The sequence below is a fragment of the Populus alba genome, chromosome 14 (assembly GCF_005239225.2).
Source record: "Populus alba chromosome 14, ASM523922v2, whole genome shotgun sequence".
In the NCBI taxonomy this organism is placed as follows: domain Eukaryota; kingdom Viridiplantae; phylum Streptophyta; class Magnoliopsida; order Malpighiales; family Salicaceae; genus Populus; species Populus alba.
In genome coordinates, this window is record NC_133297.1 from 21,498,448 (window position 1) to 21,570,536 (window position 72,089).

The following is a 72,089-nucleotide window of genomic DNA, read 5'->3' on the forward strand; positions in this document are numbered from 1 at the left end:
TCCTTTTCCATTATTTCCATTGGATGGCCCTTAATCTAGATTCCGTTCATCATGTTCATCCATTTCTTTAAGTCAACATTTCTGGAATAGATTCCTCATCCAACCTACCCCCTCTTATTAATCTTTCTATCTAGCCCTCTCAAGTAAAAGGTCTAAGAGCCCTAGCCAAACCCTTATGGTTTTCTTCTCTTTTCAGTTTTGAAATTCACAATCTTATTAATGGTTGATAGTGTTTGGCTTGGGCTAAAATGCTATTTGCCTATCATTAAAATAGTACGACCCGCTCTTATATCTTGCGTTGATACCATAAGCATACCATAAATCTGATTCCTAACAGGTCTATTAATTACTCTAGCCTCCAACCATAATTAAGGATCGTGAAGAGGATGGGTGAAAACATCTTCTTCATATTTGACAACCTTGTTGGCACTATATGTCTCCTATATAAAAAAAAAACAAAACAAAACAACAAAAATAAGTCAAAATACAAAATTCATATTAATGATGCAAATGAATATGAATTTTAATTAAACTAATTATAAAAAAAAACTTACAATAAACACTTTCGCTCTATTCTCAACAAATATTTTCACTTCTTTTTCGCAATCCACCTTTCTTATATAAGTTTTCTAATATAACTCTGTTGGAGTTGGTTTGCACCCAAGTTGTTTTTTCTGCCAAATAAATAGTATGTAAAAAGGTCTCACAAATAAAGAATAAATTAAAAGCTGAAGAAAAATAATTAAATATACAACAATGAGCTCTTACGAGGTACCTTACATGATGTATAAATGTAAATACTCCCCCTATATAGTTGATCATCAAACCATAAGTTTCTTTGTTCATGTTTTGAGACCTTGATCATGATTGCTTTTAAAATCTATTTAATGCCACAAATTCTTGAAACGTTTTCCAATTATCCTTTATGATGTGCCTCATCTATGATTTTTTTCACAATGCTATATCATTAGAGTCAACTATGTTCATTGCATATTTGCAAGCATCATACCACAAATCATGTAACCTGGTATAAAAAATTATTAAGCAGAAATTATGTTAGGAAATAAAATATTATAAATTTATAATAATATAACATTTTGTTGTTTAATACTTACCTAATTGCACTTTGGTTTTTTCATATTTTCCTGATCACCCTCTCATTTTTCATATCCAGTAGATTTCCTTAAAAGTCAATTTATATATTAATTGGATTTTAAAATTAAATATAATATATATATATAAAAAAAAGGTATATGTATCTAACCTTAAACTTTCCCAACCAAGTATTTACCATATTAATCCTTTTATGATGATCTTGAAATTGACTCTATTAAAAAAATGGTTCTTCAAATGATGATTTCATTTTAGATGTGATCAAATAGGTCGTTTTAATATTGATAAAACTAAAACTCAATACATGAAAGTCATTTTTATTCTATGTAAAAATTAAAATAACTTGACACAAAAATATAACCATAACAATGAGATGAAAACATGACTTATATAGTGTGCATGAATTTCCATTTGCAATAAGTTTTCTTGTATAAAGGTCTTATGAAGAAGGGATTCCATCTCTTTTACGTGGATTGGATGAATCTTGGTCAATAACATCTATAGGAGGTGTTTCTTTAAGTACCTCTACATGATTAGCACCTAACTTAACTACATGTTCACGATTACAAACAATATTGTTTGATGAAGCAGCAACGCTCTTATTAAACTAAGAACTTCATTTTTCTTTGAAATATGGTAGCTAAAAGGAAACAATTAACACAAAATAAAAAATGTTCATCAAGATAATAATTTTAATAATTTAATAATAAAATCATAATAAAATCACAATCAAATAAATGATGCATATTCATCATTTCAATGCAATATCTCATTCATTTAATCACCAAAATCATCTCAAGCAATCCAAACATCAATCCAAAACAAACCAATAGTAGCCTAAGTTATATATCCCTTTAAATTTTTATTAAAAATATCTAGTAAAAATGTTTACTAGATAGGTTTGGTTGTTATAATGAAATGCAAGAGATGGCAAATTCATTCCAAAATCTAGCTTTGAACTTCTAACCATCCATATCACCCTTGTGCTATTTGAAAAATTATAGGAAGAACATACACATGAGTAATAGACATTCACTTCACAACATTTTTTTTTCTTTTTGAAGTCAATGATAATTGCAAGTAAGATGCATAAATTTTAAATGTGAATGAACATATTCTAAGAATAGAATCATAAGCATTTCAAATAGTTCAATGAAAAATGATGGCAAACAAGTTAAAAGCTAGAATTGTTATGTCAATTCCAAAAGGAAAAAGAAATCTTCAGCTTTTTTTATATCATATACTATGATATGTTTCTATGAGTAATTTCTTTTTTTACTCCAAACATGTAAATTTCATTATCAAATTGTTTAATTTTTTAAGCATGTGAATTAAGCTATAATTATGTGCTAAGAAACTAAATTAACTTCACAATCAAAAATTCAATTAATTAAACTATAATAAAGGATTAATTTGATTTGCATATTAAAAGGGAATGCAAATTCATAGTTGAAACAAAGAATAGAAACCTAAAAGATTTTGAAATGCATTTGAATCCTAACAAATGTGTATTGACTCTTAGCACAAGATATTAAACATGAGTTAGTAATAAAAAAAACAAGGCAAGAAACAAATAGCTAATCCAATTTTGCATACACAATAATACACTTCAACAATAGATTTTAGTCCTTTCCAAGATGTATAACACAAATAACAAGAAACACATAATCCAAAAAACCCACACATAAAATAATTATAAAAAATACTCAACAAACATTAACCCACAATTTTACTAAAAAAACAAACAAAAGAAACCAATCAATGAATAAAGATACATGAAAACATTAAGGAAAAAAAAAACCTAGTATCAAATCTCAAGACAACATATCCCCATCTCATCTCCACAACCCCTCATCCCACCCTTACTACCTCTTACAGTTGACCCATCAACCTCAATTCTAAACCAAAAAAAATTGAAACCATAATCTCTACCCTAGCCTTGAACCACCATTAACCCATTTCATCCAAAATTACTAGAGAAAGAGTAAGAGATATACCTATTAAAGATGAGAGACCGAGAGATAGAGATTGAGTGACCGATAAAGAGATAAAGAGATAAAGAGAAAGATTGGGTGATAAAGAGAAATATCAGGTTTTAATTGATTTTAACATCTCTAATAAAAATCTCATCAATAATTCTATATGTGATTTTAACTCCTCATCAATGCCGCCACAATTTCCTATGGAATTTTTTATTTTTAAAACATTTTTTATTCCATCGTAATTCCATTAGAAATAAGAACCTTAATTTTTGATGCTTTAGTCCATTGTTGATTTTGTCAAAATAATCAAAACCTTTTGTAATTGTTCAATGAAAACGACAAGTTTATCACCTATTTCATAAAAATATGAACCTTAATTTTTAAAGGATTAGTCCATCGCTAATTCCATCAAAATACCTAAAATCTTCTATAACGTTTTAAACGAAAATGACAAGTTCATCATCGATTAGTAAAAAATAAGAACCTTAATTTTTTATGGACTTATCCATCATTGATTCCATTAGAATACAATGTTCCATTGCTAAATACATAAATCATTAAGGAATTTTTTCTTCGATCAGTTTTTGCGATCCCCTTGCTAACTTAAACATACAATAACACCACCATCAAGCATATTCAATTCCACAATTGAGTTGATATATCCATGGATTTTGTTATAGGTTTGCCTAGGTCAAAAAATGAGAGAGATTTTATTTTTATAGTTGTCGATAGGTTTTATAAGATTGTACATTTTATATCTTGTTAGAAAATCGATGATGCAACTAACATAACAGATTTATTATTTAATGAGATAGTTTGACTCCATAGGGTACCTAGAAAAATTATGTTTGACCATGATGTTAAATTTCTTAGCTATATTTGAAAGGTTTTATAGGGGAATTAGAAATTAGATTGTTAATTTTTATTACTTGTTATCCACAAACAGATGATCAAATTAAAGTAATAAATAGAACTTTAACTGCATTGTTAAAAACTATCATTCAAAAAACAATTGAAAGATTGAGAAGTTTGTCTGCTATTTATTGAATTTGCTTATAATGAGAATGAGCATTTTACTATTGATTATTCTCCTTATGAGATTGAATATAGCTTTAATCCTTTGAGTTTTTTTTATTTAGTCTTGATGATAATAGAAAAGCACAAGTAATAAAGACCCTCCATGAAAATGTGAGGTGACAAATACAAAAAAAAAGAATGAACAATTTGCATTTAAAGCTAACAAAAGGAGAAATAAGGTCATTTTTAATGGGTGCATATGCAAAAAGAGAGATTTCATGAACAAAGAAGATTTGAGTTGATGCTTAGAGGATATGGAAAATTTCAAATCCTTAAAAGAATTAATGATAATGCCTATAAAATAGATCTATTAAGTGAGTATGATGTTAATGTTACTTTCAATGTTTTTTATCTTTTTTTGTTTGATGCATGTAACAATTCATGGACAAGTTCTTTTGAGAAAAGAGGGGATGATATGATCAAAACTACACCAAAAGATCCATTGCAAGTCTCAGATGATCTAATTATATGATCAAGGAAAAAGAAGCTCAAAGATGCATTCAATAGGCTTATTTAGAATATTTGGGCCAATATAGATATCAAGAAGATCAATAAGTGAAGATCAAACCTTAGTCAATTTAATTCATGCACAAGAGGGGCCTAATTCATCTACAACATGGGCTTAATCATTTCGCAATTATGGGCTAATTAATCTTAGCATTAGAGGCGATCTTGAGCCTATTATTTCTAATACATGTTTTCTCTAACAAGCATAATTCTTGATCTGACCATTGAATCGAGCTGAGATTTTACCTTTATAAATATGGATATTTAACTTGTATTTAGGTTTTTTTTCAAGAGGACAAAATTTGATTTCAACAATTATTTTTGTGTTTAAGAGGTTTTGCTCATACTTTTATTTCTTGCCTTTTTATAACCTCCTAAGGTAGGTGGTTACAAAACCACATGTGGTTTTTCCAAAAATATGTTATAGAGGATTCTTTTCTTCAATCTATTAAGGATCGTTTCTTTTTTCTTCTTTTTTGTTTTCCTTGTCTCTTGATGCCTAACAAACCATTGAGAGCTTCTAGAAAAGGGTTGGAAAGTTAGTGGCTGACATTTTATTGAGGGTGCATGTTCTATGAATTAAACCTGAGCAATGAGAGGTTATTTGATCAAAACAAATCATAAACATTATAGAGGGGGTGTTATTCTCCAACTAGGATCAAACCACACTTCATTTAGTGGTATGTAGCTTCTTTACCATCGATCCAAAGTTGGGTGTAACACTGTTGAATTTTTCTGAAACAATCAAGGTTGGCTTGGGACAAGAAGTTCAGGACTTCTATGTGGCAAGTGAGATACAAACGTCAAGTAAAGGCGACACCACCTTAGGGATGGGAACCTCCTCTATTGCACGATAGTGGTTGGAGGTCCTGAGACGATTAGAGATGTCATGTTCATTCGCGTGAATGTAGCAACGTGATCAGCCTATTTGGCTTAAGAAAGGGATGCAGAGTAACCTAAACGATGTCGTTTCAGCTAAACCTTACAAATTAGGATTTTTAATTTAGGATTTGACAAACTTCAATTTTATATTTATTCTTTTAATTTCATCCATAATTATCTCTTAAATTCTTAATTTCATGCAATTTCACCATGTCAAACTCAATTGCCAGCCCCAAAGTTAAGCACCTTTTACAAACTAGTCCTCATTTTTTTATTTGTTTAATTGGACCCCTAATTAACCATCAAACTTTCAATTTTATTCAATTTGGCCCCTGATTTCATTGATTGCAGTACCTGAAATCACATGCTTTTTGCAAATTGATCCTTAGTCTTTGATTTATTCAATTAAATATCTAATTACCCATCAAACTTTCATACTTATGATTCAACCCTTAATTAGCCAAATTAACTCTTAAAATGTACAATTTGACCCCTAAACTTTAATTAAAGCCTAAATTAACTTCAAGAATCCATTTTTCTTATAATTAAGACTGTCAACATAGTCAAATTTTCTAATTTCATATATTTTGACTCGTCACAACCAATCTTTAGCAATTTCCTGGGAGTTCGGATGTATTCTTCTTAACTAATAGGTATTTTTTTGTTTTTCTTCAGTCATTTTCAATTTTTCAGTATTTTCTCCTCTTTTAAAAAATTGTTTTTTGTTTATGTAGGGTCATAAAATGGGTAACAGCACCTAGAGTATTAACTCTTTATTATGCAACTTATGTAATTTTTCTGTTTAACAAACAACTCTTGAAAAAATAAGAGGCATAGCTTATTATTTATAGTGAAATCTTAAAAACCCTATAAATTAGTAAAATATTCAATTTCCCCCCTGAATAATATCTATATATTAATTCAAGATAATATTAAAAATTAACTCAATCAAATCCTTAATTTTTCTTGGACCAGAAAGATCATCCTTGTATTAATTATAATATAGTCTTTAATTTATAAAATATATTTTAATCAAGTCATAATTAAATCATCCCATTATAATTACTAAATATTCCTAATATGTATGACTTATTAAGTTCATAATATGTTGGCTCAAATATAAATCATAACTCTAATTAAATAAAATTAAATGAGTTAAACAATTGAATTTATTATCAATTATACAATTGATTAATTTATATTTGAAAATCAGATGCATCGTCTAGCAACGTGTCATGATCCCTCAAATATTAAAAAAGTCATTAGTGGTTTAACTTGACCTTTTAGTGGTCGGTTTCTCTATGTAATTATTTGTTTTTCATAAATAAGGTTCTGATTTAACATTAAAGCATGAAGTATATCTGTCATGTTAAATCATGTTTGTTCTCTACATAATAGTTATTAATTGTTTGAATAAAATTTGAAACCCTTTTCAAATCTCATTCCACCTTGACCAAGGATTTCTTGGTCAATAATATTTGAGAACAGATGAAATATTTTCTTTAATTCACCTATAGTAATGAATCCTCTTTTGTTCACTCAAATACCTTCATATAGTTCATGTTATACTCAATGTTTGCCCTTTTGTTATCTTGATTAAAATAACATGTAACAGAATCAAACCATAACTTTCTTTATATAAGATGATTTAGTGATCTCAAGTCTAAAAATTACTTACACAACCATCACGTGAGCCTTTTAATAAACATAGGTGATCTCTCCATATGGAATCCCCATGTGGGTCAGTTCAATATATATGTCTTATGACAAACACTTATATATTAGTTCAATTTATGAGAACAATTATTTCCTTTCACAAAGAAAAGAACATAATATGTATCAATCTCTATGGCTCTAACGAATAACCAGTATTTAAGAGCATCAATCAAGAACATTTTAAGAACAATACTTTGATGCAATCAGAATCTCATTATCACAATAACTTAATAATTTCTTTTGCAAAGTATTTTTGTCTCATTGACTTTATATGTACTCTAAATTCATTAATCTAATTTTATATGAATGTTAAAGATAAATTAAGCTTTTATTGATAATAAATATATATTTACATGAATATAATAATATCACATGTAACCAACTGATTGGCTATAGGACATGTTAAACTAACAATAAATACATCATAAATCCTTCAAACCAAAGGTTCACAATCTTTTAATTTTTAACATTTTTAGCATATATATTTTTAGAGTCTATCTCTTTTAATATATTATTGTATTTTCTCTCTCTACAAAGTTACTGACTTTACCATCGGAGAATCCATACGTTCATCAAAAAAGACCCTTTGCAGGTATCAACTACCAGTCATTTGGCTTAACAGACACCATATGCTACTACCATAGCTATCGGTTACTTAGTTATCAGGCACCACCTGCTACCCCCACAACTGTTGATCACCCTATTTTACTAGGCACCACTTGCTATTACAACAGCTACCGACTACCTTGACATACTAGGCACCACCTACTACTACTAATTACCAACCCTTTGGGCTTTCCATAGCATGTCATCAGACACCTTAACTAGGAAGAATGAATTAGATTAATTAAACTAAAAGATCAATCAATTATCCAACACATCAACCTCACTCCTAAGCATCTTGGATTTTAGGACTCATTACTTATAAAAAAATAATTTATCTTGAAAGACAGTACACTAGTGTTAATTGAGTTACAAGTTCATTGACGTATGTTTAACTTCCTTTTATTCATTTGAAAAATATCAAATTTGTAGTGTTAGAATAAGTTTAGTCTCAAAGACTACCTCCATTGAAACCAGTTAAGTATGGTTCAAATCTAGAAAACAACATTTTTTTTCTCTAAAAAAGGGATTTGAATTCACTTCTCACTACTTAAATTCACGCATGTATATGACAAGCAAATAGTTAGTAATTCATGATCCTATCACACTACAGGTGAAGATTCTGAGGAAGGAATCCAATTGGTTCAATGGTGTTGAATCCATAGTTGTTGTTGATCAGGTAAGACAATCTCTCCTTCCTGATCTCTTTTTTTTTCCTTTGAAATTTCTTATCATGGTTATTTATTGTGGATTTGTATTGGACAAGACCCGCTACCTAGTGGTGGTTCGATTCAACAAGGTTGATTATGCAAATGTATCTACAAACAACTATGCCTTGGATGAAATCAAAGTAAAATGAGTGTGATGTCTTTGAATTGTAATTTTTTTTTTCTTATAATTTGTCCAACTCCATAGCTTAAAGCTTTGTAAGTGTCATGAATGTGTATCATACTCCACCTAAGTGATTCTCTTGTTCCCTATTATATTTTTGTTACTGCATGTTAACCCTTATATTGCCCTAACTGGCTGCAATTTGTAACGAGTTTATGATTGACCACCATGAAGGCATAATTTATATCCTTGATTTCCAAAAGAGGGTAATGATGGGTTCTCGAATATCATACATGCAGCGGAAATAATAAAACAAAATTATTTAGGGGTCTCTATGATCCCATTAGATTGATCTAGAGTTGTTTAGAAATTTATTACTTGAAGATCTGATCACTTACACAACCATTTGACTTAACATTTCAGTGATCAATTTCTCAGTGTAATTAATATCATTTTATTAATAATTTTCTGATTTAACATTCAAGCATGAAATATGTCTGTTATGTTAAATCATATTTGTTTTTTATATAATAGTTATTGATCGTTTGAATAAACTTTGAAACTCTTTTCAAATCTCATTCCATCTTGGCTAAGGATTTCTTAGTAAAGACTATTTGAGAACAAATGAAACATTTTTCTTAATTTACCTATGATAATAAATCCTCTTTTGATCACTAAAGTACATTCATATACTTCATGTTATATCCAATCTTTGTCATTTCATTACCTCGATTAAGATAACATGTAACATGATGAAAGTGTAACATTCTCTTGCTGATCTCAAGTTTAAATATCACTTACACAACCATCACGTGAGCCTTTCCATAGATATAGGTAATCTTTTCATATGAAATTCTCATACGAGTTAGTTTAGCATATATGTCTTATGACAAGCATCTACATATTAGTTCTAGGTATCCCTTATACTTCAACTTATGAAAACAATTGCTTCTTTTCATAAGGAAAAGAACATAATATATATCAATATTTACTATTGTAATGAATGTCCAATATTTAAAAGAGCATTGATCTTGAATATTTTATGAACAATGCCTTAATACAATTGGAATCACATAATTATAACAACTTTGTCATAACCCAATTTTTGACCCTTTTATTTTAATTATTTTATTTACTGAAAATGATGAAAAAAATAATGATGAAAAACAAGTAAAAATAAAATAAATGAAGAATGAATTAAAATTTGGGTTAAAAGCAACATGATTGGAAGTATAGAGATTTAATTAAATTTTTGACTAGTTTAATTAATCAAATCAAGGATTTAATTGGAGAATTGATAAATTTTGAGACTTAATTGAGCTTGGAATTGATTTAATTAATCCAATCAAGGGTTTAATTGGAGAATTGACAAGTTTTAGACTTAATTGAGCTTGGAATTAACTTATTCAGGGACTTAATTGAAAACATATTAAAGTTTAGGGTCAAAATTGCAAAATTAAAATCCAAGGACTACATTGAAAATGGCGCGCATATGCAGGGGGCCAATTACAGTTTAAACCAGGGGCTTTAATTACAAAATGTTTAAAACTTCAAGGGGCAAAATCCAAATAACCATTAAACACCAAAAAACGATGCCGTTTCTAAACGCTGTTCATCTTCTTCAACGCCTCAGCCGCCCACCGCCACCATTACACTTACAATCAATGGTTAAAAAAAAAGCAAGAAGAAGAAGAAGGAGGGCAGAACCGAGGGGCTGAGAAGAGACGAAGAAAAGAAAAGAAAATGCAAGAAACAGAAAGAACGAGAGCAAGAAAACAGAGAGAGGGAGGGCGACCGAAACAAAAAACTGGGGGAGGAGAAAATAAAGAAGAAGAAGAAAAGAGAGAAGGGACAAGGGGGTGAAGGACGAATAACACAGGGGAAGAGTGAAAAACGAGGGAGACGATTAAGAACAGAGCCACCAGGCCTCCCCCCAAGATCTCCCCTCTATCCACCTAAGACTGGTGCGAGGGGAGGTCTAGACTTTCTCATTCTCCCTGTTCCTTTCTCACGAGCTTGTGTTTTTTTGTTAACTCGATTTTGCTGCTAAATAAACTGATCCAATTGTTGGTGCTTGCTTCTGGAAGTTGCAGGAGTTTATGATCAAAGACGAAAAACCATGGGAGGAGCAGTCCCAAAGAGTGATCAAGTCCTCGTTGCTCTCAGGCTCCTCTGGATCTCCGAATGGGCCTGAACAATATGTTGCAGTAATTAATGAACACAACGTTCTCTGCACCATGCTCTTTGGTGCCTATAAATTCCTGTCAGGTTGGTGCTCACAATCCAATCTTCTTGCAGCAGGCTTCCTGCGTCACCGGAGGTGTATATGTCAAGTCCCAACAGGTTTCCCTTGTCGACCATTGTCCTTTCATCTCCTTCGCACCAAAAGTAGCAGTGTAGAATTTGCTCCATTAGCGCAGCGTCTCAGCAACAACAGTGTAGCAGACCAGAAGAGGGGAAGAGCGAAAAAAAACCAGAATAACAAGAACGAAGAAGGGCGAAGAGAAAGGCGCTCAGCACCAAGTAAGTTACGCTTTCCCTTCTTGCATTTTAATTACATACTTCTGTAGCAGGCGTGCGAGAGCAATTCATCTGCACCTACTGGTAAACACTAAAAAAAAAAATGGCCAGCCAGGTCACTTGTAACCCGGCTAGGCCTGCTAGGTTCAACCCAACCACATGGGCTGAGCTGGGTCAAGCCTTCAAAAAAATAAAAATATAGAAAAAATATATGTATGCATGAATAAAAATAATGTAAATTTATTGGTTTATTCACCGATGCCAGAGTCGGGAATAAAATACTGGTTTAAATTTATATTATTTTTATTCGTTATATCTTATTTTATTTGGCAAGGAAAAATAAAAAATATGTGCATGCACGAAAAATAAATTTTATTTTATTGGTTTATTCACTGACGCCAGAGTCCGGAATAAAAATACTGATTTAATTATTTTTTTTGTTTTTTATTTAACTACATAAAAAAATAAAAAAAATATATGGGAATGTGTAATAAAATGAATTTATTTTATTTGTTTATTCACCAGTATTAGAGTCAGGAATAAAAAAAAATATTAATCTAAATTTATTTTATATCTACGTAATATTTACCAAACATTCACTAGAGCCAGAGTTAGGAATATCGTAAGTAAACCATCAGAGCATAAACCAATAAATGTTTAGCAATTTAAAACAAAACCAACAATGTAGTCTACCTCAGGCAGAACGTTTAAGTGGCGATAATATCTTCCCTTTTACGTAACCAATCCCGTACTATAGAATCTTTGTTGACCAGTTAGGGTTCCTAGTGACCATAATACTAGATGGCAACTCCTTAAATAAGACATTTTTCCTTAAAAGAACCAGATGCCAGAAATCTGTTCTTTTTCCATAATCAAGATTATTTTTAGTGTCGCCGCAGTGTCTAGGTGAGATAAAATAACATAATATATATCAATCTTTACTACTGTAATGAATGTCCAATATTTAAAAGAGCATTGAACTTGAATATTTTATAAACAATGCTTTGATACAATTGAAATCACATAATTATAACAACTTTATAATTTTCTTTGCAAAGTATTTTTGCTCATAAACTTTATCTTTCCTCTAGATTCATACATTAAATATTAGATTCATTAATCTAATATTATATGAATATTAAAGATAAATTAAAATTTTATTAATAATAAATATATATTTATATTAATATAATAATGTCACGTATAGCCAACCAATTGGCCACAAAACATATTAAAATAATAGGTAATCCAACCAATCAGTCACTTGGGAAAAATCTACAAATCTGGTAAATTTGTATTGTAGAGTTGATTTATACGTGGAGTTGTTCAAACAAGGCCCGGTAATAATTAAGAAATCATGACAGGAAACAACTCAATGATCAATACATTATATACCGGAGTCAGCAACAAATAGGATTATATTCTCCAGTTAAGAGAAAGTAAAGAATATCCATATCACAATATATGCCATACTAGAAGACCAGAAAAGCTTTGCTTTAAGTTATGTCAATACAATGACATAGGTTCAGGGAAGAAAATCAGAATCCAGTGTAGAATCCAGAAATGCAAATCAAAAGCTTACACAGGGATCGATACTATCACTTCAAATTTATTGCTCCAAGTGATAAGCTCCCTCGCAAGTTGTCGGCAGAGAGACTTTCGGAAATGTATGCAGTATTATGTGAAATGAAAATCCATTCAAAGGTACTGTCCAGCCCTTTGGGAAGAAAAAACACTTGTAGAATCCAAAGAACAAATTAGTTATATAGTGGTGAGTTGTGACGGGGGATTTACTGACACGTACAAAAAAAGATAATTAAATTTTGATTAGCAAAAAGTCTATACTATGATTTCCCAGCACATGACCTAAGCTAACCATTGCGTTTTCTAGACTAAGGTAATTATATTCATCTCCAGTTCCTAAAGTTCGTTTTCTTTTCTTTCTAAAGAACAACAATCATTTACTCTCGTGTTACTATAAAGAAATGCACAGGAAGTCATAGCGATGAACTTCTTCACACTTCACAATTCAAAAATTTTGAGAAGATAAATAGGTCAATAGCATCGAGAGGGAAAAAAGGCTTAGGCCAAATTTGTTTGGACATAGAGAGGGAGGAGAACAATTAAAATTAATTGTGAAGGATTGAATATAAATATTGCTTCTAGGCAGTACAAATGATAAAAATTTGCAATTGGTTGACAACTGAAAAATGTATGAACCATTAGTATTGATATTTACGGGCAGTAAGTGATTTCCTGCTCTACTTCATTATTTTTTTGAAGGGGTAATCAAATATTTTTGTATGGAGACATTTGAAGATGGGGCATGAATACAAAGCTATCAGCATGGAGATAAAGTATTCTACAGTAAATGGTAATCAGCAATGACCCGAAGAAGGGTCAAGGTTATGAAAAAAGGATGAATTATATAATAATAAAATGTAAGTTCTTAAATTCAAAACAAAGGAAGTAAGATAACTTTAGCGACGACTGGAGGAACTATACAATCAAAGAAGAAACTAACCTGCAGTGGCTGGAAAAATAAAACTATCTAAAGAACTCTTCCATCCATGCCATCAAGAAGACCTGACCACATCCCCTTTGCTGGTGGTAATTGGGCGACAAAAGCATTCCAAGGGGGGTAACCAACACCACTTCCACGGACACGGCCATCCATACGCAGAGACAAATACCTGTAGAACATAATGTACTCGGAAAAGTTAGGAATATTCCTAACGCAAGCTTTATATCAACTTCTACATATAAATAAAGGAAAAACATCATGTTAAGGATAACACACATATACAAAGATTTTTGTTTAGAAGATCAAAATATTTCACTATAATTGGAACCATGGACTCTCAACTCTAATCCCAGGTACGCCCGATCCTCATATCTCACAGGTTTTGTTTTGCCACAAACACACACATAGTACGTTATAAGTTGGAAAAAACAATCCTAAACCCAATAAGATGAGCTTATACAGTTAGGAATTGTTAAGGTGTAATTGATGCCACATCTTTAACACAAGAGAACTGATTTCTTACAGCATGCTTCATATTCTCACAACCATGTGAAATAGTGAAATGTAAAATTACAGAATTGATTTGCAAGAATTAATCCTTGCATTTTCCTGCACTAGAAAAAGGCAAGTAAATGGAAGAATACATACACAGGAGATTCAGGGGAGACGCCAGCCAGCTTCTTCTGTTCATCTAACCAGCTGTAATTTGTTATGTGTGGAATGAGAAGGAGTGAGCACAAAATTCGAGAAAAAAACAAAGAAACATTTTTCTGACACGATTTCTTACTTGGACCATTCAGAAACATAGATAGGAGCCAGCTGCCAGAGTCTCTTCCTCTTGGTGGTAAGCTCCTTCATCTCCTCACCCTCGTCAAACTCAAAACTAGGTAAATTCCCATTTGAAGCAAATGGAACCACAAGCACCCCTCTATCCAAAAGGCTCTGAGTGAAAGGCTCACTAAGTTTAAAAGATTCTAAAATGAAAGGTGCAGGGCCAGCACAGATTACAAGACGAGCAACACCCCTCAAAGAGCTCACAGAAATGATCTTCTTTTCATCCACACGGAGCTTAAGATTTGAAAGGTTTTCCTCTCTTGACAGCCTAGCCAGTTGTACATTTTTAGCTTTGTTCTCCCTGTAATATAGGAATGCGAAGATAGCTGCTGCTCCAATGTCTATGCCCAGACCTTTCAGTATCTCAGGTACTTCAGCTGCTCTTGATGGATTTGCTAGAGCAGCAATCAGTCGTGTGGTTGCTATTAATCCTCCCAAAGCACCACTTGCAATAAAAGCTAGGTAGAAAAACATCCGGACAGACCGAAATGGAGATAGAACTTCACTCCTTATCTTGGCTGTAGAGCTGAAGAACAAATGAAAGAATGATTACAAGGAACCCTCAATTGTAAAAAAAGACTCTGACAGCTGAAGCATTGAAATGGGGAAAAAAAAGTCAGAGAGGAACTGAGAATATTCTTTAACAAACTTAATTCCATGGACAAAAGCGTAAAAGTCAAGCACATTGCAATACATTCAGCTGTCTGTCTTCCTATGCGGATCAACCAGTCAATGTTTGTCAGCTTTCACCCTTCAACCATTTCATTTCATGGTCTAATTTTCCAATTCAAGATACAAAGTACAAAAAAAAAAAAAAAAAATTGAGAAGAGGAGAACCCACCTGACTTCAGTAGACGGAGAGGGTTTGTTTGCAGCAGAGCAGGTGATGGTGGTAGTGGAACAACTTTGCCTCTTGCAGCTTAGCATGTGTTGTGTTAAATTATGATCAATACAAGAGAACAGTGCACTGTTTCTGTGATTGCCAATTTGGTATTTGTAGTTGTTGTGGTGATTGAAGTTAAGGGGTCCAGCCATGTTGTAGGGAAAGAGACCCATGAAAGAAGCCATGGCTGGCGCTGGAAACTTTGCAAAATTTCCAACTCGCAGGGATTTTATTTGTTTGAACAAGAAATTAAATAAATCCTGTGATGCCGCCGCGGCGTTGTTGGATGATCGTTATAGCGCCACGCTTTCCCGTTTATTTCTTTTGTCCATGCGATTTTACATGGGCTGGATCATCCAGAGCGATAACTGAAATCCCTATTTTAGCGGTTGCTTTTCAAATAGTTTTTCATATCGAAAACATACAAAATTATTTTTGATATCAACACATCAAAACGATCTAAAAAGTACTCAATTTTAGCAAAAAAAAAAAAACAATTTGAAATTTTCCGAAAAACAGGTTCAACCTTAATGCCAAACACCCTCTAAATGTGGAGGAGGTGGACATATTAGCCAATTAAAAGAGCATTTGAAAACGCCCAGTCAATCTGTATTTTTTTAAAAAAAATTAAAAATATATTAAAAATTAATTCTTTTTATATTTTAAATCGTTTTAATACATTAATCTTAAAAATAAATTTTAAAAAATAAAAAAAAATATTATTGTAATATATTTTAAAATAAAAGGCACTTTAAAACATATTTTTAAAACCCGACCCAATAGTCGACACGGTCTAATGACGGGGTCACGGGTCAGATGGGTTGACCCGGGTTGATCCGGGTCAACCAAAAAATTAAAAAAAAAAAATAATCATCCCTAGATGTTGTGTTTGCATCACAACTAGCTTTAGATTCATATAACTCAAACTCAAGGCAGGTAATATCTGGCTTCCTTCATTCGGCAGATCCCAAATCTCACTTTCTTTGACAGACAGCCACTCCCTTTCAATTTTCTTCGAGCACATCAGGCTTCTGACTGCTCTTATAGCCAACGGAACTCCGCTACACTTGTTAACTATCGCTGCTCCAATGTTTTCCAAGTGACCATACTTCTCTGTCCTCTCTCCTTCTCATACCAAATGCAAGCTGCTTAAATAAAAGCCAGGAATCCTCATCCGACAATGTTTCCATATGTTGAATAGGATTTGTGGCCATTTTTTCAGCCATAGTTCCCAAACGAGTAGTCACAATAACTGCATTTCCTTTAGCTCCACAACTCAATGCATCTTTCGTAGCTTATTTCTCTCTTGGAGATCTGCATTTATTTGTCTTCATCGTTTTTGCCTTTTAAAAGGCCAAAACGATGTAGTTTAATGCTTCTGTAAAAAAAAAAAAAAGACTAGGTCTCAGCCGGGTTTGCCCGGGTCGCCCGGGTTCCGAGTCAACCCGTCGGGTCAAATGGATTTTGCCGGGCCAATTTCTAGGCGGGTTTTTACTTCGACCCGGACCGATCCCAGACCCGCCGGGCCGGTTCGGGTTTCAAAACTATGCTTTAAAAAACAATCATACTTCTAAACAGACCTAAAAAGCCACCTACTAATGATGTTTTTTCACCACAACAATTGGTTGGATTTGAAGAGTACAAATAAAATCCTTTATGTTTTTTTATTTAAAAATATATTAAAATAAAATTTTTGTTATTTTTTTAAAAAATTTTTGTAAGATTAACATATTAAAACTTCAAAAATGTAAAAAAAAATTAAGCAAAAAAAATTAAATTTTCAAGAAACATAGTCCGAAACGCAATTCCAAACGATGCATATGTTATTTTTTAAAAAAAAAATTTGCTTGGAAATACATCAAAATAACATCATTTTATTTTTTAAAAATTTATTTTTGATATTAGTACATTAAAACGATCCAAAAATACCAAAAAATAATAATTTAAAGCTAAAAAAAAAAATCAAAAATTTTTTAGAAGACTAAACTAGAAGAACTTAGCTTTTTTTTCTTCTTAAAGGCCCCCTTTGCAGTCTTAAGCATATTAAACAATTATGGTAATGTACTATCCAACTTTTTTGTGTGATAGTTCATAATGAATTGCAAAAAGTTTTGGGGTAATGATTGCAATATCAAGTCAACACTTAACTCATGATCCATGACAAAACTCAATTAGCCAATTTCTCAATCTTGTCAATTGTTTTCAAAATATGGGTGTTCATCGAAGAACCTTCTAACATGACGTTGATATTCATTTCTAACTTCTTCTTTAGTGTCCTCAGTAGAGGCATTTGGAATTGAATTTTAAAAAACATAAACATCTTTTCTTGCTTGAGAACAATTCTCACATTTTAATGTCAATCCAAGAAATTTGGTTTAGGCAATTTGTTAGCATCAAATATATTTTGTATATATATGTTACTACTCATTTTATCTATCAACCTATTAATGTAAAGATAGCAAATATTAGTTTCATGCGTACATATTTTAATTTCAAATTTAGATTAGGTCTTTAATCCTAATTTGGTCTCTCATTATTTTCTTGCAAATTAATAGTCTTCCTTATTAAGTCAGGAAATCTCACTTAGATTTTTTCTAATGGGTTAGAATTCATTTAATTTATCCAACATTGAGTGACTTAATAAATCAAAATAAATTAAATTAGATAGATAACTTAGTTTATTAATCACATCTTTATGTAACTTCTAGATCAATTAGGTGACAATTCTTTGTCTAAATATATCTTATATGTTTCACCTAACCTATGTCTCTAACCTCATATGATTATAAGTGATTCAGTCAAATCATATAGGTTAGTTAAATCATATAGGTTAGTTAAGTATAACTCAATTTTATAAAATTAAACATATTTGATTAACAGTAACCTTAAGTGACTTAATAAGTTATTCATGAATAAAACTTTTGTTTTATACATATAAGATTGAAAGGCAATTTTTCATGTTGTCAATATGTACTTAATATTTTATAAGGAGATTTAATAATTAAGGAGGTCTCATTCAAAACATAGCATAATATATATATATATATATATATAAACAATCACCACTAGCATACCATTCTAATTAGATTATTATGGACATATCGAAGTCAATACTCTTGATCTATTGAAGGGAATTAGATGGTTAAATCCTAGGTAGTTGTAGCAAGTCTTCTTAAATCCATCGTAAGCACTTTAGTTATAGCCTTCATTGCCATTTCTTTCAACACTAGACCGCAAAAAACCTAAATAGATTATTTTGTCTCCAACTATTTTTTCAATGCTAAATATATCTCATAAAAAAGACAACTCCACCCCCAATTGCATGCCTAACATGTTTTTTTGTCGATGATAAACATTAGGTTTGGCGGGATCTGGCACCCCTACCACACCCAAGTTACTTGGCCCTGACGCTATTGCCAGACCCACATAACCTAGGCCTGATGCCCCTGCCAGACCCAAGTAACTTGCCAAGTACTTATATTTTTTAATCAATTCAAATCAAATTTATGGCTTTTCTTTAATAGTATTAATATTTTTTTAAAAAAAAATTATTAATGATGATGATGATGATAAATAATAGTAATACAAATATTAACAATGATACTAATATTAATATTAACACTAATAACAATAGCAACAACAATAACAACAATACTAATACTAATTCTTTATTTTATCCTTCAAATCAAATCTATAGTTTTTCTTCGATAGTAATAATATTTTTTTTAGATTTATATAATAATAATAATAATAATAATATTTATAATATTAATAAAAATATTATTAAACATGTCTCACTTAAGTTCTTATAGTATTTAATTTGATTCTTAAAATCAAATATATGATTTTTCTTTAATTGCAATATTTTTTTTTCAAATTTAATAATAAGAATAAGAATAATACTAATAATCATAACAACAACGACAACAACAAGATCTATGTTTCTAGGGTATAACATCCCTTTCTAAATCCAAGAACCTTAAATCTATTAGGGCTTGCAAGCTTAAAAGCACTAGGCCTGGTGAGCTGGCTACTTTGCCAGACCCAAGTTACTTAAGTCTAATGCATTTTCTAAACTCAAGTAACTTGAGTTTGACTCTTTGCGGGACTCAAGTTTCTTAGGTCATGTGCCTCTGTGCCTCTGCAGAGGTCTCTGCCAAACTCAAGGCACTTGAATTTGGGTTTAGAGATGTCATACTTAAATTACTTAGGTTTGACACCCCTGCTATACCCTATTTCCAATCTTTTTTTTTGGTCTTTTTTCTTCACACTTGTTTTTTTTTTTGAAAAAAATATTATTTTTTATTATTTACAATTGGAGTATTTATCATTTACACATGATCTATTTATATTATTCCTTTTGTTCATGCATTATTCTTTTGTAATTTGTTTTTTTTTTATTTCTTCCTTTATTTATCTTTTTGAAAAATTATTATACAAAGACTAAGAAATAATATTTCAATGTAGCAATTGCAACATAATCCCATTTTTATACTATATTAAAAATGAGTTTAAGATCTTACATATTTTTATTAATACACATAATCTTTACTGTATTTTATTATATATAAGCATCAATTTTTTTTATTCACAATTATATTTTTTTACTCGTTATAAAAAAAAATTATTGATAACACCTATATATTAATTCATTTGTATTATAAAAAAAGTATTCGACCTACAATTAGGCGAATTGTTGTGTTAATATTTCTTTATATATTTATTGGCATAGACAATTATTTATTTATTTAATTAAATTCATGAATAAATTTTTTTATTTTTTAACAATAACTTTTTTTGTAAAAAATATATTTAAAAAACTTATATATCTGTTTTTTATATAAAAAGAAAAAATTAAACCCACAGCATAATATGAGCCATTACGATTGCTATATTATATATGTAAAAAATAAACCATATCAACAAACAAATCTCAAATCGGACCATCCATGAGCAAGCAAGTCGGTAAATTCATCACTTCCAAATCACGCGCTCAAACCAAGCGCGCGTGAAGCAGACAGACACCATCACTTCCCAAAAAAACCTTTTTTTTTTTTTCTCTGGCTACAGCAAAACTACAGAACACTACTCAACTAGCCAGTGCTAGTGCTAGTAGTCTCTCGCAATTAATAAAGCTCGCTTCTCCCCTACCACCTCTGTTTCAAGTTTCAACTCTCCCACTCTTCAAAACCCCCTTCTCTCTCCCCGTCTTCCATTCTTCTTCTTCTTCTTCTTCTTCTTCCCTAACACACACAGACTCCTGTACTTTCCTCACCGTACATTTATACAGCGCACGGGGAGCATCTGTGTAACTGTTTTTCTAGATCTCTACCGCATTTCATGGATCTGCAACCCCACACAACACGTACACCCACACTGACACTGTCTTGATTTCTCTCTCCTAAGGTTTTAGTTTGACTGACCGTTTGTTTACTCTCTCACTGCCCCAACTCTTGTTTTTAGGTTATGCTTGATACTCAATTCAACGGTGGCCTCAGCCGGAGCTCCTGGAACTTCCGCTGGATCTCCAGCAAGCTTCAAGGCCTTTGGTTTTGACAATGCTTTAGATTTTGGTTTGATAAGATGCATACCTTGACGACGTCGCTGCTTGTTCTTTGCTGGTCTAGCTTTGTTTTTGCTTGTTTAGGTAAACATCCTTTTCTTTTCTCACGCTTTTTTTGGTTGATATTTTCAGCTTGATTGAGTCAGAGAGTGCTGAAATTTGGGGTTATTAGCTGTAATTTTTCGTGCATTTTTAGGAATTCAAGGAAAGAGTCTTGCTTTTCTTCGTCAGTTTTCCTTCTAAGAGGTCAATGGGGTGTTAATATGAGAATTGCTGTTTAGCGCAAACTTTACCTGTTACTGACTTTGCAAAATGTGCTTGTTTCTCCTAATTAACTATCAAGTATCAAGAGATGCTATAAATTACCTGCTTCTCTGCCTTTGATTGGGGTGGACATGGTTGTGCATTAATGTTTCTGACTCTTTAGGTTAAATTGGTCTCACTGATTTGCTAATTGCATGGTTGTGAAGTGTACTGAATGAATGGAGATAATTTCTATACCTTCTGTATAGAGAATCGATATTTTTTTATGAAAAAAAATTAGCAGAGTTTTGGAAGCATGTGGGAAAATTGCAGAATTCGGACCTTCATCCATGCTATTCTGAAGGATGGGATTTTATATTTGACACGTGTGGATAGAGATTGCCAATGATTCTTTAAAATGTTAATTTGCCAAAAATTGAAAGAAAGCATATTTGGCAATCGTTTCTACAAATGGATGACCTAAGTCTTACTACAACATATCGATAAGATACTGATGCGAACCTTGTGATCATATGGTCACACAACCCACAACGAAATTGAAATCTAACCCAAGAAAGCTGAATACTGGGTTTGAAATCCTAATCCAGAGGTAACCTTATACCTAAGAATCAAAGGTATTGGAAAAAGAACTTGAACTTAGAGATAACCCCCGTACCTAAGAACTCAGAGTATGCGAATGACACTACAAAACCAATTAATCTTTGATAAGTTGATGTACAATCTTTGTCCCTGCAAAGAAAAGTTGTTTGCAACATGCAAAACAAAGAAAAAATCTAGTTTATTCAAATCATCATAGCTGCCGAAACTTGCAATTGTAAAAGTAATATTTAGCCCCCTTTAAATAACCCTAATAGATCCTTTTTGGGTTGCAAGTGAATGAGCTCTAGTTAGTGTTCAACTAACACAAGTTTAATATTGAAACAAACCCTAAAACAATGTCTAATGGGCCAAAACAAATCCAATTTAGAATAAAATCCAATGCTAATAATATTCAACATTAAAATAAATAAAAGAAACATCATAAAACAAAGTTCTCTTGCTTGAAATCTCCATGCATGGCAGAAACTCCCCGTTTGCTTTCCTTGGAGGCTTTGCCAAAACTTCATGCTCCAAATTAGCTAGAAAACTTTGTTTTTAATTGCTGGAATTTTCTCCCTTAAATTGCCTCCCCTTAGTCTTCTTGATGTGTTAGGAAATCCTGTAAAATAAGAAAAACAAGAACATAAGAATCCTAAACCTCCTTGCCACCATATACATTTCATAATGGATATAGAATCCTTACAAACTATGAATAATAGTTGCTGCCATAAATGTCTCATTGTTTGACAGAGAATCCTTGTAGAATAGGTAAGCCAATAGCCGCCACACATGTTTCCAAGAGCATTAAGAAATCTTTGTATTTGACTAGAATCCATAATACATAAGGAAACAATGTTTCTTCAATTTTTGCACATTCTTGGCAGATTTCAATCCCGACTCCAAACACGTCGTTCTCTCTTGTCCGGATGAACTAGCAGACCTACCACATATTGCTAGAAAGGTACAAATGTGTACTTTCCAATCCAATTGGAATCTCAACAAAATTCCTTTTGCTCCTATAACTCTAGATATAGTTCAAACAATAGATGGAGGTCCAGACATATAAATTTGACAAAATTCATTCAGTAACTTTGACCCTCTAAAACAATCCCTTTCCTAATCTTGATTGATCTGAAATTTTAACTCAATACAGAACATCATGTCTAAAAGCTCCTATAAAAATCTCAGCCGATCCAATAGTCAAGTTGAGAGTTATGCTCAATAGTGTAAAATTAGACAATATAAAGTTTTTCAATAGTGTAAAACTGGACAAACAATATATAATTTTACATCAAAATCCAAATTTGACTTTACTTGGATCGTATAAGATACGGTCTTCATTCCACATCTAGTAATGCTGATACATAAAGTAAAATATCATGGTGCTACAATGTATCACTCTTCCTAATACACATTGCTTGTGGCCTTCCATTCTTTCTTTTCTTTAATTTTCTTTTTTTTTGTGAAGGGACTGTCTGATAGTGTAGGATTTATACTCTCAGTATAACATGTCTCTTTGTCTTAAGTTTCTAGTCTTAACTAAATTATGAATCCCCAATTCTTTTTTTTAGGTCTCAAATTTAATACCAAAATCTCAATGCTTCTTACCATATAAAGGAGATGTATAATGACGAGGAACTACTCCAGATGAAGTGATCGAGATTCTTTTCATCTAAGGAAATCATCTCATTTTCTTTTTTGGACACAACTCTGTAGAGATTGAAATTGAAATATCACTCTCCAGATGCTTTTTTTAAAAGTACATTAACATTGGTTTTGCTTTTGGTCAATTCTAGATTGGTTTTGTATTAATTGACTTCAGATTTTAGGAAATCAAGCAATGGCTTTAACTCTTGCCTGTTTATTGTTGAGTCTTTTAAGAGGGTAACTGCTTTTGGGTTATTCACTGTTTAGCTGGTTAAATTGATCTAACTGGTTTGCTGATAGCATGGCTGTCAAGTTTACTGTATGTATTAAGAGATTAGCATGATCTCACTGATTTCTATACCTTCTTTCTGGAGAATTAAGAGATTGTTTTTAATGAGAAAGTAGAAAGAATTTGAGAAGCATGAGGGAAAATTTGCAGAATTTGGAAATGAGATTTCTGTTGAGTAAGATTGTACATTCATCCTGTGTTGAAAGATAGCTTAAATGCTAACACCATGTTTCCTTATAAATTGAAAACGATGCAATAAACCTCAGGAAATAGGCACAACGGATTATGTGTACTTGCTAAAATTGTAAGAAACCATATCTGAATTATGTGTATTTGCTAAAATTGAAAGAAACCATATATGGCATGTTATTTTGATGCTGATAAAGCATTCACTTGCTTAAGCAATTGATTAATGCTTAATCAATTGCTTAAGCAATTGATTACCTAAGTCTTTGAACTACTTTTGACAATGCTAATTAATTCAGTAATTATTTTAGGTACCACAATGTATCTCTTCTCCTACACCCTGTTACTGGTTTTCTCTTCACATGAAAGGAAATAGTCTAACATATCCACTGTATTTACAGTAGGATTTATACTGTAAGCATGATGTGCCTCCTTGTTTTAAGGATCTAATCTTCAATTATGAATCCCTGAATTTTAAAAATCTTGAATTTATTATGATAATCTCAATGCTTAGCATATAATTGAAATGCATAATGATGCGAAACTACTCCATAGAGAGTACACATTAAGTGGCCAAGTTTCTTTGCATCAAAAGAAATCATTTTTTTTTTTCCGAAGGAGCTCGGTAGAAATTGAAATATCATTCTTCATATGCTTCATTTTAACGAAATCAGTTTTATAGTCGATGTGGACAAATTATTTCCACTGTTTTATACTTTATTTTTAAACTCTTTTTAGTTTTATGATCTGCTAAATGGTGATGTTTATGCCTACTTTGGTTACTATTCACTTTATTATTGAGTAGGTTTTTTTGTTTCCTTCCTATAATTCATTAATTGTTTTTGTAGCCATGCGTCCTCACACATTGTTATAACATATTAGATATCAATTAGTCACATGATTTTTTTGGGTCAAATTCCCTGTATTATTTATCACAAGAGGTCTTGCAACTTTGCTTCGGTCAAGAAAACTAACTTATATGTTCTCCATTCTTTTCAGGACATCCATTACTTCATGTGTATTTGTCTCCTTTGCCACCAAGTTGGCGATTATCTGTGAAAGACATTTTTGTGCAACACGGTAAGGCCATAAAGTTTTAGTATCTGGGAAGGTCAATGTCTTCCTGTAATGGCAAAATTCATTGTTAATAAATTAAGACACTGTAGTGCAGGTCAAACTTTTTTTTGACTCTATGTCAATCTCCATCTATATGTGATAGCTGTGTATTATTGCTGACTATGGACAACATGCACTCTACTGCTTACAGGAATGTCAGCTGCAATGAGTTTGTCATTTGCTCGATCACGACCATCTCATAGTCATGTGGTTCAGCCTTCTTTGGGCCCTTCCCTCTCACCTGCACCTTCTCCAGCACATCAAGGTGCCCTGTATTCTCAATTTTTCAGCAACTTTCCTTGACACTGCTATTGGAATTTCACTAATTTCATCTCTTCTTATTTCAGATTTTCTCCCTGTTCCTCATAGTGCACCCTTACCAAGACGTCATGGTGGCCATCACAGTCATCATCGCCCTGTGAAACCTGCTGTGACTGCTCCATCCCCTTCAGAAGAGCAAAGTAACATCTGGCAGCTAGAGTTTCTAGTTCTTTGTAAGGTGCTTTTGAATTTATGTTGATAAAAGATTCTTTGGCAGGCTGTGACCAAATATGCACTGAGCCACTCACTACAGTTCCCTTTGGCTCACCTTGTGGCTGTGTTTTTCCTATGAAAGTCAGACTTCTCCTAGATGTGGCACCGTATGCAGTTTTTCCTGTTTTGAGAGAACTAGAGAGTGAAGTTGCAGCAGGCACGTATCTGGAAGAGAGTCAGGTGAAAATAATGGGTGCAGGTGCTGATAGTCAAAATCAGGGGAAAACTGTGGTGGATATCTACTTGGTTCCACTTGGAGAGAAGTTTGATAATACTACGGCAACACTTACATATGATAGATTTTGGAAAAAGAAAGTGCCTTTAAATATAACTCTTTTTGGTAATTATGAAGTAATATACATTAGTTATCCAGGTAATAATCTCGATTCTCTTGTAAATCTTTTTGGCTTTACATATATTACTTCAATGGTCGTGACCTACCTCCTGAGATTATATTAGGGATTCCTTCTTCATCACCATATCCAAACTACATGGGGAGTGGTCCAAGTGGGAGTACCAGGGATCTCCCCATCACTGCTAATTTTGTAAACAAGAACCAGAGGATGAATCTTAGAACCATCGTCATCATTACTCTGTCAGCATTTGTGGTTTTAGTGGTTTTCATTGGAGCAATTGCCATTGTCATAAGATGGAGAAAATCTGGAAGACCATCAAGTGCTGTTGGTCCGGCATTCACGTCCTCTATAAATAAAAGATCTGGTATGCCCCTTTACATTCATTTTGTTCTACTTGTAAAGGTTTATTTGGTGAAAGTGTCATGTAATGTTTATGCTGTTACATCTCCCCTTTTGAATGCCAATCCTGTTATTTCACAGCTTCTACTGTAGTTTATAATAGAGAATACAAGTGGGAAAGTTTACAGAAATGTATACTATCAAAATCTTTTATGTCACTTCACATGTCTCTTTTGGAATAGAGCAAGCAGTTTTTGTAGTCGTGCTTTATTGGCTTTATTTTGTATGATCTCTAAATAATTGTTACTAAACAAGACAAGTCCATGCCCAAGTTAAATACTTGATTGCTACATGTGGTGCAGGCATTGGGTCTTTCTTGTCAAGTAGCATTGCAAGCTCAACACCAATGTCCCTCATGTCCAACATGGCTTCGTGTATGCTCTCTGTCAAAACATTTACATTCACTGAGCTTGAGAAGGCAACAGACAAGTTCAGTTCAAAGAGAATTTTAGGTGAAGGAGGATTTGGACGTGTTTTTGATGGGAGTATGGAAGATGGAACTGAAGTTGCTGTTAAGCTGCTTACGAGGAACAATCAGAATGGAGACCGTGAATTTATTGCTGAAGTTGAAATGCTGAGTCGGTTGCATCACCGCAACCTCGTGAAACTCATTGGCATATGTATTGAAGGGCGCACACGCTGCTTGGTGTATGAACTTGTTCGGAATGGCAGTGTAGAATCACACTTGCATGGTATTTTCCTCATCACCTTTGTCTGTCTTTTTATTGGATCAACTTTTTTTCTTTCAATTTTTGAAACATCTGTGTTTAATTGTGCCATGTGGATTCTATAATTTGTCCTGGATACCTCCTAATGATATTGAGCTTTTCATTCAGCAATATTCATTCAATTGTCTTGCAAGTTATTTTCCCTGAAACAAGAAGGTAAAATGAAGTTTCTTGTTCCATGCCCCATTTATTGACACGTTTCAGGTGTTGACAATAATAAGGGACCTCTTGACTGGGATGCACGGTTGAAGATTGCCCTTGGAGCAGCTAGGGGATTGGCTTATCTTCATGAAGATTCTAATCCTCGTGTAATTCATCGAGATTTTAAGGCTAGTAATGTTTTACTAGAAGAGGACTTCACCCCGAAGGTCTCTGATTTTGGCTTGGCGAGGGAAGCAACGGAAGGAAGTCGTCATATTTCTACCAGGGTGATGGGAACTTTTGGGTAATTACACTTTGCCTTGTCAGTGTTTAGTAAGATTTCATTGAAACATGACCCATCACCAGTCACGTTGAACTGTATTTATTTTACTGTTTCTTTTGGGGAGTGGTGGATTTCTTACTGTCCATGAGAATCTGTATGAGTTTGATGATGGCTGATGTTTCTCTTACTTTTTTCTTTACATTATAAGGATGCAATTATTCAAATATTACTTCAGTCCCCCATCTCACTTTCTGAGGTTTTGGTTTGTAGGTACGTTGCCCCTGAATATGCAATGACAGGGCATCTACTTGTAAAGAGTGATGTTTATAGTTATGGGGTTGTGCTGCTTGAGCTTCTATCTGGAAGAAAACCCGTGGATATGTCGCAACCCCCGGGACAGGAAAATCTAGTGACTTGGGCACGCCCACTGCTAACTAGTAGAGAAGGATTGGAGCAGTTGGTGGATCCTTCCCTGGCAGGAAGCTATGACTTTGATGATATGGCTAAAGTGGCAGCCATTGCTTCCATGTGTGTTCACTCAGAGGTGGCTAACAGGCCATTCATGGGTGAAGTTGTGCAGGCTCTGAAGCTGATATATAATGACACAGATGAGACTTGCGGAGACTACTGCAGTCAGAAGGAGTCTTCTGTTCTGGAATCTGACTTTAAAGGCGATCTCGTTCCTTTGGACAGTAGCTGGTGGAATGCCGGTGGGATCTCCCCTCAGTTAACTTATGGGAGAGCCTCTTCTTTCATTACGATGCAGTACAGTTCAGGTCCACTTGAAGAGATGGAAAACAGACCGTTTTCAGCTTCAAGTTTAGACGGGGATCGGTTGTCTTTGCCGTTACATGGGAACCGGTCTGGTCCCTTGAAAACAGTAAGAAGTAAACCAGCCTTTTATAGATTAAGGGGCAGCATGAGTGAACATGGGGGGCTCCTGTCAAGGCGTTTTTGGAATGATGGATATTGGGTTTGAGGTTTTCCTTCAAGAGATGTTCTTGGAAGTGTACAGTTCCGGAGGACCAGGGCGCCCTGGTCTATTGTAGTTTAGGTGTCTGGTATTCATGGGGTGGGGTTTCCATGTCTGGAGAGATAGAGAGGCCCTCGCTTCTGATTTTGAAAATCTTTATTCATGTTACAGAAATTTGGAGATGTAAGTTGAACACTCGTATTTATCATTATGGATTCTGTGCTCCATTTATATATCCTTTTGGAACAATGCAAAAAAGTTCAGAATTTCATCCCGGTGAAAGCAGAAGAAGTATAATCATCATTATAATTCTCATCTTGGTTGTTTATGTATGAATTAAGAAAAATTTGGAGGAGTTCTTAAGGCTTCCCCTCCTGTCAGAGCTTTGCTTCCTTAAATAGCAGGAAAGCGTTTGGTTCTGTACACGGAAGGGTTGCCATTTGTACAAATAAATAGCAGGAAAGAAAAGAGAGAAGAAGAGGACGAGAAAGAAAAGAAAAATGAGTCAATCGGAGCTAAGCTAGACTTTCTACATTGACATGCATCGCTTTGATAGGAAGCTCTCATCGAAAACATTCCAATAACACCAAGGATGATTGCAATCGGAGCTTGAAGGAAACCGCACTCGCTAACAAAATGCAGCGGCCTTCCTCACACGCATGTGGTAGAAATTAATTAAAATTTCAAGTTATAAAATTTTAAAAGAAAAGATTTAAAATAAATATATATTAATAAAAAATTTAAGAACTAAATTTGATATAATTAATAAATAATAAGATATTTTTAATTTTTTTTTTATAATTTTTAAAAAATATTTCCTCTCAAAATAAAAATAAAAAAAACACTTTTTTCAGTCCTTGCTTTTGCCCTCTCCACTTAAACCTTGCCACTCAACGTAAAGTCCTTGCTTTGCCCCTTTCCACTTGAACCTTGCCACTCAATGTTTGGTGGCTTATAAAGGGTAAAATCTAGTTTTCTTAGTGATTTTTTATTTGAGAATTGAGATGGCAAGAGTTACCTTTTTATACGGCCTGTGTGATTTAATTCCTGATGGTTTAATGGTGAATTTTTTCTTCTTTTTTTCTTCGGTTTTTGTGCTTCCTTTTCAATATTCCACATCAACCCTTCATCCCCCCCCCCCCTAAGAGTTGATCTTTCCTTTTTGTTTTTTTATTTTTTTATTTAAATTAGTTTAATGAATTGAATTTATTTTTCAATTTCATCAAATCCTCTATAATTTTTTTATTTTAAATTTAATTATTATTCTTTTAATTACTGTTTATTTTAGATAATTTTAGAATTCATTTATTTTTTATAATTTCTTCATCCTTTATTATATTTATATATTAGATTTTATTATCATTCTTTAGATTTTTTTTTTTAACATTGACAAGTTTTTAAAATTGATTTTTTTTAATTTCATTATTCAACTATAAATTAAGCTTTTTGATTGACTTCAAATCTAGGATTTAACAATTTGCGAATTTGAAAAAATAATTCAGGTTTAAAAGAATCGTCCAAGTTCATTTGTTTTTTTTTTTTTTTTTTAACTCATGTTTTTTATTTTTATCATTTAGCATTTGATTTAATTGGATATTTGGCTTTGTATTTTTTTTCTTTGTATATGATTTTTCTTTACTTTTTAAAATAATCTAAATTATCTCAGATCTTTTTATATTCTTTTCTTTATTAGATTTAACTTCTTTTAAAAGAAATTTTTTTGGATCAAATTAAATGAATTGTTAAATATTTATTTTTAAAAATATGTCACCATGTCCATTCATTTTAATATTTGTTTACGAATATAAAAAAATATTTAACCCACAACGTAGTGTAAGATATTAAATCATTTATTTCTTCTTCTTTTAATCTTATATATATATTTTTTAATTTTATTTTTCAATATTTTATTTATTTGAAGATTGGGCTTCCTTTTTTTTTTGGTTTCTATATGAGTTTTTACTAATTTTAAAAAATAGCATGAATTATCTCGAATCTTTTTATTTATCATTAATTATTATTCTTTTAATCATATTATTAAATTAATCCAACTTAATGGATCTAGTTAGGTTAATTATCCGAATCTCAAAACTGTTTTTTTTTTTTTTAAACATTGATCAAAGTTGCGTCATAGTGAAAAACATCCTTCCGAGTTTGCTAAAGTTTTTTAAAATTCTTTTTATTGAAAGTTTTTCTTTTCTTTCTCATTTCAGGCCTTCAAATTTTGATTAATTTGAATTGGGGTTTCTATTTATGCTTTGGTTTAGATTTTATAATGTTGTCACATGCTTATATTTTAGATCAAGAATTACATAAATTAAACATGATTGATTTTGGTCAATCTAATATATTAGGTATTTAAATATTTAAATTTTTTTAAAAGTATCGTTTAGTATGTTTTAATCTTAGTATTTTTAAAAACTTTTCATCCGTCATACATCAAACCTTTGACTTCTTAATGTTTTTATATTTTTTATAGTAATAAAAAAATATCTAAGCGGTAAACTAGCGCATATACATATTAAAAAATAAAAGCAGTAACCAGGAGCGCCGTTGCATCGGAAATTGATCTGGATATGACCGATTCGAGAACAGGAATACAAAGTCCCCTCTTCCCAAACAAAGAAAATCGAGTTTAAGATATATATATATATATATATATATATAAACAAGCACTGCAAAGCCAGGACCGAGTAGTGATTCAAAAAAAAAAAAAAAAAAGTTTCCAAATCCTCGGCAGTTGCCTGCCTGAAACAGAAAGAAAGATGCTGCTCTCACCTTCGACATTGCCTAATGCTTCTTCTTCTTCTTCATCTCTGAGCTCTCTCCCTCTCACTCTCTCTCCTTTCCTCCTCCACTAAGTCAGGCCCGTTCAAACTTGGTGTTTGTTTGTTTAACGTTTATTCCTCACGCATTGCTACAATAATAATTCTGAATTAGATTGTGTGCTTAATTAAAAGTCAAATAAATGTTCACATCTCATAATCGGATATGGATTGGCTGTGATTACTCTTGGCAGTTAAGGATGCGGAGCGGCAGCGGCGGATTCCCTGGCGGCAGCGGCTTCTTTATCCTAGCGTGAAGCTCTCTCCCTCTCTCTCTCTCTCACACACACACGCGCGCTTGCGCGCTTTTCATTCGTTAATTTTTTTAATTAATAATGAAATTGGTTTTCCAGGTTGAAGGAGGTGTAAATGCAGGGGATGCTAGCTGCTCGTTTGGGTTTAAATCCCAGGCTCATTTCTACTCTATTGGACTTGAAAATGGAGACAGAAAACTTAATCTTTAGGATTCCACTTGTGATCATGGAGTTGAAAACTGCTGCTTGTTCTTCCAAAAGAAGGAGAAAGAACCACATGGAAGTTTTATTCGGCTGTATTTTTGTTAGCATCTCAACCTTTCTTACTGTAGGTTCTTGCGATGCCGGGAAGCAAATTCGTTTGTGATTAATTGCATGTTTTCCCACAACATTATTCATAAAACACAAATATAATCTTTTTCACCGCATTGCATCTTTGTTCATAAAATAAAAATAAAAATCATATAATAAAATTTACCCCCCCTGTTTTTTTGTCTTTTTTGTTATTGAGTTTTCTTTTTTACTTTGGGGTTTTTTTGCCCTTTCCTTTTTTTTTTTTTTTTTTTTATTTTTATCTTTTGAGTTTGTCCTCACATTCCATCTTTTAATGTGATTTTTTTTAATTTAATTTTATCATTCATTTTTTTTTAATGGCATGCTCATGAATTTTTTTAATTGTTTTTTTTTTATTTTTAAAAATTAATATTTTTATTTTTTATCTCTAGTTGCGATGGGGCATGATTTTTTTTAATTGGCCATTTGGGTTTTTTTTTTCCCTCCACCTTTTTTTTAATCTTTTATGTTTTTTTTTCTCTATTTTCATCATTTAATACGCGTGGTGTTTTATTTTTTAATTTTATAATTTAATATCGAGTTTTTATTGAAGTTTTTCATTTATTATTGGGGTGATAGTAAATTATTCACAAGCAAGACTGATACAATCATAAAAAGCTAAAAATCAAGTTTAATAAAAAGTATGACACAATGATTATCTTAACCAAGATACTAATACTATTAGAATGAACTCTCAAAGCTAAAATCATGTGTGGGTTATGTGATCACGTAATCACAGAGTTTGCATAAGATCTTCGTAAACTTGTTTCAATGATAATGATACAAGTGTGATTGATTTTTTATTTTTTTTACAAGAGTATATTTATTTCTAAACCCATCATGCATTTCTTTCATATCATATTGACATAGATGCCCTATTAACAAGTGACTCGAATTCATATGAATCATTGATTAGTATTTACAAGTGCACCCTTAATCGAATACTCTACGTCTTCATTACTACAGTCCTCAAGTGGTGGCTTTTCATTATCTTCACATTTATCACTTTTGGTTTTTATCTCTTCGTGATTTTGTAAAATTATGCCTTGCTTATTTGAACATTGTGAAATTATGTCTCTAACTTCCAAACACCTTAAATAGTTAATATCATGGTTATAAGTAGGTTAAGTTCTAGTTTTACCTTTAAAATCAACGACGACTTCCTTTTTAATTTTAGAAGGTTCAACTTTTGCATTACCATTAGGCTTTGGTTGGGCAATCCCTTTCTCTTCTATTATTCAGCTTTCATGATGGAAAAAAAAAAAAAAAAACCCAAATTGCCTACTTTCTATGTACTTCCCTTACATTTTAGTTGTCTTTCCACTTTTGTATCCACGTGAACCATATCTTCTAACTTAATATCATGTTGTAATTCAACAATATTGGTAATATTGTGATTCAGCCCATTTAAAAATCTCATCATTATAGCTTCCCTATTCTCCACTGTATTAGCTCTAATCATGATAATTTTCATCTTTTTATGATAATCTTGTACACTATTAGACCGCTGAGTCAGACTTTGAAATCTCTATAACTCCTGAAAATAGTTTATCGGAACAAATCTTTCTTACAAATGCTTTCATCTTCTTTCAAATATGTACGATTCTTTCATTGTTTCTCATTCTACCTAAAACAAGTTGATCCCACCAAATTATATCAAAATCAATAAATTTTATGGCATCAAGTTTTACCTTTTTCTTTTTTGAATAGTTATGACAATAAAAAATTAACTTAACCATCTTTTCCCACTTTAAATAAAATATGAGATCGTTTTTACCTTGGAATATTGAAATTTTTCTTTTCATACTCCCTTAAGTTTTTATCCAAACCATTACGATGCTCAAAATCTCAAATTTCACCCGTATGGCTGAATTGATCACCTTGACAAAAACCATTAACCCTTTGGTTTTTAGGCTGTCAAAATTTATCCTAATAACTAAATGATGCATGATCATTATCCCCAACTCCCTCATCTACATTCTTATCAACAAACTCATCAATAGGTGAAATAACACACCTCCTTACCCTTTTAATCTTGGGACCCTATAATCTATCCCTTCTTGTAAACTAGCTATTTTGGTCTTTTGTCTTTCTAATCTATCGAAAACATATCCAAACCAGAAATTTATCATCTCCAATTATTATTGTGTAGCTAGAAACCTAAAATCCTGAAGAAACTGGAGAAAACAAGAGGTTTATTTTTATTTGGTTAGGATGTAAAAGATAAATGAAGTCAGAAAATGTTGAATTGACCTTATTAGAAACAAATTAGTAAATGACACTGTCTAACTCTGATCATGGCTTTAATAGGTCACTAATCACAGGATATTTTATACGTTCTATGGAGAATTAAAGATGATAATATTAAGATGAAGCTGTTAAATGAGATTTCAAAATATAATTTATATAATTTTTTAATATATAAATAAAATTTTTTTGACATTGAAACTTGCATAGACTCATACTATCTTGTGTTTAATAATAAAATAAAAATGATGAGATTCTAACTTGTAACCGCTTGATCAATAACACTTTAATATCATATAAAAAACCATCTCAAATTAAAAATTATTAAAAACAATTCAGGATATAATTTATATAATTCTTGGGGGTTAGATCTCAACTCGGTAAGCAGTATTGGCTTTTCAAGTTGGTGTTCATGTCTCTCATCTTCAACAGCTTTATGCAAGCTTTGTATTTTCTAGAGTAAAATATGATTACAAAAGGTAATGATCTCTAAAATTTGAAACACATCTGTCATTTAATCACAACTAAAAATTTTAATTTAAATTCATTCCAAACCACCATTTAATTATCCACACATTTAAATTATACTATATTTCATAAGCTTCCATTAAATTCTCCTTCCTCTTCTTCTATATATATAAAAAAAGTAGGCCCTATCACCCATATCCACACCCAATTTGTTTTCTTTTATCATCCATCATTTACATGATTCACAACCTATCTACAATAAATACAAGTACACCAAAACACAACATTTCCATGTTTTCCCTAAACTTTCTCCTAACACCCTAATTTAAAAATCCAAGAACCATGCATTTACTATAGTTCTTTTAATCTAACTTGCTTAAACAAGCTTACTTAACCTTAAAATGAACTTCAAAAACTCTAACTTGACAAGTGTTTTCCTCTCCCTTGAATTTTTCTTCTTTGCCATGAGTTTCAACTCACTCTTTCTCCCTACTCGTTCACTTGGTTGCTTCTTAATTCCTTGTTTTAGACAGTGATTAGGGTTTTACACTTCCTAACCTCTTAATCTTATATAATTCATATTTTTCTCTCTCAAAATGTTCGATTTATTTAGCTCTCCTATAGTTTTTCTCTTTTTTTCCATCTAACATTTTTTTTCCTAGCATCAATAATAATGAAGAAGTTGCTGGAATTTTTGCTCGTTCATCAACATAATTACAAAATTATCATTAATGAATTTCATGTTATTTCTCAATCTGATTGACAACATTTTCAGACAACATTCTCAAAACCAGATCACTCTAAAAATTTAATTGTATATAATATTAAATGTTAAGAGATTTCTCCTAAATTTTCAGGACGATCCATCAGTCATATTGAGTGTTATGCTTGATAGCGCAAAACTAGTCGGCAAGTAATTTTCTGCTAAAAATCCAAAATTTTGTGTTTCATTTTTTCTTGTATCCAATTCATTATTATACTAAACTCCAAGGGCCACTTTTTATCCTAATTTATATTATTTTACCATTTTAGTTATTTATGACTTATTACCGTGTCATCATATTGTTATCAACTATTTATCATTTTTAACCCAGATTTTCTCCAATACTTTTTCACACCATAATTTTTTTCCCTCACTTATTTATCATGTATTTGTACTTAATAAATTATTTGTATCCATTTATTGTTGGCTTTACATGCCCGGAAAGGGGTTTGGTCTAAAAAATATATATTTTCAACCTATTTTCACCTAAAAACACCTTAAGAATTCCTTAAATCACCTACCAACCCAAGAACACACCAGAAACAAAAATCAACTTGATCAAAAAATCTAAATAGAACTTGATCTAATTTTTTAGGCACGCTAATAGGATAATTTTTTCTTGAAAAAAAAGGATCTAATAATTTTCTTCTACAACTCAAGATATTCAGAAACTATTTGAGAATTGTTAGTTGGATTAGGATTTGTTAATACATGGTAAAATTTAGAAATCTTAAATTTGATATTGGAGTCCATGACTAGTGCAAAACTCGAATGGGGAGTTTGGAAGTGTGGTTGCGGTTGCTTTTGAAAGTGCTTTTTATTTGGAAATGCATTAAAATAATATTTGTTTTATTTTTTTAAAATTATTTTTGACATCAACATATCAAAATAATATGAAAACACCAAAAAAATATTAATTTGAAATAAATAAAAAATAAAAAAATAAAAAAAAATTAATTTTTTTTAAAAATACTTTTGAAATGTAAAAACAAACAGAAAATAAGATATTCCTGTGGTGTGGTGTGTGATTATAGGATGGCCTGCAGGGTCAAGATATCATTAAGATTAATTTTTTTGTCTCAATGAAAATGTCTTTAACATGTCGTGTACTTGAAAATCTTCCTTCTCAAATGGTCGGCCATTCACCGAAAGGGTTGCCATTTGTACAAATAAATGCTTAGAATAGGTAAATAGTGCTTGATTAAATTATGTATTTTTTAATATAAAATAACCAAAAGCATTGTTTCTCATATAGAATCTTACCATGAACCAATTTTCAATAAATAAATATTTCTTTTTCATAACCCAATTCTAGGTTATTCCTCTAAAAAAATCATTTTCTTTTTCAAAAATAAAAACAAAAAAATAAAATAAAGGCTGACAACGTGGAGAAAGCAGATCAAGGAGGGCTATAAAAATAGAAAAAAAAAATCAAGCTGCAATTTTTGAAGAAAACTCAAGGTTTAATTGTTCCCTATTATGCCTGAAAATGGAGAAAAAAAAGCAAATTAAATGTCAAATTAAATGATTATTGGATGAATTTGCATCAGAATTAAGTCCAAGGACATAATTAAAATTTTAATAGGCCAATTTGATTTAATCATGGGCCAAATTAAATTTTAATTATGTTTAAGAAATAATTTGGGTCCAATTGAAGGATTTAATTAAGTACAAAGACTTAATTATACTTTAAATGGGTCAAATTAACTTTATTTGGGGCTTAATTGGTGAAAAATTAAGTTTGAGAGCTTAATTTGGGCTTAATTGAGAAGATTGGAATTTTAAGAGACTAAATTTAATTTTTACCAAGTTAATTGATTGAAATCAGGGGCAAAATTGCAAGAAAATTGAAGTTTTGGGGTCAATTAGGGGTTAAATTGACAAAATTCGCAGCCAAGGACCAAACTGTAAGAGGCACCACACTTTAGGGGCTTAATTGACAAAAACTAGGGTCTAAATTGAAGAAATTGAAAGTTTAATGGTCAATTAGGGGTTAAATTGCATAATTCCGAGATGAAGAACTATATTGTAAAAGACGTGTAACTTCAGGGTTTCAATGGAAGTTCATCAGGGGTTTAATTGCATTAAATCGAAAGTTTTGGATCAATTAGGGGTTCCATTGAATGGAATTGAAAGATCAGGGACTAAATTAAAAATGAGTAAAAATCCCTAATTTAAACCTAAAATGGCACCGTTTTGCGTAAAAAAAAGGACCAGACGACGCGTCGTGTGGTCACTATTCATTATCTCTTTTATTTTTTTTGAAAAAACTGGTTTTGTCACCTCCTTTGTAGGTGCATTTAAAGTACCTAACGTCCACCAAATATGCCAAACCTTGCATGAAACTACTCACCAAACATCCCTCTACGTCTGGGTATGGTCGTCGCCGACTCACTTGCAAATAAATGGACGTGGCACCACCCCAAAGAGGCCACCTCAGGCAACCTACAATTGCAGATTAGACAGTGCATCATGCCTACTTTGAGCCAACGGTTGGGATCCTTCCTAACCAAATCAAGGGCTCAAAATTGTTCCCCTGTAAAGACAAGATTGCCCTATTCCATCCCTATAAATAGGAGCAAATTTCATGTTCAGAGGGGGAAGAAAATCGAACTCAAAGTCGGCCAAAAACCAGCCTTTCCTGCTCATTTTTCCTGCAATCGGTCCTTTCTCTACTTTCTCTCTCCATCGTGGCCCTCAGCCATGAACACCTTCATCAACCGTGCGCTCACCATCATCCCCACCTCAAGTAACCATCAAACTACCTCACGTGGTGGTTGCAACACTTCTCTCTCTCCTCTGTAAAAATCTTCTTTTTTGCCACTGTGACCCCAGCAGCAGCGGCAACAACAGAAGTGACGACCACCACCTCGCCCAGAAGTTATTTTCCTTCCCAAAGGCATCCAGGGTAGCAGCTCTCTCCTCAACCACTCCAACTGCCCCAACCGCGAGCTTCTCCGAAACAAGCCGCCCCATCCCTTTCCTTTGGATCTTCTCCAAAACAAGACGCCCCTTCCCCGACTTGATTTTTTTCGACCCAAACCAGTCGGACCCTCAGCCACGACCTCATCTTCCCCACACAGCCCTCTTTATCTCCTTTCCCCTTCACTTTTCCAGTCCTCTCCCCTGCACCCAAAACTCCATCACCAGGAGTCGCCCCCGTCACCATCGCCATTTTTTCCAGCACCCGAACACCAGCTCCTTCCCCTTTCCCGATCTCTCACAACCCACCCAACAGACCTATCAGCGCATAAGCCCCTTCCTCGGCGGCATCTTCTACTTCGGTCTTCTCACAACAGCAAACGACCAAATCAACGCCGAAGCCCCTCCCTCAGCAGCCTCTTCTTCGGCGGTTCCTTCAACAGTAACGACCATAGACCAGCCAAGACCGGTCATCTCTTTCAACCGGTCGGTCGTAGATCCACCCGTCGTCAACGACCCAGCAGCGGCCATAGGTTCACCACCAGCCAGCAGCGTCGCCCGATCTGCCACCTGAAGGAGAGGAGAAGAAGAAGAAACACATAACAGACCGATCTGTAGAAGAAGTAGATCCGAAATCGAGAAGAAGAGTAGGAGAAGCAGATCTGACAAAAAGTAGAAGAAAAAAACCGAAGCAGATTTCAAAAACAAAGGAAATAAAATCTAAAATCAACTGTTTGTGGCCCTCTTTTTTGCGTTTCTTGTTGCAGGTAAAGGTAGCAGTCACCGCCGGTGAGGAAGAAGGGAGGATCTCCCCTGCCGCTTGTGTTTTGCGGCGGCGCGTGAACCCACGCGCCGTTAGTGGCGGTGGCACGTGGGAAGACGCGCCACCACTGTTCATGCTTCACAGAACTGGTCCCAGCATTGTATTGGATTTTTGAATGGCTATTTTGTAATTTTAGAATTGTTTAATGTAATGTTTCTTTAATGTAATATTTGTTTAGTTTTGAGTTTTTGTAATCTGTATTTTGTAAATATGGAAGGAAAAAAAAAAGAAAAGGAAAAGAAAAGAAAATAAAAAAAATATAGTGAAAGTGTATGTGTGTGTTTGTATGTTTTTTTTATGGATGTTTTTATTTATGATAAAATTGCAAAGAATAAAGAAGAATTTAATATTTTGATTTGCTCACGGTCCAGAATTATTAACTTATACGTAAGTTGTATTTCTAATATCCGATGAAAAGACAAAATTTTAAAACTTCTCTAACACGTCAAAGCAACGAAGCAGCTTACCTCAGGTAGGGTGCGTTAGGGGTGCTAATACCTTCCCTAATCGCAACCAGTCCCTTACCCGCGAATCTCTGACAAGACCAATACATCCGGTTTCCTAGTAGCCTTCAATAAATTACTAGGTGGCGACTTCAACGAACCAATCGAAGCAACGCATAACGAGAAAAAAATCGCCAACCGATGCCGCATAGATTTTCTGATGTGCGACAACCCCTACTCTTGAAGAGTATGCCCAAATCTTGAGTTTTCCAAATGACCCTTACAAAGTGTACTTCAGGTAAATAATTGAGAGTACAGCTGCAGTAGTTGCAAAACTTCTACATTTAGACCAAGTTGACTGATACAGGACATCCAATAGAGGGTTCAAATGGTAAATGATCGAGAGTAAATTGAAGAAGGATAAAGAAAAAGGGAAGTTGGGAGAAGAAAGATATCAAATAATTGCTTTTGCCATCTTTGGGCTTGTTTTGTTTCCTTCGGAAGCCGCTGGAATTATCAGCATTGAGGCTGCTAATGCTTTCCTTGAATTTGAATAGACAAAAAATAACCTACTTCAACTATCTTAGCTGAAACCTTCCTATCTCTAAATCATTTCAAAATGCATGAGAAAGGGGCGATGCAATGCTGTATTCCTCTCTTATTCATGTGGATAGTTAGTCACTTGGAAACCTCAAAAGAAGTCTTTAATAATTTTTGATAGTTTAACACGAGGCCTTTGTAGTTAGTGCTGACTGAAGAATGGAGTGATTTGGATGAAAAGGCATGGGTAAAGAAATACCAAGCACTTCCCCAAAGTAATTTTAGATGGAGTGCTCCTTGGGTAAGCAGTTCATCTTACCTCATGGGTTGTGGTGACATAGCATGGATTCCATTGATTGGCTTAATTGGTTATATCTGTTACTCACCCTTATTGGTGGCCAGACAGTTTGGAGGAGTACAATACGTGCCAAGAACTTGGGGGTTAGCCGAATATACTGGTTTGTTTAAAGAAGCCAGCCTTTTAGACATGTTAGAAGTCATCAGAAATGACTGGAAGCAGCCTGTTTTGGTCTATAAGGAAGAGCATAAAAAACAGTTCTCAATTAGTCCTACATATTCAATATGGAGGAGTGGTGGCTCATCTAAGATACTTCAAGAGGCAAAAGAGCAATGAGGAGCCCAAGATAAGCCATTTGTGACATTGGAGTTGAAAAGAAAAAGGGTCAACAATGAGGAAGATCTCCAAGAAGAGTTGGATAAGTTGAGGATTGAGCTTAGCAATAGTAAAAATCATCAGAAATTCCTGGAAAACCAACTTTTAAAAGAAGAAGGGATGAAGGCTTCTTTAGATCAACAATTGAAGGAAAAAGATGAGCAAATTGTTAAGTTAAGAAAGAACCAGCATGAAGCAAAAGAGCAACTAGAGGAAGGGAAGGTCAAGTATGACAAGTTGGTAAACAAGCATGTAATGGTGGAGCAGGAATTAGTGACTCTAAAAAGGGCCTCAGAAAGTAGAAAATCTGCTGACAAAGAGATAATAGCTTCTCTAAAGAAAGAAAGGGACCAATATAAATTAAAATGGGAAGTTGAAAAGGAAAAGATCAGATTAACTGATCTCACCATTGAAGAAGAACGAAGCTTGAGAACTCGATACCAGGTACAAGATGAAGATGAGAGAGAAGCAAGAAGGATATCTGAGTCAGACGTGAAGGAATACCTGGACAAAATAAATGGTATGAGAAATCGAGTTTGTGTGATATAAGCCGAGCTTGAGTCTCGAGAGGAAGAAGCAAAGAAGATCCAAGAACAGTTTGAGGAATGGCAAGACTATATCAGCAGCCTTGATGTACAACTAAACACTAAGGTAGCTGAGCTTGATATAGAGAAGGAAGAATTGCAAAGGGCCAGAAAACAGATTGAGCAGTTGGAAAAGACGGTTCAAATCTTGGAGAAAAACAATGAATCATTAGCCGTTAGTAATGAAACACTGCTTCAAGATAATACCTTGTTCCATTACAAGATTGAACAAACTGATAGGCTAAATGACATGGTGGCTCGAAAGGCAAATGAGCTATGAGTGAAGGCTTCCAGGATTGGCAACAACTGTCTTAGATATGAGGAATATTTGAATGAAGTTTCCTCTTTCATTAGAAATGTACCCAATAGAGGAGTAACATTTGAATGAAAACACTTTGTATGAATCATCTGTATAGGCCTAAGCCTACTTTTGAACTTTTGTAATGTGTATGGAATTCAATCAATCAAAGGACTTGGGTAAAACCTCTTTGAGCATATCAGACTTCAGATTCTACCTGTATTTGACAAAGGAAGTCATGGTTTAGCTTTTTAACCCATATATATGCATCTTTTTTTATTTTGCATTCGTATTCATGCATTCATTATAATACTTATGCATACACTAGGTCAACATATAGGTCCCCAAAGAGTCTACAACACCCGACTCCGAGCAAGGAATATGGAAGATGAAGAGCGTGCTTACCATGAAGCTCATTTCCAAGAAGAGTTAGATTCTCTAAAGGTTAGTGTGGCTCGTCTCACCAGCTTACTCGAGCAAGCATTAAGGAATACCTCTAGTGAAGGCCCTTCCATTAGACTTTCCACTTTCCCACCAAATCAACCTGAGGAAATAATTGGAGAACAAGCACATGAGCCCTGGCACAATCCAGCGTTTATATAGTCAACAACACCAGCACCAACACCTGTAGTCGCAGATGCATTCGCTAACGAGTCCCACAAAACCAAGCCATTTAATGACATTGTTCAAGACTAGATGGCAGCACTAGAGTTTAGAATTAGGGTCATTGAAGGAGTAAACTTATATGACCCAGTATGAGCTGCAGAAATATGTTTAGTCCTTAATGTGGTGGTACCAAAGAAATTTCGAGTTCCTGAATTTATCAAATATACCGGAACCTAGTGCCCTGTTACCCATCTCAAATCTTATTGCAATAAAATGGCAGAAGTAGTGCACGATGAGAAGCTATTAATGCACTTCTTCCAAGACAACTTAAGTGGAGCAGCGTTGAGTTGGTATATGAGGTTAGATAATACCAGGATTCATACCTGGAAGGATATAGATGCTTTCATCAAGCAATACAAATACAATATGGATATTGCTCCGGACAGAATCAGTCTGTCTAATATAGAGAAAGGAGACAAAGAGAGTATAAGGGAGTATGCCCAGAGGTGGAGAGATTTGGCAGCATAGGTACATCCCCCACTCCTAGAAAAGGAAATGGTTACTCTGTTTGCTAACATGCTAAAAGCGTCATACCACGAACACATGATGGGTAGTTCGTCTCAACAATTTACTGATGCCATGGCAGTAGCATAATGAATAGAGCAAGGAGTAAAGAGTGGGAGAATCTCGGCACCTATGGAAAAAAAGGGTTTTGGAGTAAAAAAGAGGGAGATTGATAATGTTGAAAGTAGTTATAAAAGCAAGAAAGGCCAATTCCAAAGATATAACACTCCATCCCTTTCACCCTAAATTACCAACACTAATTTCAACTTCCCGATCCTGGCCAGAAAACCTGAACCCTAAAACCACCAAGTAAAAAACCAAGCTAAAAGTTTCCCTAAAACGAACTACTAAAGAACCCAAAAACAATTGCCGCCATTGCCGTTACCCCTGAATGAGATGTACAAAAAGTTGCTAAGTATCGGACAAATAGCCCTTGTACCTTTGGCACCCCTACAACCGCCTTACCCTAGCTGGTATAAGTCAGATCTTACCTGCGAATACTATGCTGGTGTAGCTGGGCATAGCATCCATACTTGCAATGCCTTTAAGAGAAAGCTTATGCAATTGATTAAAGCAGGTTGGATAACATTTGAAGATGCTCCTAATATGAATACAAACCCTTTACCCAATCATGCTTCAGGTAGCGGGTCTGTAAACATGTTAGAAATAGATCACTCAAAAATCTTGAAGGCGCCAATGGACAGGATCTACCAAATGATGGTAGATGCAAGGTACAAATAGGGTAGCGAGGAGTGTTGTGAACATCATAACATGAAAGGCCATGTGATTAGCCAATGTGATGGCTTTCACAAAAAAAATGATGCAAATGATGAATTGTAGATTGCTACGAATCGAGAGAGCAACAAGTGAGGAGGTGTCCATGATAAAAGCACCAAATAAAGAAGTATGTCGAGTACAATTCGTTACAAGAAAGCCACCCAAATTGGTCTTATCCAAATCAGTAGTGGCACATAAAGGGAATTACAATGCCTTACCTCATGGTTATAGTTGTTCCTTTAAAAGCACTCAGCAGCTGCCTATTTTTCAAGCTGAAATTGGAGGATTAACCCGTAGCGGCAGATGTTTCACTTCAGAACTAGAAAAACAAAGAAAAGCTAAAGGTAAAGAGGGGGTCGACATGACTGAGGAAATAAACAAACCTATCACAGAAGATGAAACCAATGAATTTTTGAAGCTGATGAAACACAGTGAATATAGTGTTGTTGAACAGCTTAAGAAAACTCTAGCAAGAATATCACTGTTGTCCTTGATTTTAAGCTCTGAGCCACATAGAAAGGCTTTGCAGAAGGTATTGAATGAGGCATATGTTCCTTAGGACATCAATCAAGAAGCCATGGAACATTTGGTGGGAAGAATCCAAGCCTCGAATTATGCATACTTCATTGAAGATGAGTTGGGTCCCGATGGCACCGGGCATAACAAGCCATTATACATTATAGTGCGGTGTAAGGATATTCTAATTGGAAAAGTACTTGTCGATAATGGTTCTACGCTGAATGTCTTACCAGGGCATATGTTGAAAGAAATACCTATTGATGAGTCACATATGAAGCTTAGCACACTGATGGCGAGAGCATATGATGGTTCGCCAAGACAGATAATTGGGACCTTAAAAGTAGAGCTATATGTAAGGCCGCAGATGTTCTTAATAACATTAAAAGTAATGGACATTCACCCATTTTACAACATATTATTAGGGAGGCCGTGGATTCATGCAGCTGGAGCAGTGGCTTCTTCACTACACCAGTGTTTAAAATATATCATAAATGGAATGCTGATAACTGTCAAAGCTGAAGAGACAGTTTCCATGATAAAGAATATAGTCATACCCTTCATTAAAGTGGGAGATTGTAGAGATGGGGATATTCATGCATTTGAAATTATGAATATGGAATAGGTTCCTGAAGGTGCAGTGTTGAGAAAGCCCAGAATCCCTGAAGCGGCAAAAATGGTTGCCAGATGCTTTCTGAAAAATAGGGCTCCTTTCCAATATAATCCTAAGACTAGACCAATCAAGCTAAAGAGTATAGATCAAAGATTTGGGCTTAGATATAAGCCCAAGAAAGATGACTACAAATGGGTTGCCTAGATTAAAAAGGAGGCAAGAATGGAAAGGATTGAAGGAAGAGAGCCAGAAGAAGAGGAATTTGTCATCCCACCACTTCAAGTATCTTTCCTAAGGGCTATAAAAGTGATTAGATCCGGCATAGCAGATCTCCATATCAGTACCCTAGAAAGCCAAGAAGGAAAATAGATAAAGGAAGCAGCTCTGAAAGTGAGGGATGAAGTTCTACCATAGCTTTCCATTCACACCATTGATGAATCCCTAACAAGATTTTTTGTGTGAAGATTGGCTAAAGGAGAGGTGTACCAGAATTGGAAGATGGAGATTGCTCTTATTGTGTTTAAAAAGTAATTGCTCTTGTTTGATCATGTTCGGATTTGTTTTGCTTTGTTTTGACTTGTGCTGATCTTGTTGGTAATTTAGCTCATGACACCGTAAGATTTTATATGTTAACTGAGCACTTTTGTTTTAATGAGATCATGCATTTTCTTATGTCCAATGTGTGCTTTCATCCTTTTATCCTTTCACGAATCACACTTACACAAGCATACCTTGCACTTTCAGGAATCCTGAAAGTTCCATCGATTCACAAAACCACTGCACTAAGAATAATTGGCCAAATTTTGATAATATGGTTGCAATGGGCAATGAAGAATGGAAGCAAGAAGATATAAAAGAGTTTACTAGGTTGGTAGAACACTCCGGGAAGTCCTAGAAACCTGCTAGTAAAAAACTAGAAGTCATCAACTTGGGAAACGAGCAAGAAAAGAAGGAATTAAAGATTGGCACCCTTGTTACAACTGGCGTAGTTGTACATAAAATTCCCTTAATAAAAGGAAGCAAACCAGTTAAGCAAAAAACATAGTGAATGCACCCGGACATGTTGCTCAAGGTAAAGGCTGAGATTAAAAAATAGTGGGATGCAGGATTTTTAGATGTGGTCCAATATCCTCAATGGGTAGCTAATGTGGTTGTAGTCCCAAAAAGGGATGGCAAGATCTAGGTGCATGTGGACTATAGATATTTGAACAAGGCGAGCCCAAAAGATTATTTTCCTTCACCTCACATAGACATTCTAGTTGATAATGCTGCGAGAAATGCTACGTATTCTTTCATGGATGGATTCTCTGGTTATAACCAAATCAAAATGGCAGAGGAAGACAAAGAGAAGACTAACTTTGTCACACCTTGGGGGACATTATGCTATAAAGTAATGCCATTTGGATTGAAGAATGCTGGAGCCACATATCAAAGGGCAATGGTTACCCTATTCCATGATATGATGCAGCGAGAAGTGGAGGTTTATGTGGATGACATACTTACAAAATCAAAAAAGGAAGAAGATCATGTGCAAGTATTAAGGAGACTATTTGAAAGGTTGCAAAAATATCAATTAAAGTTGAACCCTGCAAAATGCTCATTCGGGGTAAAAACATGAAAATTATTGGGCTTCATAGTGTAATAACCAAAGAAAAAAAAAACAGTTTTAGATAAACCAAAACAAGGATAAGGATACATCTAAACCAACCCCCAAACAACCCATTTCTTTTGATGGGGAGTATAAATACAAGGAGAGGAGAGTGAATGATCCATCTTCTTCCCAAACCAGCAGCTGCATGTCATTCCTTCCTTCCCCTTTCACAACAGAAACGTGAATCAAACTAGTAGAGATGACTTTGTGAACTTGTGAGGGAGAGATGAGACCTTGAGAGAGGAGTGGGCAGCTGCATAGAGGAGAGGAAAAAGAGAGCTGGAAAACGTGAGAGGAGGAAGAATGAGGAGAACCAGCAGCTGAAGAGAAAAGAATAGTGTCAAACCTTCCTCAAAATTAGTTAAATTGAGAAGGTATGGGTCATGAAACTCTCTCTTCCTCTTCCCCTTAAGATCAAAAAAACGAAAATGAAGAAGAAAAACCCTAAGAAAAGAATTGACCTAAGACCTAAGCCAGCTGTGAAGGAAGCTGAAATTAAATAAGAGATCAAGCAAACAAAAGTGAAATAAAGCCAATTTTCAGAACATCTAACAAATAAATAAAATGGAAATAACAAATCATGATAGAGGGGCTGGCTCTAACTATGGGGTGGGCCAGCATGCATGTATGTGTGTTCTGCTAGAATTTATTGAAAGATTTTATGCATAAATTAATGTGTTCTGCTGTGATGTTGTTGTGCTGGAATTAATGTGTTCTGCTGTGATGTTGTGTGCTGAAAGTAAGGAATTCTAAACCTGTTTTTATGAGTCTTTGCAAGTTGATTTTGAATTGATGACTGGATGTTAAATCATAGATTTTTAGTTCTTAGACTTAAATTGAGGAAAAAGTATGAGTTACTAAATTAAAGAACTTCTTGTGTTGTGTGTAAATAGAAAGGCTGACGAATCTGGACAGTTTTGTCTCTGGATTTTCAAGAGATTTCGGGTAGGAGGATGAAAGAATTAGGATCATATTCCTTATAGAAATTGTAGTTTTGAATGTTGGCTAATTAATGAAATTGGTCTTGCTCAATTTAGAGTTATAGAACTCCCGTCATGGGTCACCAAATGAGACAGTGACAGTTCAAAAATGTCTAGATAGTAACAATTCAAAAATGAGACAGTGACAGTTCAAAAATGTCTAGATAGTAACAATTAAAAAATGAGACAGTAACAGTTCAAGACAGTAACAGTTAAAAAAAAAAAAAGACAATAACAGTTCGAGACAGTAACAGTTCAAAAAAATAAGACAGTAACAGTTCAAGACAGTAACAGTTCAAAAAAAAATAAGACAGTAACAGTTCGAGACAGCAACAGTTCAAAAATAAGACAGTAACAGTTCAAGACAGTAACAGTTCAAAAATGAGACAGTAACAGTTCAAAAACGAGACAGTAACAGTTCGGATTTTTCGTGAGTAATCCGAAAGAAAGACTGAAAGATGTATATAGAAATGATGACTGAAAGAAAGACTTATTGATTGTTGATATGTTTATAATAAAACATATTCGTGAGTAAAAGGAACTTATGGGATAAACCTGTGAATTTCAGGAGGGACCACAGGCGTGGGGCAACAACAACAGCAGCAGCAGGGGAATACAAATAGAGCTTCTATTTCAGGTAGGTGACTTGCACCTTCCCTTTTCATATGTTGAATATTGAAATATTTAACTTGAGTATTACCATATTGTTAGAACCGATATTAGATTGTCGAATGCTTAAATGTTGATTAAAGGTTGATTAGCTTCGGCTAATGGCATCCGTATGGATGGCCGGGATAATGGACTGATTAGCTTCGGCTAATGGCATCCGAGTGGATGGCCGGAACAAAGAATGATTAGCTTCGGCTAATGGCATCCGTATGGATGGCCGGGATAATGGACTGATTAGCTTCGGCTAATGGCATCCGAGTGGATGGCCAGGACAAATGAATGATTAGCTTCGGCTAATGGCATCCGAACGGATGGCCGGAACAAAGAATGATTAGCTTCGGCTAATGGCATCCGTATGGATGGCCGGGATGATGGACTGATTAACTTCGGCTAATGGCATCCGAGTGGATGGCCGGGACAAATGAATGATTAGCTTCAGCTAATGGCATCTGAACGGATGGCCGGAACAAAGAATGATTAGCTTCGGCTAATGGCGTCCGAGTGGATGGTTGGGAGAAAAGAATGATTAGCTTCGGCTAGTTACGATTCAAAAACTTGTGCATCTAATTGTATTACTAGTTGTTATATCAACTACATGAATAAATTATAAATGTTAATACTTTATTTAATGGCCAAACCGTTAGTACCATTATTATTATTATTAAGTATTTTCATCCTCTTAAATGTTTTATACTACTGCAGGGACGTCACACCAACGAGATGTTTAGGAAACCCGATACACGGGAACCTACTTTTGCAAGGAATCATGTAGATGCATTCTATATCATAATATATTTTGTATGGATGAATGTACTGAATGTATAACTTTTACTAGATCCTTTTTGTTTAAAAATGTGATGTCTATTAGTGGGATAGGAATGCAAACTTATGATTATGTATATATTCTTTTAATATGATCTTCAAATCATGCAACTTTGATATTATGGGTTTGTGTAAGATTCACTTTTAAATGAAATGTGGATTGTATGGATTGTAGTTTGATGATGTGAAGCTTCAAGTTCCCTAATTACCGACACCATGTGTTTTAAAATAAATAAAAAAAAAAAATTTACTGTTGATTTGGGCTTGGAAAGCCGGGTTGTTACAGTTGGTATCAGAGCAACTGGTATAGATCCTGAGGTTCATTAATCAATGTGTTGTTACGACAAATTTCAGAATGGTACGCACCCGACAAGGGACACGAACTGAGCCGCCCTCCTTCGAAAAGAGGGGCATGAACCAAGGTACCCAAGGTTGGCAAGACGAAGATCCCTTGGATGATACGGCATCTCATGCTCCAATACTACTACCCGAAACCTTGCAGGGGGAAGATACGGTGGCAGGGGAAAGCTCGAGGCCTAATCGAACAGAGGAAACACCCCCAGTCGCAACGAAGCAACGAGAAAGATCGGAAGCACAACCATCTACTGTTCCAACTGGTGTGCCCCCACAATATGTAGATGCGGGACTCCTTGTACAAATAGTTAAAGCCGTGATGGAAGGCATGGCTAGTTCAGCGGCACAAGCAACTCCCACCACGCAGATTCCACCAGCAGCCCCTACGACTAGCATGACCATGGAGAATGTGGTGCCACTGGTGCGATTAGTCAAAAGTATGAGGGAAATGGGCTGTGAACCGTATATGGGGGAACAAGATGCAGAGATAGCTGGAAGATGGATCAGGAAGGTGGAAAAGACAATGATTCAAATAAGCATACCCGAGGGTTTGAGGGTAAATTGTGCATCCCAGTTACTGTCTGATAGGGCCATGACATGGTGGGAAATAGTTCAGCTGAGGCGTGCGACCGAGACACTAACTTGGAGTGATTTCAAGATAGAGTTTGAGAATCAGTTTTATTCCAAGTATCATCGCAAGGTGAAAGAACAAGAGTTCTTGGCATTAAGACAAGGAGATATGTCAGTATTGGAATATGAAAGGAGATTCCATGACCTCTCATTGTTCGCCCCACACTATGTGCCGACAGAGGAACATATGATTGAAAAGTTGAGAGATGGTTTACGACAGGATTTGAGACAAGGATTGATCGCCTTGCGATTTAAATCGGTGAGGGAGTTGATTGAGGCTGCACAAGCTCTGGAGGCATGTATTGGAGAAAGCCAAGGGGGGTATCAGGATATAAGCAAAAAGAGAGATGGGGACTATTTCAGTGGCAGACCACCGCACCCGAAGAAAGGAAAAAGTGGAGTGTTTGAGCAGTACGGAAAAAAGGGGAGTTTGATATTTCCGCCTCACCAGCAGTCAAGTGGGAGAGTGATGGTTGGACAGTCGCACTCGAGGGCAAACTCTTCTACCGGGACCAGTGACCGCAAGGGTGTTGACTATCCTTTTTGTGTAAAGTGTGGACAAAAACACCCTGGGGATTGCTCAGTTTCCCCCGGGCGGTGTTTTGTGTGTAGAGGAGAGGGCCATAGGTGGAGGAACTGCCAGTATCTTAGTCAAGGGTGTCATTATTGTGGTGGAAGAGGTCATTACAAGAGGGACTGCCCCAAAAGGAACACCGGACAAGTTCAGAGCTACAGACAACCCAGTCAGAGCCACCAGTAGTCAGTCACCGTTAATAGGCCAGTGAGATCTTCTCAATCAGGGGCAAACTCCTGTCGAGGGAAGCCGAGGGCACAAAATGATCGGACCCCGGGGAGGGTTTTCCACCTGACACAGGAGGAGGCCTGGGCTGCATCAGATGTAGTAGCAGGTACACTATTATTGAATGGTTTTAATGTGCATGTGTTGTTTGATCCGGGTGCCACCCACTCATTCATTGCTAAGAGAATTGTCACTAAATTGAGAAATGAAGTAAAAATGGTAGAGAAGGGGTTTATAATTGGAACTCCAATGGGAAACATGGTTGAAACAAATATTGTATATGTGGATGTGGGGGTTAGTTTATCCGGGTATGAAACAGAAGTAGACTTGATTCCCTTAGAGCTGCATGATTTTGACATAATACTGGGCATGAATTGGTTGAGTAAATACAAGGCACTAATCGATTGTTATGCTAAAACTATTACTTTCCAAACACCGGAAAAAGACTTTTGATGGAGAGAGAGTTCTCAAACTAAATGCTTTAATATCGGTGGTAACAGCCCAAAAACTTTTAAGAAAGGGATGTATGGGATACCTCGCATACATCTTAAACTCTGATGATGAAGGTCCACGATTGAAGGATATTCCTGTGGTGAAGGATTTCCCAAATGTGTTTTCAGAAGAACTACCAGGACTACCCCCAGAGCGAGAGGTAGAAGTGTCTATAGACACTTTTCTTGGAGTTCCACCCATAGCCCAACAACCGTACCGGATGGCTCCAGCAGAACTGAACGAGTTAAAGACTCAATTACAGGAATTATTAGACAAAGGGTTCATACGGCCCAGTAATTCTCCTTGGGGAGCACCGGTCCTATTTGTAAGAAAGAAAGATGGAACCCATAGACTTTGTATTGACTATCGATAATTGAACAAAATAACAATGAAAAACAAGTATCTGTTACCTCGAATAGATGATTTGTTCGACCAACTAAAGGGAGCAAGGGCATTTTCGAAGATAGATTTGAGATCAGGGTACTACCAGATGAAGATTAAAGAAGCGGATGTAGCAAAAGACCGCATTTATAACTCGTTACGGACACTATGAATTTTTGGTACTGCCATTTGGGTTGACGAACGCCCCAGCTCTCTTCATGGATTTGATGAATCGGGTTTTTCAACCATACTTGGATAAGTTTGTGGTGGTATTCATTGATGATATACTGGTATACTCGAATTCTTTCGAGGAGCACGAGGAACACTTGAGACGAACCTTACAAACCTTGAGAGATCACCAGCTATATGCAAAACTGAGTAAGTGTGAATTTTGGCTTAAAAGAGTGAGGTTTCTAGGACATGTCATTTCAGCTGAAGGTGTTTTTGTTGACCCCCAAAAAGTTGAAGCAGTCTTGAAATGGGAAAGACCGACTTCGGTCACTGAAATACGTAGCTTCCTGGGACTTGCAGGATACTATCGGAGATTTATCGAAGATTTTTCCCTTATTGCAACCCCTTTGACCCAGCTAACTAGGAAAGATAAGAAATGGGTGTGGTCGGAAGAATGTGAGGCAAGCTTCCAAGAATTGAAGAGGAGGCTCACCACTGCTCCAGTGTTAACCCTCCCCTCAGGGACCGAGGGTTTTGTAGTATATAGTGATGCTTCGGGGAAGGGATTGGGGTGTGTTTTGATGCAACATGGGAAGGTGATCGCTTATGCATCAAGGCAATTAAAGACTCATGAGGTGAACTACCCGGTGCACGACCTGGAGTTGGCAGCTGTAGTATTTGCCTTGAGGATATGGAGACACTATTTGTATGGATCTCGAACCCAAATTTTTACTGATCATAAGAGTCTGAAGTATCTGATGTCGCAAAAGGAGTTGAACATGCGACAAAGAAGGTGGATAGAGCTCATTAAGGATTATGATTGCACCATAGAATATCACTCGGGGAAAGCAAACGTGGTGGCAGATGCCCTCAGTCGAAAAAATAAAGCCTCCTTGGGAAGCATAACAGTGGGAAGGGAGCAGCAATTGGCAGAACTAAAAGAGTTGGGTGCAGTTCTGGGTATTAATGCAGGAGGTAGTTTGGTAGCCCAATTAGTAGTGCGACCAACATATCGAGAACAGATACTACATGCCCAATTCCATGACAAGGTGGGGTCCGAGATTAGGAAGAAGGTGGAAGCCGGGGTAGAAATGAAATTCCGAGTAGCAGATGATGGATCATTGATGATGGGACAACGGTTGTACGTGCCTGATGACGAAGCAGTCAAACAAATGGTTTTACAAGAAGCACATGAGTCCAAATTCTCCATACATCCTGGCAGCACTAAGATGTATCGAGACCTGAAACACCTCTATTGGTGGCCTAATATGAAAAGGGAAATAGATGAATATGTGTCAAAGTGTGGGATATGTCAACAAGTCAAGGTTGAACACCAAAGGCCTGCGGGACCATTACAACCATTACAAATTCGAGAATGGAAGTGGGAGATGATCACCGTGGATTTCGTGTCAGGATTTCCCAAAGGGAGGAAAGGAAATGATGCGATATGGGTTATTGTAGATCGGTTGACGAAATCCGCACTATTCTTGCCTATAAAGATGACCGACTCGGTGGACAAGCTTGCCAAGATCTACATAAATGAGGTGGTACGACTTCATGGGATTCCGGTGTCCATTGTATCGGATCGAGATCCCAGGTTCACCTCTCGACTTTGGCCCAGCATACAACATGCCTTGGGGACAAGATTGGACATGAGCACTGCGTTTCACCCTCAAACGGATGGCCAATCAGAAAGAGTCATCCAAGTCTTGGAAGACCTATTACGGGCTTGTGTGCTAGAATTTGGAGGAAACTAGGAGGAACACATGGCATTGGTGGAGTTCACGTATAACAATAGTCACCAAGCCACAATAGGGATGGCCCCATATGAAGCCTTGTATGGTAGGAGGTGCAGAACTCCTTTGTATTGGGAAGAAATTGGGGACAGGAAGTTATATGGCGCAGAGTTGGTCCAAGTCACCACGGAGAAAGTGAGAACTATCAAGGATCGCATCAAAGCCGCACAGGATAGACAGAAGAAGTATGCCGATGTGAGGAGAAGACCTCTCGAGTTCAGTATGGGGGACCAGGTGTTACTGAAGGTAGCCCCATGGAAGAACATGTTACGGTTTGGATTAAAAGGGAAGTTAACTCCCCGCTTTATCGGACCCTTCAAAATCTTACAACGAGTAGGGCTAGTAGCCTACAAGGTGGATTTGCCCCCACAGTTAGCCAAGGTCCATGATGTGTTCCATGTCTCCTTGTTAAGGAAGGCTGACGTGGACCCCGCCCGAGTTCTACCCCAGGTCCCAGTAGAAGTCAAGGAAGACTTAACACTGGAATTGAGGCCCATAAGGATACAAGATCAAGAAGTGAAGCAGCTACGGAGCAAAAAGATCCCCATCGTCAGAATCTTATGGCGAAATGCTCAAGTAGAAGAGGAAACTTGGGAGAGGGAGGCTGAGATGAGGAAAAAGTACCCCAATTTATTTGAACTACCAGGTATGGAGTGTGAAACTGCTTAAATTTCGAGGACGAAATTCATATTTAGGTGCGGAGAATGTAATCACCAAAGAAAAAGAAAAAAAAACGGTTTTAGATAAACCAAAACAAGGATAAGGATACATCTAAACCAACCCCCAAACAACCCATTTCTTTTGATGGGGAGTATAAATACAAGGAGAGGAGAGTGAATGATCCATCTTCTTCCCAAACCAGCAGCTGCATGTCATTCCTTCCTTCCCCTTTCACAACAGAAACGTGAATCAAACTAGTAGAGATGACTTTGTGAACTTGTGAGGGAGAGATGAGACCTTGAGAGAGGAGTGGGCAGCTGCATAGAGGAGAGGAAAAAGAGAGCTGGAAAACGTGAGAGGAGGAAGAATGAGGAGAACCAGCAGCTGAAGAGAAAAGAATAGTGTCAAACCTTCCTCAAAATTAGTTAAATTGAGAAGGTATGGGTCATGAAACTCTCTTCCTCTTCCCCTTAAGATCAAAAAACGAAAATGAAGAAGAAAAACCCTAAGAAAAGAATTGACCTAAGACCTAAGCCAGCTGTGAAGGAAGCTGAAATTAAATAAGAGATCAAGCAAACAAAAGTGAAATAAAGCCAATTTCAGAACATCTAACAAATAAATAAAATGGAAATAACAAATCATGATAGAGGGCTGGCTCTAACTATGGGGTGGGCCAGCATGCATGTATGTGTGTTCTGCTAGAATTTATTGAAAGATTTTATGCATAAATTAATGTGTTCTGCTGTGATGTTGTTGTGCTGGAATTAATGTGTTCTGCTGTGATGTTGTGTGCTGAAAGTAAGGAATTCTAAACCTGTTTTTATGAGTCTTTGCAAGTTGATTTTGAATTGATGACTGGATGTTAAATCATAGATTTTAGTTCTTAGACTTAAATTGAGGAAAAAGTATGAGTTACTAAATTAAAGAACTTCTTGTGTTGTGTGTAAATAGAAAGGCTGACGAATCTGGACAGTTTTGTCTCTGGATTTTCAAGAGATTTCGGGTAGGAGGATGAAAGAATTAGGATCATATTCCTTATAGAAATTGTAGTTTTGAATGTTGGCTAATTAATGAAATTGGTCTTGCTCAATTTAGAGTTATAGAACTCCCGTCATGGGTCACCAAATGAGACAGTGACAGTTCAAAAATGTCTAGATAGTAACAATTCAAAAATGAGACAGTGACAGTTCAAAAATATCTAGATAGTAACAATTAAAAAATGAGACAGTAACAGTTCAAGACAGTAACAGTTAAAAAAAAAAAAAAGACAATAACAGTTCGAGACAGTTAACAGTTCAAAAAATAAGACAGTAACAGTTCAAGACAGTAACAGTTCAAAAAAAAATAAGACAGTAACAGTTCGAGACAGCAACAGTTCAAAAATAAGACAGTAACAGTTCAAGACAGTAACAGTTCAAAAATGAGACAGTAACAGTTCAAAAACGAGACAGTAACAATTCGGATTTTTCGTAGAAATAGTTGAAATATATGTATATAGAAATGATGACTGAAAGAAAGACTTATTGATTGTTGATATGTTTATAATAAAACATATTCGTGAGTAAAAGGAACTTATGGGATAAACTTGTGAATTTCAGGAGGGACCACAGGCGTGGGGCAACAACAACAGCAGCAGCAGGGGAATACAAATAGAGCTTCTATTTCAGGTAGGTGACTTGCACCTTCCCTTTTCATATGTTGAATATTGAAATATTTAACTTGAGTATTACCATATTGTTAGAACCGATATTAGATTGTCGAATGCTTAAATGTTGATTAAAGGTTGATTAGCTTCGGCTAATGGCATCCGTATGGATGGCCGGGATAATGGACTGATTAGCTTCGGCTAATGGCATCCGAGTGGATGGCCAGAACAAAGAATGATTAGCTTCGGCTAATGGCATCCGTATGGATGGCCGGGATAATGGACTGATTAGCTTCGGCTAATGGCATCCGAGTGGATGGCCAGGACAAATGAATGATTAGCTTCGGCTAATGGCATCCGAACGGATGGCCGGAACAAAGAATGATTAGCTTCGGCTAATGGCATCCGTATGGATGGCCGGGATGATGGACTGATTAACTTCGGCTAATGGCATCCGAGTGGATGGCCGGGACAAATGAATGATTAGCTTCAGCTAATGGCATCTGAACGGATGGCCGGAACAAAGAATGATTAGCTTCGGCTAATGGCGTCCGAGTGGATGGTTGGGAGAAAAGAATGATTAGCTTCGGCTAGTTACGATTCAAAAACTTGTGCATCTAATTGTATTACTAGTTGTTATATCAACTACATGAATAAATTATAAATGTTAATACTTTATTTAATGGCCAAAACCGTTAGTACCATTATTATTATTATTAAGTATTTTCATCCTCTTAAATGTTTTATACTACTGCAGGGACGTCACACCAACGAGATGTTTAGGAAACCCGATACACGGGAACCTACTTTTGCAAGGAATCATGTAGATGCATTCTATATCATAATATATTTTGTATGGATGAATGTACTGAATGTATAACTTTTACTAGATCCTTTTTGTTTAAAAATGTGATGTCTATTAGTGGGATAGGAATGCAAACTTATGATTATGTATATATTCTTTTAATATGATCTTCAAATCATGCAACTTTGATATTATGGGTTTGTGTAAGATTCACTTTTAAATGAAATGTGGATTGTATGGATTGTAGTTTGATGATGTGAAGCTTCAAGTTCCCTAATTACCGACACCATGTGTTTTAAAATAAAAATAAAAAAAAAAAATTTACTGTTGATTTGGGCTTGGAAAGCCGGGTTGTTGCAATAGTAAGTGAATGAGGAATAGAAGTTGATCATGATAAAACCAAAGCTATTCAGGAGCTGTCTGCACCTAAGACAGAAAAGGAAGTAGGAAGTTTCCTTGGGCGCCTAAATTACATAGCTTGGTTTATATCTCAGCTAACAGTGACCTGTGAGCTAATTTTCCGCTTGCTCAGGAAGAAAAATCCTGGAGTATGGGATAATTATTGTCAGGAAGCCTTCAATTAAATAAAAAGGTATTTGTAAAATCCACCACTGCTAGTACCTCCAACACCAGGAAGTCCTTTGATCTTGTATTTGACAGTAACAGAAACAGCTATGGGCTGTGTGTTGGGACAACATGATGAGTCAGGAAGGAAAGAGCAAGCCATTTACTACTTGAGTAAAAAATTCAATGACTGTGAGTCAAAATACACAGCAATTGAAAGGTTGTGTTGTGCCCTGCTTTGGAGTGCGAAAAGACTCAGGCATTATATGTTATACTACACAACCTGGTTGATTTCAAAATTAGATCCACTCAAGTATATTTGTGAAAAACCTTACCTGTCAAGTAGAATAGCAAGGTGGCAAGTGTTGTTGGCAGAATATGACATTGTCTTTATGACAAGAAAAGCTGTAAAAGGAAGCGTAATTGCAGATCATCTTGCAGATCAAGCCATGAAAAACTATGAGCCTCTAAACTTTGACCTCCCAGATGAAGATGTGATAGTAATTGAGGATGGAGGTGGGGAAAGCGATACATGGACCCTTTACTTTGATGGTGCAATAAATGTATCAAGAAATAGGGCAGGAGCAATAGTAATTTCCCCATAAAATAAGCAGTATCCTATTTCAGCAAGGTTATTATTTGAATGTACCAATAATACAACCGAGTATGAAGCCTGCATTATTGGCCTGGAAGCTACTTTAGAACTTAGGCCATGTTTGTTTCCCGGAAAGTAGTTTTCGGGAAACTATTTTCCAAACTTTCCTGTGTTTGTTTGTCATTAGGAAAGTTGGTCAATAGAAAATACTTTCCGGTCAACGAAAAACACTTTCCAGTCAATTTTAGTCAAAGAAAAATTTGGCTTGGTTTTCAGGAAAGTGTTTTCCCTTTAGCTGTGTTTGTTTTCTAGAAAGTGGTTTCCGAGAAATCACTTTCCAAACTTTCTTGTGTTTGTTTGTCATTAGGAAAGTTAGTCAATGAAAAACACTTTCCAGTAAAAGAAAAATTTGACTTGGTTTTTAGGAAAGTGTTTTCCTGAAAAAATTTGGGGGAAAACACTTTCCGTAAGTTGTGAAAAATTTAGAAATGTCATTATTTGCTGATTATATCAAATTTGATCCTAAAACTTTTTGATTGTTATATATATTTTGTTTTGAATATTTATTTTTCAATTTCATCTCTTAAAATTTTATTTTTATATTAGCTTTGGTCCTTATTTTTATAATTGCTATTTGCTTTTTTCTTATCATTTTTTTATTGAAATTTTTTATCTATCAAATTTGGTCCTCATTATTTTGATTGTTACTTATTTTATTTGAAATAATTTATGAAATGTTGATTATTATTATTTTAACTTCTTCATCTTTCATTTTTTTTTTAATTTTTTAGATTTGATCTCTATTATTTTGATTATTATTTATTTTATTTGAGATAATTTAATGAAATTATATTTTTTTTTCAATTTCATTATCATTCAACTTTTTTAATTTGTAAGATTTGTTCGTCATTATTTTAATAAACTTGAGAAAAATACAATATTAATAAGTTATTTTCCAGCTTATTTTCCATGACATAACCAAACACTGGAAAATGTTTTCCAATTGATTTTTCATTACACTACCAAACATCAGAAAATACTTTCTCGGAATTCACTTTTCCTGGAATTCACTTTCCAAAATGAAACTACTTTCTAGCAAACAAACGGGGCCTTAAAGCTAAAAAGCTTGAGGTCTTTAGGGATTCCTTACTAATCATTTGCCAAGTCAAAGGTGAGTGGCAAACCAAGGATGAGAAATTAAAGTTGTACCAAAATTATCTCTTCTTGAGGCTAGCCAATGAATTTAAAGAGATCAAATTCACCCATATAAGCAGAGAAAATGTCATAAGTGTAAGATATATGGTGATAGGATAAATGCGCCTCTAACACCTCTATTCAATATGATCTCACCTTGGCCTTTTGATATGTGGGGTTTGGATGTTATAGGGCCAATCAACCCTAAAGCAAGCAATGGGCATGGATTCATTCTAGTGGCCATCGACTACTTCACTAAATGGGTAGAAGCCAATTCTTATACTCATGTAACACATAAAGTAATCAAGAGATTCATTGAAAAGGATTTGGTCTATCATTATGGTTTGCCAGCAAAATTGGTAACTGATAACGCTCAGAATTTTAATAGGAAGCTGATTGGCGAACTATGCACCAAGTGGAAGATTAAACACCTCAACTCTTCCCCTTATAGACCAAAGATGAATGGGACAGTTGAAGCAACTAATAAGAATCTCAAGAAGATCATCCAAAAAATGGTGGTCACTTACAAAGATTAGCATGAGATGTTCCCATACGCAATTTATGCGTACCACACCACAATTAAAACATCTACAAATGCAACCCCATATTCTTTAATATATGGAATGGAGGCGGTTATGCCCCTGGAAGTATAAATCCCATCACTGCAGATCCTAAAAGATGCAGAACTAGATGAATCAAAATGGGCAAGGTCAATATTTGAGCAGCTAAACTTGATCGATGAAAGAAGACTAGCAGCTATTTGCCATCACCAGCTATACCAGAGCAGGATAGCAAAGGCTTACAATAAGAAGGTCAAACCAAGGGTGTTTAAGGAGGGGGATTGGGTGTTAAAGAAAATCTTGCTAGCATCAGGATAAGATCAAAGTAAGTGGACACCAAACTACAAAGGGCCATATGTGGTGAAAAAGGCTTTTTTCTGAAGGGGCCTTAATTCTGACTAATATGGATAGAAAGGATCTACCTAGACCTATAAACTCAGATATTGTAAAGAAGTACTATGCCTAATGTATCCTTTATCAATCAATAAAATTGAAGTTTGGCCAAGATTTCTTTAGTGTTTTCCCCTAAAAACTATGCATGATCTCATGTTTTCACAATGATTTTTGGGAAATCAAAGTTTTAATAAAAGAAAATCAAATTGGTGCTTGTTTTAGCAAATAAATTATGAAAGTTCAAGTGATATCCCGACACATAGAAAATCGAAGAATAACCCAAACACCATGATATGACTTCAAAGTTGAGTTGTGGTTACATGAATAATAAAAAACCACTTTGCATATTTGCATGAGAGAAAGCAAAGTTTGCCGATTCTGAATGCATGCGGTTGAAATGAAGAAAGGCCATCTTTGATCATCCTTTCACAAAGTCTAAAAATCCCTTGCAGCCTCTTTTTGAGCCTAATACATATTTCTTGAAAAATATCCCTTGCAGTCCCTAGCTAGGATCACACCCTACATTAGGGGCAAGTGCAAAATCCATAATGACTAAAAGCGCCCACACAATCCTGGGGGGCATAAAAAGTCTTCAAACGATAAAAGTGCCCAAACGACACTAGGGGGGGCATGAAAAGTCCTCAAATGATAAAAGTGCCCAAACGACACTGGGGGGGCATGAAACAAAATCCTCATTGATCAAAAGTGCCTAAACAAAGCTGGGGGCATATAAGAGTTCCAAAAAGATTTGAGCGTGACACAATAATCACTAATATAATGATGCTCAAAACCAAAAGAAGAAAAAACCCAACATTGGAAGGCACCATGAACCATTTTGCAAATCAATTCCAAAGTCTAGAAATTAAAAAAGAGAGTTTGGGATATAAGCACTTGTGATCCTTAGTCTTCAAATCCCTTAAACACCTTTTGAGCCTATAAATATCCTATTTCTTCATAGCTAAGAGCCTAAACCTACGTTACATGCCCAACTAAGCCCTTTCTGGTTAAAGGCAAGCAATCTGGATCGGTGAGCAATGTTTTCCTATGCGAAACAAGTCATTATTCATGCAATCAAAATGAATGCTTTGAAAATTGGTTCTTTGAAACCCACAGATTGGATCTTGAAACCTTATTAACCAACAAAACATCACTTCACATTTTCACCAAAAGCAACACTTATGTAAACCTATCCATGAGAATTGCTTTAATTTTTCAGAACAAGTTTGTTTCAAACAAACATCAAAATGATTTTTGTTCGGAATATCTTCAAAATTCCAAAAGTTCTTTGTGAAAACAACTCCTTGTAAATAACCAAATCTTTTTTTTTCACATAACCTTGTCCCTAAAGAAAACCCCAAGCAAAATACTCGCAGGCATGATCAAATCGAGGGGTAATTTTGCAAAACACATAGGTTTGGCTCCATGATTCCTAGAGATATGGTGATCCTTCAGATGAAGATTTGTGGGCAAGAAGGTATGCTCATGTCATACCCTTCCCAGAGGTTAAGATCACAAGATATGACTCGAGTAAGCAAGAGTGGAAAGAGCCATCAAAGCTTACTATCAGAGACCCAGACTTTGAGAAAAGGAAAACTCCATGAAGAAAAGGGGACCTATATTTCTCAAGTAAGTATACATGCATATTGATCATAATGCATTACTTTCATCCCTAATAGATCGGTGACTCATCATCACCTCTTTTTGAGCGGGTTGTTGATCCCTCATCATTCAGATAATGTGCTTTCGAGCCCTGTCTCCCTTTTGAATGCGCCTTTGAGCCATTATCTCCCGAGTATTGTGTTTTCCAACCATACCTTTTTTCAAGTACGCCTTTGAGCCCTCACCTCTTAGGTAGTGCATTTTATGACCCTACCTCCTATCAAGTGCGCTTTTCAACCCTCTTCCCCTTTCAAGTCCTATCTCTTTTTTAATGCTTCTTTGAGTTTCCATCTTTTGAATAATGCACCTTTAAGCCTTATCATATTGTCTCTTCAAGATATTTCACCTTGGTAGGTCACCCATTACAATCAGACCTCTTTGGAAACTCTTTTCATCTTCCATTTGGGCTGGTTACCCATTACAATGAAACCATTCTTTAAGAAATCCTTGCATTTCTCACCACCTTCATAATCTTTCATTTTGGGTCGGTTGCCCATTACAATAAAACCATTTTGAGAAATTCTCGCATTTCTCACCTCCTTCAAAATTTTCATCTAGGCAGGATGCCCATTACAACAAGACCACATTGAAAAATCATTGTATTCTTCACCATGTTAAAAAATCCTTGCATTTTTCATCACTTTGAAAAATCTTCGTGTTTTTCACCTGGGTAGGTCACCCATTATAAATAACACCACCCTTATCATATTGTAAGCATTGTAAAGAGAGGAGCGACTGTCATAACCCAATTCTGGGTTATTCCCCAAAAAAATCATTTCTTTTTTTAAAAATAAAAAAAAATAAATAAAATAAAGGCTGGCAACGTGGAGAAAGCAAATCAAAGAGGGCTACAAAATAGAAAAAAAAATCAAGCTGCAATTTTTGAAGGAAACTCAAGGCCTAATTGTTCCCCATTATGCCGAAAATGGAAAAAAAATGCAAATTGAAGGTTAAATTAAATTATTGTTGGATGAATTTGCATAAAAATTAAGTCCAAGGACATAAATTTTTAATAGGCCAATTTGATTTAATCATAGGCCAAATTAAATTTTAATTATGTTTAAGAAATAATTTGGGTCCAATTGAAGGATTTAATTAAGTGCAAGGACTTAATTATACTTTAAATGGGTGAAATTAACTTTATTTGGGGCTTAATTGGTGAAAAATTAAGTTTAAGAGCTTAATTTGGGCTTAATTGAGAAGATTGGAATTTTAAGAGATCAAATTTATTTTTTACCAGGTTAATTGATTGAAATCATGGGCAAAATTGCAAGAAAATTGAAGTTTTGGGGTCAATTAGGGGTTAAATTGACAAAATTCACAGCCAAAGACCAATCTACAAGAGGCGCCACACTTTAGAGGCTTAATTGACAAAACCGGGGGCTAAATTGAAGAAATTGAAAGTTAATGGTCAATTAGGGGTTAAATTGCATAATTCCGAGACCAAGGACCATATTGCATAATTCCGAGACCAAGGACCATATTGTAAAAGGCACGTAACTTCGGGGTTTCAATTAAAGTTCATGAGGGGTTTAATTGCATTAAATCGAAAGTTTTGGATCAATTAGGGATTCCATTGAATGAAATTGAAAGATCAGGGACTAAATTAAAAATGAGTAAAAATCCCTAATTTAAACCTAAAACGGCATTGTTTTGCGTAAAATAAAAAGGACCAGACAACGTGTCGTCTGGTCACTATTCATTATCTCTTTCATTTTTTTCAAAAAAATTGGTTATGTCACCTTCTTTGTAGGTGCATTTAATGGACCTAACGTCCACCAAATCTGCCAAACCTTGCACGAAACTACTCACCAGACATCCCTCTACGCCTGGGTATGGTCGTCGCCAGGTCACTAGCAAATAAACGGACGTGGCACCACTCCAAAGAGGCCACCTCAGGCAGCCTACAACTGCAGATTAGACAGTGCACCATGCCTACTTTGAGCCAACGGTTGGGATCCTTCCCAACCGAATCAAGGGCTCAAAATTGTTCCCCTGTAAAGACAAGATTGCCCTCTTCCACCCCTATAAATAGGAGCAGATTTCACGTTCGGAGGGGGAAGAAAATCAAACTTAAAGTCGGCCGAAAACCAGCCTTTCCTGCTCATTTTTCTTGCAATCAATCCTTTCTCTACTCTCTCTCTCCACCATGGCCCTCAGCCATCAACACCTTCATCAACTGTCTGCTCACCATCATGCCCACCTCAATTAGCCATTAAAGCACCTCACGTGGTGGTTGCACCACTTCTCTCTCTCTCCTTTGTAAAAATCTTCTTCTCTATCACTGTGACCCCAGCAGCAGCGGCAACAATAGAAGCAGCAGCCACCACCTCGCCTAGACGCTATTTTCCTTCCCAAAGGCAGCCAGGGTAGCAGCTCTCTCCTCATCCACTCCAACTGCCCCAACCACAAGCTTCCCTTGTCCTTCTCAGGCCTGCACTTTTTCTTCTTCTTCCAACGGCAACCAGAGCTAGCAATCGGCCTCACCACTTCCAGCCACACCGTGCACCACCAATCAGGCCACCAGCTCCCTCAACACCAGGTAAGCCTCCCTTCTCCCTCCTTTTTTTTCCTGCCGATGCATAAGCACAGTGCAACATGAATTAATTCACGTTGCACTATGTCATGCAACTTAGTCACTAGGCTGCCAGTGACTAAGTTGCTGCGGGCTGACTTGTCTTTAGCCCAGCCCAGTCAGCTGGCTGGGTCCAGCCCATCCCTAGAATTAAAAAAAGATATTTTGGGCCGAGTTTGGCCCAACTATTATGGGTCGAGTTCGGCCCATATCTTTCTAGGTCTGTGCTTGGCCCAGTTATCTAGGCCCCAAACCCACCATGTTTAAATAATATTTTATTAATTAATATATATGCATATATAATTATAAAATATATATATATATATATATTATAATATATATAAATTCAAAAATCCTTTCATAAACAATTGTGATTTTCAAATATATATATTTTTGGTTCTCTGGTTCTATTTTCGGCCAAGGGAAGGGCGAAGCTTTGGCTTGTTTTTGGCAGAGGTCCGAGTAGTGGCTGGTAGCTAAGGGGAGAAAGGGTGATGGCTGCTAGAGGAGAAGAAGATAGGGGAGCTTTTTGATGATTTTGGGAAAGAAACTCTGAGGAAGAGAACTTTGGTTTTTTTTTCTTCAAAGGAGGGGCCCTTCAGGTGAAAGGAAATAAAGGAAGTTGACTGCTTTGGCTGTTGTAGCGGGAAAAGGAGCTGGAGACGGTGCTGGAAATGGCTATGGGGAAGAGAGTCAGGGGTTGTCTTATGCTCTCTAGTTTGTTTTGCAAAAGTCAAGGGAAAAGGGGGGAGATCTGGCAAGGGAGGGAGATGGTTCTCTTTGTTTTTTGCCAAGGAAGGTGACAATGACTCTGGTTTTCTTTGGCAAAGGTTTGGGAGGCGGCCCCCATCCCTAGAGATAAATGTAGGTTTTGTTTTTTAGGGTTTTTTTTTTGTCCAAAATTTTCCTCCCTCTCCCCATAAATTTCCCCCCTTTCTTTTTTACTGTAGACTGTATTTATAAAAGAAGTATGGCTTGGCCACAATCGCATTGATCCCTCAACTCATTTTTTTTGTCAATTTTGATTTTTGATTTTTGATTTATTTATTTTTGAAAGCAAGCAATATCAACGTCGACTTAACAAAGAAAATCGGTGATCATAAATTTTACGCGTTAAAAGTTGAACACATTCCAAATACCTTTGAAAATTAAAATTCTTTTGAGATGACATTGAATATGCAAAAAACGATGCAAAAATATCAAAAATGCATTTTTTGGGGTTTTCATTGTTTTTTTGCTATTTTTAATTTTTTATGAAAAATTATCAAAAACATGGGTCAAATGAAGAAGGTTCTTCATTTGGTTTTCATTATCAAGACAAAAGCCACCACTTCCCCCCCCCCTTTTGACCTTGGCAAAGCAAACGAAAGAGCCATGTTTGCTCTTGAATTTTTCCTCTTTGACACCGCCTGACCTTCCTTTCTCCCCCAGCCGCTCAAGCCCCTCTCCATCCTCCCTGCAGAAAAATGAGAGAAAACCCACTGCACATTAGAAACACTCCTATCCTCTCATCTCTAAGCCGCCGCCTCTTTTCCCTCTGCGCAAAGACTTCACCCTTCCCTCAGCTAGTTCTCTCTCAAAACAGTTCCTCACCCTCCTCTCTCAACTTGTCCTTATCGGAGATCCAGCCTATCCACGGTCTCCCTCTACTCTCCCAGCCTTCTCTCAGCCTCACCCCATAACAACTCCTCCCCACACACATCAGTGGTCATGGATGACCTATGGATGAGCCACTGAACCACTCTCTCATCTTGCAGCAGTGGTCAGTCCCTTAATTTGATTCCTCCTGAGTCCCATTGTCAAGTGTGCAGACACGCCACCAGCCACGACAGCTTCTTCACCAATCTACAACCATCCAAATGGCAACAAGCAACGACGGCATTGAACCCGGAAGAAGAAAGGATTAACGGAGGGAGATAGTGGCGATCTAAAAGAAAAGGGGAAAAAGTCGAAATCTACTGCTTGTGTTTGTTGGGTTGCCTTGCAGGTGACTGGGAGATCCACCGCCGACGAGAAAGGGAGAGAGGAGAAAAACGTCCTTGATCGCGCCTGCCTCTGGGTTTTTCCTGCGCCAGCGCGTGAACCACACAGCCACCGAGTGTCAGCCACATGTGGAGAAGACGCGCCACCAGTCTCCAACACTGTTCCTGTACTTGGCTTTCGGCACTATTCATGATTTAGTTCTTTGTAAATTGTAATTGTTTAATGTGTTATTCGGATTGGTTTGAATATTGACTATTTTGTAATATTTAGTTATAGTGTGTGAGTATATTACAGTAAAAAAAAGCATGATACTAGTGTGTTTTTTTAATGTATGTTATTAATTATAAAATAAAAAAAATAAAATTAAGTGTTTTAATTTGAATATAGGTAAATATCTCAATGACAAATAAAATCATGTTTTATTTTCCATGAAAATGTAAGAACATATTCTACATATATTTTGGAATTTAATAACTGATTTATCAAAGCCTTAGAATTTTACTAATATTTTAAAGTTTTAAATCACATCAAACCACAAAGCAGCTTACCTCAAGCAAGGTGCGCTAAAGGTGCTAATACCTTTCCTAGCCACAACTAGTCCCTTACCCTGAATCTTTGACAAAGACCAGTACATCTGGGTTTCCTAGTAACCCTCAATCAAATACTAGGTAGCGACTCCCAAAAAACCAATCAAGCAAGACAATGAAAAATCACCAAACAATCGTCGCGCGAAGTGACGTGCGAGAATCTTATTGGATATTCATGTGATTTTTTTAAAAAATATTATGCTTGTTAATTTTTATTATACAATTATTAAAACAAATTGCAAATATAACTACAATAAATCCCTAATCTTATTTAAAAATTATAGCAAAATCGATGATTTTTAAAACATTGTAATTATTTATATATAAAATGAATCTTATTTTTTAAAAAATATATAAAAAGTAAAATAAAAAAACAAGAGGATCAACAGATGTCAGGTGTTCATAGACCTACACTAGCCTACGTGCATGGTTCAATGTTTGTTTTTAAAAAAAACTCAAGCAGATTGAACACGTCGTCCCACTGCAACAAATTCCAACCATGTTTAGTGACCAAAAAATCAGGTCACGAGATATTCATTTTTTTCTAAAAACTTCATAAGAATCTCAATAACTCAATTTACAACTTGAAGACCCTCTAATAATTCTAGGAAACTAAATATCAAAACCAGACAAAAAAAAAATTAAGCCCTGATCTATTTTTCTAAGCATGATTAGAAGATCCAGATCACCTTCATTTAATACATCGTTCAAGATAAATCTATCAATGCCAAGTATTTATTTTTTATCGTCGGAATGTGACCAATCAAAAACATTCTCTTCTTTTCTTATTTCAACAGGTCATCTCTCTGTCTCTTAACAATCAAGAATTAAAGCATAACAAAAATGAAGTTTAAGATAGAAATGTAAATATCTTAAAATTATAAGACCAAATAAATTAAAAAAATTAAATTAAGATACCAATATAATATTTTATTTTTGTAATGCAGACGCATTGTAACAAGTTTAAGTGCAATTTCAAACCGATAACTTATGACAATGAAGAACCTTCTTCTTTTAGAGTGTGTTGTTATGGTAATTTATTGTAGTGTGGTTTGATAAAAGATGATTTTGATGTTGTGGCTTGATTCATATAAAATGTGTGGTTGTTAAAATTGTGGTTTGGGTATTTTTTTGCTAAAAATCATGTCATAATATATATGGTTAAAATTATGGTTGGGATTGATGTGGTACATAAAATGACATAAAATAATTTATTTTGTTTAAATAGCAAAAATAACATTAGTATAAACAATAATCAGCATAAAAATAAAATTGTTCATTTTTATTAAAAAAATATTATTGCCCCACCAACTTTGTTGCATGCCATTTATGAACATAATCCATACGTGAAAAGCCCTCTAGTGCCCACGTGTTTTTGATAATGGAACTACATCGATTAAATATCATCAGGAACAAAATCAGGGATGCGATCAAACTCGTTAAATGCAACATCTTGGATCGAACTTACTTTAATGTAGTTATGTAGTACCATTGATTACAACAACAATTTAAACTTGTGTTTTGGAAGGAAACACACAATGTTTTGCAAGATTTTCTCCACTTTTTCTTTCAAACTCTAAAGTATGTCTTATTACATATCGTAACGATGAATGGACACGATTAAATATTTCTTCCCAACTTGCGATTGTCTCGTTGATTAAATTCTGGAAGATGACATCACTCATCTCTATATGGCCCCAAGTAACCGTTACTCATTTAGATATCTTGAATCAATAAGATAATACTTTTTTTGCATCAAGATAATGTTCGTTTAAATCTTAATTCATATTGCAGACCAAAAATAAAATTATTTCAAATTTAACAAACACCCCATTTTAATTTCTCAATACCTTCTAATGGCTTTGGAAAATATTATATTTGATTTCCAATCATTCAACAAATATTTTTGTATCGTGTGCACTACCTTCCCACCTAGCCCAAACAAATGTAAAATTACATGTCAAAGCTACATGCCGCCATTCATATTTTGAGTGGTACACCTTTTCTGCCAATAAATGTTATTTGATTTTCTTGTGATACACAAGTACGCACATATGTCCATCAATTGCTCCTATAACAATTCTAAAAAAAAAAAAAAACATTTACCAATAAATGTAAAATGTAAAATATTTCTTTATAACCCTTTCAATTATTTAATAACTTAGAAAAATTATTTTCACCTTAAAATGTGGCATATATCTTGGATTTATTGCGATTTTCTGTTTGTGTGGTGGATAATTCTAGATCTACCGATTTGAATCACTCAACAACTAGCAAGCACATTGACTTGAGAACTTTGTTGAGATATCAGTTTACGGTTTCACCTAAATGTTGAAATATCTTCTGAACTTTCTTGTTTGAAGCTTCTAGAGCTAAAGTATAGAGAAACATGTCTATATTCTCAATAACACTCATCTTCCTAGAATGTTTTAGCTTATATAATGTTTCCAAATCAACACACAAACTCTTGCAATGTCTCTGCATCCATCCAAAAATATGTTAACACAAATGTACCTAATGCCCATTTAAAATTTCATTCAACCATCTCATTCCTATGTTGTATGAAACATACCTACATGGTTCCTTATTAAATATAATTATTATAAATAAAAAGAAGTTCCCAGCCATGCATAACAATAGTTTATTGCGATTACACTCTCTAAGCCAAAAAAATTCTGATCATCTTCCTCATCATCATCGTGTTTTATTTTCCATCATCATCACCGTCATCATCATCGTCATCTATATTGTCCATTACCAGAACCGCTACTGCATCAAAAAACCATTACTAAGTACTTGTACCACGAAAACCATTTGAAGCATACTGAATAACAATTCATAACATTGTCACACTCGTCATTAAATAGATCATTAAACCACTTCGCATCCATATCTACAAAACAACAAATTTTTTTCACCGATGAAATTGCCATAAATACAGTTAGATGGTGGAATTTGTTTTGAATATTAAAATTTCATGTCAACCTGAACTGAAACCAAAACAAAAATTATAAAGCATTCCTAAATTATCGTAGATCTTTTAGTAATAATTAATGAATACAATATTGCGGGCATCACAAACATATTTATATGTGAGCTTTTAATTATATAAATGGTTTTAATTAAACATATCTTATGGTATCTAAGATTTACTATGAATTCAGTGAAAATGAGATCAATTAATTAAGATGGAATGAGGATGTAAAAAGGACTTGAAGAATATAAGGTCATGATTGTACATAAAAAAGATTTTATATATAACTTGAAAACCAGCAATTAACCTTCTCAAAAGCATGCAATTTAAGTACAAATTTGTTATATGTTGGTAGCTTAAATGAATGTGTTGTAATTGATAGTGTGCTTTAAATAGGTAACCAATGACATGAAGAAATCAATGTAAACATACTGACCTTTAACAACATTTTAAACCAACTTTACATGTACAATTCCAAACTCCAAAAGCAAACAGTCAATGTGTTAACTATTCAAACTAAATTCTCAACATCCAATTCTAGATTGCAATAGGAAAGAGAATAAATGTTAACAGTCATTCAAACCACATTCAACGCCTAAAAATCCAGCTTCCAACACGAAGCATTCTCATATAATTTTCCACTTTCCAACAAGAACCATTATCCAATAGACACTAAGAAAATGCAATACATCAACATAGTATACGTTACAACATATTATTTGAAAAAAAAAAAAAAACATCAATGACCAATCCTGTACATTGAATCTCATACCCAGTAGCAAACATTACATTTAAAAAGTAACCATATTATAATAACATAATAGCAGCAATATTGACGTGCAAATCAACATATCAAAGCAAAGTTTTGCTTTTATAACTGTCAAAACACATAACACCAAAATATATTCATGATAGTTTAATAGGAAAATTATATTCATGGAGTATTAAAATACAATGAAAAAATTAGTGTAATATCCTATCCAACAACTCTTGACTTTAAATATGAAATTCATATAATACTGCAAAACACATATGACAACACAATAAACTTCAATTGCTAAGAAATAGTATAGAAATAATTGTAAGTACATAATAATAAATTTACATTTACATCAAGGTTTACATTTGATCTCCTCTCGAACATTAATTTCAGCAATTGAAATTTTCTTTTCTTATCTCCAATTACTGCCCATATTTCCCTCCTGCTTCTAACCATGAAAAACTCAGTTGCAAAACAATAAAGTTCACTACCAAAAACCACTTCCTCAATGGAGTGAAATTCCTTAATGACCTCTTCTATGCTACATTTTTTTATCCCAACCACTTGATGTGCATTCACTCCTAGTAGATACACTATCAACCAATTAGTTAAAACGCGAAAACAATTGCGCTCCCATTCCTGAACCCTTTTTTTTTCACTCTTTTGTGTACTTTTTTGAACACTTTTTCTCTTCCCATTAGTACTACTAGAATTGCTACTACTACTTGCCAAATTTACACCAGCAATCATATTATTGGCATCCTCTATAAACTTTGGTAAAGTATCATTCTTTGAATCACCACTACCTTCTCTAGATGTGGATCCTTATTAGATGCATTCTTTCTCCTTGCACCTAAACCATCATCATCAGAATTGAAACCCTATGATAGAGCCCAAGTATAATGACTAGTAGCCATAATGTTTATAAATATGATATTATATTTACAACACAACGTGATATCGATACCAGAATGCTTAAACTTTCTAGCTCTTGTATCTCCTTACAAACAAGGGAAAATGAAGATATAAATGAATCATAATGATATTGTAAGAACAAAACAATAAAATAGTTTATAGTAAATTGTTACACGTACTGGGAAAAAAACAAACCTTAATTATAGATTTCCATTACTCGTTGGTTGCCAAAATTGTTCCAAGTTCAGTACTTCAGTCTACTCCCATTCAGAAATCAATTTTTTTTTATATATTCTCCAATCATTTTTTTATTTCATCCCACATATTCTTTAAATTGTGCTTTCATTAATGGATGCGCCAATCTCTTCTTAAAACAATTCATAACATATTTCCAACTAGCTTTGTCGAAATGTGTGTTTGGTCGCGTACCTTTCTCAATTGTTTTGATACAAATGTCACAAAATGTGTTCAACATCTCTCTAGTCCAACAAGCCTTATCTTGTGATTCAAAATCTTCCATGTTCTCAGTTAAAATATTTTTTTCTAACATAACAATTAATAGGTTAATTTCCTAGAGGTAATTGTAACAAACATGAACAGAACCAAGTTTCTTAAAATAATAATTAAAAGAAATCATGCAAGTTAAGAAAAGAGAGTTATAGAATGAGAAAACCAAATCCTTTAAGCAATATAATT

General features: G+C 34.8%; 2 protein-coding genes across 3 annotated transcripts; one reads left to right on the forward strand and one right to left on the reverse strand.

Annotated features, from left to right (window-relative positions):
* Positions 1-12,631: 12,631 nt before the first annotated feature.
* LOC118039656 (protein LOW PSII ACCUMULATION 1, chloroplastic) lies at positions 12,632-15,820 on the reverse strand. Of its 2 annotated transcripts, none has more exons than XM_073404194.1 (5): positions 15,431-15,820; positions 14,543-15,115; positions 14,404-14,454; positions 13,756-13,924; positions 12,632-12,948 (listed from the first exon to the last, which is right to left on the reverse strand). In XM_073404194.1, exons 1-4 carry the CDS (start codon positions 15,655-15,657, stop codon positions 13,783-13,785), a joined length of 993 nt encoding a protein of 330 aa, XP_073260295.1. In that variant the 5' UTR covers positions 15,658-15,820; the 3' UTR covers positions 12,632-12,948; positions 13,756-13,782. The 2 variants fall into 2 exon arrangements, with proteins under 2 accessions (XP_073260295.1, XP_034902309.1); XM_035046418.2 differs by having other exon boundaries at positions 12,632-12,966.
* Positions 15,821-20,542: 4,722 nt separating this feature from the next.
* On the forward strand, positions 20,543-28,801 carry LOC118039655 (receptor-like serine/threonine-protein kinase ALE2). The gene is made up of 10 exons (XM_035046417.2): positions 20,543-20,837; positions 20,936-21,119; positions 25,000-25,080; positions 25,268-25,381; positions 25,464-25,577; positions 25,655-26,023; positions 26,110-26,370; positions 26,708-27,097; positions 27,338-27,578; positions 27,828-28,801. Exons 2-10 carry the CDS (start codon positions 21,056-21,058, stop codon positions 28,534-28,536), a joined length of 2,343 nt encoding a protein of 780 aa, XP_034902308.1. The 5' UTR covers positions 20,543-20,837; positions 20,936-21,055; the 3' UTR covers positions 28,537-28,801.
* The last annotated feature ends 43,288 nt before the right edge of the window (positions 28,802-72,089 follow it).

Excerpts from the sequence above, each read along its gene's own strand:
- LOC118039656 (XM_073404194.1), bottom strand. The coding sequence starts at position 15,657 with ATGGCTTCTTTCATGGGTCTCTTTCCCTACAACATGGCTGGACCCCTT. Across the intron at positions 15,116-15,430 it reads TCTCCGTCTACTGAAGTCAG|CTCTACAGCCAAGATAAGGA; the intron begins GTGGGTTCTCCT and ends TTTGTTCTTCAG. Across the intron at positions 14,455-14,542 it reads TATGTTTCTGAATGGTCCAA|CTGGTTAGATGAACAGAAGA; the intron begins GTAAGAAATCGT and ends AACAAATTACAG.
- LOC118039655 (XM_035046417.2), top strand. The coding sequence starts at position 21,056 with ATGCATACCTTGACGACGTCGCTGCTTGTTCTTTGCTGGTCTAGCTTT. Across the intron at positions 25,081-25,267 it reads AGACATTTTTGTGCAACACG|GAATGTCAGCTGCAATGAGT; the intron begins GTAAGGCCATAA and ends TACTGCTTACAG. Across the intron at positions 27,098-27,337 it reads TGTAGAATCACACTTGCATG|GTGTTGACAATAATAAGGGA; the intron begins GTATTTTCCTCA and ends GACACGTTTCAG.